The 72089-nt window shown below is 35.5% G+C and overlaps 1 long non-coding RNA gene across 1 annotated transcript; it reads left to right on the top strand.

Annotated features, from left to right (window-relative positions):
- The first annotated feature begins 35757 nt into the window (after positions 1-35757).
- On the top strand, positions 35758-44206 carry LOC134757398 (uncharacterized). Its single transcript, XR_010131284.1, has 3 exons — positions 35758-36006; positions 38738-39003; positions 44161-44206. It is a non-coding gene; the product is annotated as an uncharacterized lncRNA (long non-coding RNA).
- The last annotated feature ends 27883 nt before the right edge of the window (positions 44207-72089 follow it).

Raw genomic sequence — 72089 nt, 5'->3', positions numbered from 1 at the left:
CTTGTTAAAATAAAGGCAAAAATATGTCCCATGAGAAGCAATAATGAATCTTTCTGGAACTCATCTATTAATGGAATTCAAAACATTCCTGGAGACCAGATCCCAAGGTGGCAAAATAAATCATATCACTTAGATACGTAAGGGCCTTTAGAAATGCTCTACTTGCATATATGCTGTTTGGAAAGTCTACTGTGGAGTGGTCTAGAGGATTAGAATTCCTGAATAGAGCTTTATTTAGGCATGATGATTCAAAGTGCAGATGGGCAGTGACGATCAAAGATCTGGAGGGAGGGCTCTGGTGATAGACCAAGCCTGGAATAAAGACAGTTCAGGAGGGCAGGCAGGTTCCAGCTGAACCCTTTAACAGCAGCAGAATTGATAGTCCCCTGCTGTCTCATTGCTGTGGTGAAGATATGGACCTATGCTCATGTCCTCACAAAAAAGGTTGTCCTTTTTTTAAAAAGCTGATTCAAAAAAAAAAACCCTACTTTTTTTTTCCACACCCAGCATCATTCAGGGTCTGTGTCCAACAAGAAGAGCATCTGCTCCATGCAGCTGAGAGGGCACATGGGGTGTTTCTATCTTGGCATAATTTGCCAGATCTGAGTTCCTAATGTCTTCATGGGACCTGATTTTTTTTTTTTTTATAAATAAGCTGCTTCAAAAACAAAAATAGAACGCACAAAACAGAAGATAAATTTATAAAATCAATCCAGGTCAGTAGCTCCAATACTAAATCTAGACATTAGATTGCCTGACTGCCAGTGAACTGTTTTTCCCACTGCACATTTTAATTTTTGTTTGGTATGTGCCCATGTGCACATGTGTGGGTAGGTGTGTTACTGTGCATATGTGTGTTACTGTGCATACGTATGTCTGGGCCATTATGATGTTTTTCTTTCACTTATACATTTACTTTTTATTTTTATTCATATGTTCAACAAAAGTTTGTAGAGTACTATGTTCCATGCACTATTTTACACTCTGGGATATCAAATTGAATGACACAAATCTCATCTGTCCTTACAACCTGATCAGAGAGACAAATGAATACAAACAATGGAGGGTAAGGGCTGTAAGAGAAGCATGGGTCATGTGCTACTGGAGCACTTGGTTAGGGGGGTGCCTTATCTTTCTGGAAAACTCAGGAAGTCTTCTCAGAGGAGTTGCTATTGAAAAAACAATTGCAGGCTCCATGCAAGCTAGAACTCTGGTTCTGTCACTTGCTTGCTATGAGAACTTGAAGAAGCCTCTGAACTCTCGATGCTTCACTTTCCTCATCTGGCAATACTGTCTGGTAATAATAATGGTATCTTCCTCAAAAGATTGTACAACAGATTAATGAAGACTGCTCAGGTCAAGTGTTTAGAAAAGTACATGACTCCATACATGCTAGTTATTTTTATGGCTAATGTTAAGGGTTTGATTGGAAAAGAGACAGGGAATGAAAATATAAGTTAGGCAGAAAAAGAGCATAAACTTTGTAGACCATAATATGAAGTTTCAATGTTATTTTTATCCAAAAGTATGCCATGAAGAAGATCTTAAGCAGGATACTGGCCTGATTAAACATCCATCTATAATAAGATTCCTTGGCCGGGCGCGGTGGCTCACGCCTGTAATCCCAGCACTTTGGGAGGCCGAGGCGGGCGGATCACGAGGTCAGGAGATCGAGACCATCCTGGCTAACATGGTGAAACCCCGTCTCTACTAAAAATACAAAAAATTAGCCGGGCATAGTGGCGGGTGCCTGTAGTCCCACCTACTCGGGAGGCTGAGGCAGGAGAATGGCGTGAACCCGGGAGGCGGAGCTTGCAGTGAGCTGAGATTGCGCCACTGCACTCCAGCCTGGGCGACAGAGCCAGACTCCGTCTCAAAAAAAAAAAAAAAAATAAAATAAAAAAAAATAAGATTCCTTGATGGTTATATGTACATAGGAAGAACAATTATGAGAGTCCTGCAGTAATGCAAATGAGATGAGTACTTGAACTAGAGACAGGGGAAGTAAAGGAGGAGTGTGAATAGAGAATATTATAAAGACATAACTTAGAGTATTTGGAGATAATAGATTGCATAACAAATAGCATAAGACAATGGTATATTTTGCTTGCATAACTAGGTAGACAGCGAGGATATTCACTGACATAAGAAATTCAGGAAAACAGCAAGTTGAAAACAATATAGTAAGTTGGTTTTTAGACATGATGACATTGAGGCACTTATGGGCTCTCATAGCAGGTAGCTCTAAACAGATCTCAAGAGTTGAATTCTTATTCAACATGCATTTGGAAATAATAGAAATGGCAATCCTGAATTTAAGTATACTTAAGCCATAAAATGTTTGAAATAATAAAATCAAAATTTACTGGTGATTACTATAGGCCAGGACATTTACTAATATATTTGTATGAATAATCCCACAAGTTACACAAAACAACCCCTGAGACAGATACTATATGGTTCCCATTCCACATATTAGGGAAATGTTTTTAAAAGCTTAAGTAATTGCCCAAAGTCACTGTCTTAGTCCATTTTCTGTTGCTTATAACCAAATACCTGAAACTGGGTAAATCGTAAAGATAATAATTTTATTTCTTACAACTATGAAGGCTAAGAAGCCCAAGGTTGAGGAGTTGCATCTGGTGAGAGCCTTCTTGCTGGTGGGGACTCTGAAGAGTCCTGAGGTGGTGCAGGGCATCACATGGCAAGAGAGCTGAGTGTGCTAACATGCTGTCCTCAGGTCATTTTTTCTCTTCTTATAAAGCTACCAATTCCCGTCCTGTGATAACTCACTAATCCATTTATCCATTAGTCATTAGAAAAAGCCCTCATGACTCAATCACCTCTTAAAGGCCCCACCTTTTAATACTGCCACATAGGATTAAGCTTCAACATGAATTTTGGTGGGGACATTCAAACTATAGAAGTCACATAGATAATGAGTAGAAAATGGAAATGCATCAATTACTATTAGGTTCCTGTGAGGGACAGATCATTCAACATACTAGTAAATTAACTAAAGGTAATTTATTTCCTTTTTGTTTCAAATAAGTCTAGAGGGACCCAAGTTCACTCTAATTTCTTTTTCTGAAATATTTAGCATGTGGTTTTCTTCTCAGAATCCATAATGTCTGTATTTCAACTATCAGAAAAGATGAAAAAAGGAACTACAGTATGCCTAGTATTAAAGTATACTTAAAATATACTTTATTTTAAGTATATTTCCTAGCATTTGAACACCATGATTCTGTTGACATCCCATTGTCAATACTTAGTTATAGGACAGGCCTAGCTGCAAGATAGGCTGGAAAATGCAGTACTTTTCCCTTGGGAAGCTAGTATCCAGTTAAAAACTGGGGGTTCTATTACTAAGTAGGTAGTGGAAAATACATCCTGGGGACTGACAGTCTCTAATAGAGGGATTCACTAGAAAAGAAAAAAAAGTAAAGTTTAAAAAATCTTTAAAGACATCAGTTAAATTCCTGGAGTACCACAGCCTTGAATGAAGCACCTGGAGAAAATGAGTCCAAGGAGCACAATAGTTAGAATAGGTCAGAGACATTCATCATTACCATCATAAGAATGCTTCAATTGGGTAGATATCTAGGCCAAAAAGTAGACAAAGTACTTCAAAAAATAATACTCCTGGTAGAAACTGGTGCACATAATACAGACAACTCTGTTGGAAAGAAGCATAAAAAAATCGGGAGAGAAGTTTTAACCAGGTAAACATAAAGAATCAATTCAGTGATACTCACACTTTAAGGATAGAGTAATAACAAGCCAAGGTAATGAAAGATGATTATTTCCTTACCAAATGTTTGTTCAAATTACAAAGGGTTCACCTCATGTTTTCTGTAAATAGTGAACTTCCCTGATTCACCTAAACTAGAATTCAGTTTAAAGACATTAAATTTACAGGCAATTATGAGGAAAGTTAGATGTACTTGAGGTTCCTAAACCTTAGGCATAGAAAGGAATGGAATTACTGCACAGAAAATCATTGCACATAAATATTTAGATTTGAGAAGGTGGAATGAGTGTTTACTTTCGAAGGGAGTTCTTTTGGGGAGACAGGTTTTTTGTTGTTGTTGTTTGTCTGTTTGAGACAGAGTCTGACTGTTGCCCAGGCTGGAGTACAGTGGTGGGATCTTGGCTCACTGCAACCTCTGCCTCTTGGGTTCAAGCAATTCTCATGCCTCAGCCTTCCAAGTAGCTGGGACTACAGGTGCGCACCACCATGCCTGGCTAATTTTTTGTATTTTTAGTAGAGACAGGGATTCACTATTTTGGCTAGGATAGTCTTGAACTCCTAACCTCAGGTGATCTGCCCACCTCGGCCTCCCAAAGTGCTGGGATTACAGGCGTGAGCCACCACTCCCAGCCTGGGGAGACAGGATTTTGTTGTTGTTGTTGTTGATTTGTTTTGTTTTGTTTTGTTTTTTTGTGAGATGGAGTCTCGCTCTGTCGTCCAGGCTGGAGTGCAGTGGTCTGATCTCGGCTCACCGCAAACTCTGTCTCCCAGGTTCACGCCATTCTCCTGCTTCAGCCTCCCGAGTAGCTGGGACTACAGGTGCCCGCCACCATGCCCGGCTAATTTTTGGTATTTTTAGTAGAGACGGAGTTTCACCGTGTTAGCCAAGATGGTCTTGATCTCCTGATCTCATGATCTGCCTGCCTTGCCTCCCAAAGTGTGGGGATTACAGGTGTGAGCCACCACGCCGGGCCAAGACAGGTTTTTATATAAGACATTAAATAGCATATGTCAAGGGCTCCTAAACATAATCTCCAAATAAAAATCTCCTGAATGTTTTTATTAGTCAGGGTTCTGCAGAGAAACAGAACCAACAGGGTATATAAATTTATAGTTTATATAGGCATCTATATATAAATATATAGGTATAGGCATGGAGATATAAATATGTAGATATAGATGTAGATATATAGATACATGTAGTAAAATATTTTTATAAGGTATTGCCACATGTGATAATGGAGGCTGAAAAATCCCAAGATCTTTCATCTACAAACTGGATACCCAGGAAAGTCAATGGTGTAATTCAAAGGCCTGAGAACTGGAGGACCAATGGTGTAGGTTTCATTCTGTGTTCAGAGGCCTGAGAACCAGGAGCACTGAGGGCAAAAATTTGACATCCCATTTGGCATAGTGAGTCAGAATTAATAAACTCTCCTCTTTATTTTTGCTTTATTTAGGCCCTCAATAGATTGTATAATGCCCACTCACATTGGGAAGGTTTATCTACTTTACTCATCCCACCAATTCCATTGCTAATCTCTTCCAGAAACATCTACATGAATATACCTAAAAGCGATGTTTAATCAGCTCTCTGGGCATCATGACCAGTCAAGTTCACACACAGAATTAACCATTATAATGCTCTTGTTCTATGCTGAGGCTATTTCTCATGAGTCTTTACATAATATTGAAAAATAGTTTGGGAATTATGTCAATGACTTATAAATAATTTCATAGACCTGAGATATATTAGAAAAAAAATAGAAAACCATACCATCCATATGCATATTTACAAACTATTCACCCAGAAATGTTTAAAGGTACAATCTGAAGGCCAACCACAGGCTTTGAGTCCTTGGGATGCATACCCCTGCCCTTGCCTTTATAAGTCAAACATGGTGCAGCATCTCCCCATTGCATTCTGCCCCAAAGGTGAGTTAGTCTCTTTCTAGATCTGGTTCTGTGATTAAAATGTTTGCTGATTCTAGGCACATTCTAGGCAAAGAAGGTTCTTTTACCACCTTCTCTCCCAAACCCCATCCTTCATGTCTGCCTTTTTTAGCTTAGTGAAGCCTGAAATTTCACCCTTAGAAAATTATTGCTTTAGCTTAAATTCAGTAATACATTTTCACCTCTGTTATATAAATGTTTCTAGTAGGAGGAAACAGAAATGTTGCCCCTTATTTATATTTCAAGCCCCAAAGAAAGAACTCACACAACTGAGGTTTGTGAATAAAGCATATAAAAATGCAAATTTTTGGTATATTTCTACTTCCCTGTTTCCATACTGTACTTGATATTTAGAAAATAAACCCCAACTTGTTTAAGAACCTCCTCAAAAGAGCTTCCTCTGGGAAATTTTTAGCAGGGAAATGAAATATTTTTTCTAAATAGCCTTTTCCATTTTTTCATCTGAGGTAATAATGGAAGTTAAATCTTTGGCTTCAAACTATCCTCACTATTTCTGGATAGGGCTGGTGCTTTTCTGCCCTCTTATCTTTACTAATGCTATTTTCTACATGAATAGCCCTCAATGCTTTTTTTTCTGTCTTTCATGATTCAAATATACTTTTAGTGAAGTAAACCATACAAAATGTCATATGTATACAGCTCCAAACATTTTTACTAAATAAGCACACCTTTGCAACCACCTTCTGGATCAATAAACAGATCATTAAATTACCCTAGAAACCTCTCTGGTGCCCTTGTAGAACACTTCTCTTCTGTGTCTGGGTAATGCAAATTAAACTGACAAAAGACATTAACAGAATTTCTTTTCAAGTTTATTTACATGTGTAATTTGCATACACATGAGGAAACTGAGTGATGAGTGCTGTGGTCTGAATGTTGGTGTTCCCCCAAAATTTATGTGTTGGATCTTAATACCCAAAATGATAGCATTAATAGTTGGGGCTTTTTGAGAATTGATTAAGTCATTAGAACTCCACCCTCATGAGTAGGATTAGTGCCCTTAAAAAAGAGGTTGAAGAGAGCTTCCTTGCCTCTTCTGTAATGAGAGGACACACAAATGGTGCCATCTGTGAGAAATAGACCCTCACCAGACACCGAATCTGCTGGCTCCTCGATCTTAAATTTCACAGCCTCCAGAACTGTAAGCAATAAATGCATTTTTATTGTTTATAAATCTAGGGTATTTTGTTATTGCAGCTTGAATATATTAACACAAGGAGTAACTCATAAGATAATTAGACTTTGGAGCTTAAATATCTTAACATAGGGTAATAAATTATTAAAAAGTGGCTAAACAAAGAAAAAGTGGTTTGGCTTCTAGGGATGATAAATTGTAGGAAAGTGACTTGGGAATGCATGGAAAATACGGTTTATTTAGTGCAATTTTTATGCCAATTAGTTGTTCTCTTTTTTATATAGGAGAAGGAAACACCTTTATGAATGTAAAAAGGGAAATTTATGCCCTGATTTTAGGCAGAAAAGAAGAGGTCAGAGTGTTCTTCCTGTGTTTGCTGTTTTTCAATTACCTTAAGCTGAAAATAAGTCTTCTGCTAACTTGGCATATTCTGATCCCATTTCCCACTTTCCACTTACTAGAACCACCATAGCTGCCTCCCACTAATGGGCAATCATTAGCTTGACATCTATCACCATTGTTTTTTTTAAACTCCCTTTGAAATATATATTAAATGAAAAAATAAAATATATATGCTTTTGTGCTTGCAATATTCTCTGAATGTTGCATTATATTGTCTGTGATGTTCATCCAGGTTAATAGTTGTAGATTATATATTTTCATGACTTTATAGTGGTTTATTTTATAAAAATGCCACAACCTGTTTATCAAATCTACACTTAATAAATATTAGATGGTTTCCAGTTTGGGAATAACAGAAATGGTGCTACTGTAATCAAAACAGGTCCATTGCCCAGTGTACATGGTGAGTTAATACACCGAGACACTGGGTTGCAACAGAGAAAGAGGTTTACCTTTAGGACTGCTGAACAAGGAAACAGAAGGACACCTCAAATCCATCTCTCTGAGGAGTTTGGGGCTAAAGTTTTTAAGGATATTGGAGTGGACTGAAGTGTGGAGATCCTTGATTAATCAAAGAATGCAGGGCGAAGTCATGGGAGAGGGAAATTTTCTCATGTTGATTCAATTCCTTGGTGGGGATCTTTAAACTAGTTGGCATTAGCGTTTCCACTGAAATGCAGAATCTGCTTAAGCAATTCTTAAATGAAAATCTTATAATCCTAATTTCATTGTCTAAAAGGACAATGGGGATGCAAATGGTCAGTATCTAGTGTTGTATGGTTTTCAGTTACAAGGAAATGGGTCAAAGTGCAACCTTGATTAATGCTTAATTAAAACTATTTATGTCCAGAACTCTTGCAAACCCAGTGAGGATAGCCTCACTGCTATGAATATTATTAAATGCTATTTGGTAAATATGCATGTATTTTTGTTGGATATATAACCAGGAGAGAACTTGTTGAGTAATATGTATGTGTATAAACAATTCTAGTAGATATGACCACACAGGTACAATAAATAAGAGTTCTGAATGTTCCATTCACCCATAAACATTTGATTTTTTTAATTTTATCCATTCTAGTAAGTGTGTAGTGTTACTGCAATATATTATTAATTTGCCTTTTTTAATGACCAAAGATGATAAATGTTTTTTCATTGTTTTGTTGACTATTTGGAAAACCATTTTTTGTAAAGTTTTACTCTTTGCTCTTTTTACTGTTCACCTGTTGGCATTTTGGTTACAATTTGGAGAGTTCTTTTTATATTATGATTCTTTTATGGGTATGTGTATTACAAATATCTTTTCTCACTTTGTGGTTTGAATTTCTAAATCTTAACAACATATATTGATTTAATGAAGGGTTTAAAGTAGTCCAACTTATCATCTTTCTTATGATTAGTGTGTTTTCTGTCCAGTTTATAAAATACTTGCATATAGCCTGAAGGCCATATTTTTTCTCTTTGTTTATTGCTCTTTAGAAGTTTACACTTTTTTAAAAAAATGGCGGCTTTACTGAGATATAATTCACATACCATAAAATCTACCCATTTAATAGTCTGAGGTACAATTAATTTTCTTTTTTTTACTTACAGTTAAAGGTACAACTTGCTAGTTTTTCGTGTATTTACAGATAGAAAAAATCATTATCACAGTCAATTTTAGAACATTTTCATCATCTCCAAAAGAAACCCCATAGCCTTTAGCTATCATTCTCCTAACTCTCTGCACCTCCAAGCCCTAAGTAACCACTAAGTTACTGTCTGCTTCTATAGGTTTGCATATTCGAGACATTTATTACAAATGGGCTTATATAACATGTAATTCCTTGTTTCTCTCACTCAACATAATATTGTCAAAATTCGTCTATGTTTTATAGCATGTAACAAGATTTCATTTCTTTATATGGATGAATAATATTCAATATTATAAATACACTTGGCCATTTAAAAAAGATAGATTTGAACTGCACAGGTCTATTTATGCATGAATTTTCTTCTGCCTCTGCCACTCTTGATATAACAAAACCAACCCCTCCTCCTCCTTCTTGTCTTTAGCTTACTCAATGTGAAGATGACAACAAGGGTGAAGACTTTAATGATGATCCACTTCCACTTAAAAAATAATAAATATATTTTCTCCTCCTTAAGATTTTTTAACATTTTATTTTCTCTAATTTGCTGTAAGAATATAGTGTATAATACATATAACATGAAAAAATATGTTAATCAACTGTTTATGTTATCAGTAAGGTTGGCAGTACACTACTAGAAGTTAGGATTTTGGGGAGTCAAAATTTACATGTGAATTTTTGACTGCCTGGGGGGTCAGACCCTATAATCCCCAAGTTCAAGAATCAACTGTGTACCTCCTTTTCTCCATCCATTCATCATTGGATGGACATGTAGAAGTTTTGCTTTTTTATCTTACCTTTTATTATATATTTATATTTACCATCTATCTCAAATTGACTTATGTGTGCTTATGAATTTAAGATTCATTTTCCCTTATGAATATTAAATTGACACAGACTTATTTAAAAAGCCATCTTTTTCCCACTGTATTAGAGTGTTTATAAATTATGCATCAGGTCTCATATATACGTGAGTTTCTGACCTTTCTATTTTGTTTTAGTTGCATATCTGATTATCCTTGTAACAAGTCCAGAAAATTTTAATTAGAATAGGGTGATAATTATAATCTAAGTTATCCAAATATTTTAGCTTTTGTTTCTTCTTAAGAATGCCTAGATTGTACTTGGCCCTTGCATTTCCATAAACTTATTTTTATTGAGCTTGTCAATTTCTTTTGAAAAATGACTGAGATTTTTATTGGACTTACAATGGATATATAGGTCACTTCATGGAGAAATATCTTTACATTGAATCTTCTATTCCATGATGTTTACAATGTACATTCCACTCCATTTATTTAGACCATCTTAATATTTTCAATAATTTGTAGTTTTCTTTGAAGAAATATTGTACATTTTTGAGAGATATTCAATATTTCAGTTTTCTTGAAGATAGTGTAAATGGCTTGTTTTTACTGTTTCTATATCTTTTTACTTGGGGCACATCTGAATTTGCCAGGAATTGTGACTACTCATTTTTAGATTTTCACTCCTAGTGTAAGTGAATGTCTAATCTCCATTGTATTAGTCCATTTTCATACTGTTATAAAGAAATACTTGAGACTGGGTAATTTATAAAGAAAAAGAGGTTTGGCTGGGTGCAGTGGCTCATGCCTGTAATCCCAGCACTTTGGGAGGCCGAGGTGGGTGGATCACCTGAGGTTAGGTGTTCAAGACCAGCCTGGCCAATATGGCAAAACCCTGTCTCCACTAAAAATACAAAAACTAGCTGGGTGTGGTTGTGCATCCCTGTAGTCTCAGCTACTTGGGAGGCTGAGGCAGGAGAAATGCTTGAACCTGGGAGGTGGAGGTGGCAGTGAGCCAAGATCATACCACTGCACTCCAGCCTGGTGACAGAGCGATACCCTGTCCACCAAAAAAGTAAAAAAAAAAAAAAAAAGGGCCAGGCACGGGTGGCTCACACCTGTAATCCCAACATTTTGGATAGCCAAGGTGGGCAGATCACCTGAGGTCAGGAATTCGAGACCAGCCTGACCAACGTGGAGAAACCCCGTCTCCACTAAAAATACAAAATTAGCCGGGTGTGGTAGTGCATGCCTGTAATCCCAGCTCCTCAGGAGGCTGAAGCAGGAGACTTGCTTGAACCCGGGAGGCAGAGGCTGCGGTGAGCCAACATCACGCCATTGCACTCCAGCCTGGGCAACAAGAGCGAACCTCTGTCTCAAAAACAAAAAAAAAAAAAAAGGAAAGAAAGAAAGAAAAGAAAAAGGAAAGGAAGGTTTAATGGCCTCACAGTTCTACATGGCTGGGGAAGCCTCACAATCATGGCAGAGGTGAAGGATGAGCAAAGGCATGTCTTACATGGTGGCAGGTGAGAGAGCGTGTGCAAGGGAATGGCCCTTTATAAAAACATAAGATCTTATGAGCTTTATTCAGTATCATGAGAACAGCACAAGAAAAACCCACCCTCATGATTCAATTACCTTCCACCAAATCCCTCCCAGGACATGTGAGGGTTATGGGAGCTACAATTCAAGATGCAATTTGGGCGGGGACACAGCCATACCATATCATCCATGAAACCTTATATTCTTCTGTAAGCCAATATCTTCCATCTCTCTATAAATTCCCCCCCAATTAATTTGTCACTATCAAATTTTTTACTACCTTTGGCATATCCTTCATTTCCAAGTATTATTTAGTAGTGTATCTAATAAAGTACAGTTTTCTTTAGTATAAGTCTTATTCATCATATAGCCCATGTAGCACAATTTCCTACCTAGAAAGCTTCAATAGAGCTTTGTTAATTGTCTAGAGAAGATAAATGAGAAGCTGAAAATAAAGAGATAGACTTGGCAATCGATGAAACTGGTACAATAATTTGTGTGGGTGTACTTCCTTCTCCTCTCTCCATTTTTCACTCTCTCACCCTGCCTGCCAGATAAACAATACTCATGAAAAGTCACTCTTCTCACCTGAACCCTTTAGCAAGGCCCCTTGTTCCATTTAGGGGCTGATGTCTTGTAACAAACATCACTGTCTGCTGAGGGGAAGGATTTCTCCAAACTCTGATGGAGAACTGGTTGGGCAGACCACATTCACTTTGTGAGAAAGTTATGTATGATGTGGAGGCTCAGTTTCTTCATCTGGAAAATGTAAAGCAGTTATAAAATGTACTGAATTGACTTAAGTTCCTTCATGTTACTCATAAAAATGCATGGCAAATATTTTTAACCTAAGGTACTAAATGCTTATATTATCATTACTAAATTAGTATTAGATGCTTGCTTGCACCAGAATAGTACACCACAGAGATATTAAGCATAAAATAACATTTCATAGGCAACTTCTTATTCTGCCTTTGCATATCACCTTTCTTACACATGAGTGGGTTCAAACTCTAACATTTTTCCACTTTCGCAAAAAGATTGTATGCATCATAATAATAATTGAGGATATTCTAAAAAGCACATACTTCTGCTTACGAGGGTTTGCTTATATGCTTTCTACTTAAACTGTGGAGACATTACCAGGTTAAGAAAATAAAAATACAAGATGCCCAGTCAAATTTGAATTTTATATTGCATCATATCAAATTTACGTATATCAAACAATTTTGTTCATGCAATATTTGGGACATTGCTAAAAATGTATTGTTTATGTCATATTCAAATATAACTGCACATTCTGCATTTTATTGTCAATCTTAACTGATCTTTTGAAAAATCTATTTGGAGAATTCCCTGGCTTTCTTCAAGATCATCTCTAGGGAGGGATTTCAGGTGAGTTAACAGAAATCTTAGAAGCAATTACCGGAGGTATATATAATTTTCCCCTTTCCTTATCCCACAAGTGGGCAACCAACCTGCATCTGAACTCAGGTATTTCACCTGTCCTCTGGTTACTGTGACGTCTTCCTTCCTAAGCTCAGCCTGTCATTCAACTAGGGCACTTGCTCCTAAGCCTTCTCTTACTTAATGACTTGCTTTCACATTTATTCTTTCTTCTACACTGCTAATTTGTCCTTCTCTACTGGATTACTTTCATTATTTAAAAAATCCTCTTGATCTTATATCTTCCTTAATCTATACCTCAGTTATAAAATATCTATCAAAGTACTGGGTACAATAGCAGGCTCCCCTCATTCACTTTCCATTCTCTCCTCTGATGACTCCAGATAGTATTATATTTTCCATTACAGTTGATCTCCTTTGCCAGATGGTAAAAAGGCGAGCTTTGTCAGTGGAAGGTGCTGAGGGACAGTACAGAACGTAAAGGGCTCTTCCTTGATTCCCTGTGTTTTGTTCCTATAGACCCTACTAAATAAAGACAGCTACAGGCAACCTTTATGTTAATTTTCTAAAAAAGTGTACTTTCTGAAGTGATGTAATTTACAAAACTCAGAGAAGAAAACAGAATAAGAAAGAAAAACAAACTACCACAACACCATAATTCAGAGATAATTTTTATTGACATTTGGGTAAATAAATACCCTTACAAAAATTTCAGGCATTAATAATATATGGTATTAAAGATATAAATTTTAATGCTAAGCAACTTTTTTTAAGTTACTGTCTCATAAAATAATGTCATTAATAAATACGACTTATAATATCATCTTCCTGTCTGCTTAATCTCTCAATATTTGAATTGCATAAATTATTTAAATAATTATTTTAAATGTATTTCTTAAATAACTAAACTCCTTATCTAGATTTTGATTTTAAGAAAATATAAAGAACAATTTTAAAAATATACACACATATATAGGTAGAAATCCCTTGTTGTCCATGGGGAAATGATTTCAAGGCCCATGCAGATACCAAAATCCATGGATGCTCAAATATCTCACATAAAGTGGCATCGGGAGAAGAGGTGGAGTGAGATGGCCAAATAAAAGGCTGCAGTAATTGTCCCCCCAACAGGAACACCAAATTTAACAACTATCTACACAAAAAAGCATCATCATAAGAACTAAAAATCGGGTGAGCACTCATAGTACCTGGTTTTAACTTTATATCACTGAATAAGGCACTGAAGACAGTCAAAAAGACAGTCTTGAATTACCAATGCCACTTCTCCTCCATTGCCCAGTAGTAGGGTATATGGTGTAGAGAGAGAATCTGGGCACTTGGGAGAGGGAGAGCACAGTGATTGAAAGACATTGCATTGAACTCAGTGCTGCCCTGGCACAGCAGAAAGCAAAACCTGGTTGAACTCAGCTGATGCCCGCCCACAGAGGGAGCATTTAGACCAGCCCTAGCCAGAGAGGAATCACCCATCACAGTAGTCAGAGCTTGAGTTCCAGCAAGCCTCGCCACTGCAGGCCAAAGGGCTCTGGGGTCATAAATAAACTTAAAAGGCTGTCTAGGCCACAAGAACTGCAACTATTAGCAAGTACTAGTGCTGAGCTGGGCTCAGAGCCAGTGAATTTGACACCAGCTAGGGTTGCTAAAGGAGCACTTATGCCACCCCTCCCCCAACCCTAGTTTGCACAGTTCGAGGCTCAAAAAGAGATCCCTTCCATCCACTTGAGGAGAGGAGAGGAAAGAGTAAGGAGAACTTTGTCTTGCAGTTTGGATACCAGTTCAAAAAGAGTAGGATAGGGCACTGTTAGAGTTGTGAGTCCCACGTTCTAGATCCTAGCTCTCAGAAAACACTTCTAGACACACGTTGCTTCAGAAGGGAACCCACTACCTTGAAGGGAAGGACACAGTCCTGGAAGGATCCACTACCTGCTGACTAAAGAGCCCTTGTTCCCTGAATAATCACTAGTGATACTCAGGTACTCCATAAGCCTTGGGTGAGACTCTGAAATGTGCTGGTTTCAGGTGAGTCCCAGAACATCACAAGTGTGGTGGCTACAGTGAGAGACTCCATCTGCTTGAGAAAAGCAGAGGGAAAAAAGGGGGACTTTGTCTTGTACCTTAAGTACCAGTTCATCTACAATGGGGTACAGCACCAAATGGGTTCATGTGGTACACAATTTTAGGCTTTGAATCTTGGACAGTATTTCCGTTTTTGCCCTGGGTCAGAAAAGATCCAACTGCCATGAATGATGAGTCTCAGGCTTGGCAGCATTCACCACAGGCTGACCGAAGAACATTTGGGCTTTAAATAAAAATCAATGGTAGCCCAGCAGTGCTCCCCATGTGTCTGCTGTGGTGGTGGCCATGGGGTGAGGCTCCTCTGCCTGTGGAAAAGGAAGGAAAGAGTAAAAAGTACTGTGTCTCATGGTGTGAGTGCAATTCAGCCACAGTAGAATCGAAAATCAAGTAGATTTCTAAAGTTTTTGACTCCCAGAATGTGAAGACCAAATAAATACTTAACTCTCTGATGCCCAGATGCCAACAAACACTCATGAGTATCAGTACCATCTAGGAAAATATGATCTCATCAAACAAACTAAATAAAGCTTCAAGGACCAATCCTGGAGAAACAGAGATATGTGACCTTTCAGACAGAGAATTTAAAATAGCTGTTATGAGGAAACTCAAAGAAATTCAAGATAACAGAGAGAAGGAATTCAAAATAATATCAGATAAATTTAACAAAGACATGGAAATAATTTTAAAAAATCAAGCAGAAATTCTGGAGTTGAAAAATGCAATTGACATACTGAATAATGCACCAAAGACTCTTAATTGCAGAATTAATTAAGCAGAAGAAGGAATGAATGAGCTTGAAGGCAGCCTATTTGAAAATACAGAGTCAGAAGAGACTAAAGTAAAAAGAATAAAACACAGTGAGACATGTGTTTACGTTATAGAAAATAGCCTTAAAAGGGCAAATCTAAGAGTTACTGGCCTTAAAGGGAAGATGGAGAAAGTGATAGAAGTAGTAAACTAATTCGAAGATGTGATAACCAAGAACTCTCCAAATCTAGAGAAAGATATCAATACCCATATAGAAGAAAGTTATAGAACACCAAGCAAATTTAACCCAAGGAAAACTACCTCAAGGCATATAATAATCAAACTTTCAAAGGTCAAGGATAAAGACAGGATTCTGAAAACACAAGGGAAAAGAAAAGAAAGTAAAGAATGATATACAATGGAGCTCCAATATGTCTGATAGAAGACTTTTCAATAGAAACTTTACAGGACAGGAGAGAGTGGCATGTCATGTTTAAAGTACAGAAGGAAAAACAAACAAACACAAACAAAAAACCATTTTACCCTAGAATATCGTATCCGGTGGAAATGTCTTTCAAACATGAAGGAGAAATAAAGACCTTACCAAACAAACAAAAGCAGAGGGATTTTATCAACATCAGACCTGTCCTAAAAAAATAATGCTAAACAGAGACTACATAATCAGAAAAAAAGGATGTTAAAGAGTGATAAGAAATCATCTGAAGGTACAAAACTCACTGGCAATAGTAAGTACCCAGAAAAGCACAGAATATTATAATGCTATAATGGTTGTGTACTCAAGTACAAAAACTAAAAGATGAACCAATCAAAAAGAATAACTACAACAGCTTTTCAAGACATAAACAGTAAAATAAGATATAAATGGAAGCAACACAAAGTCAAAAAGCAGGGTGACAAAATTAAAGTGTAGAGTTTTTACTAATTTTCTTTTTGCTTGTTAGTTTATTTATGCAAGCAGTGCTAAGTTGTTACAGCTTAAAATAGTGGGTTATAAGATAGTATTTGCAGCTTCATAGTAACCTCAAATCAAAAAACACACAACAGATACACCAAAAAAATAAAAAGCAAGAAATCAAATCACACCATCAGAAAATCCTCTTCACTAAAAGGAAGACAGGAAGAAAAGAAAGAAGAAAGAGAAGACTACAAAACAACCAGAAAACAAACAACAATGGCAAGAGTAAGTCCTTAAGTATGAATAATAATATTGAATGCAAATAAACTGAATTCTTCCAGAAAATTACAGAATGGCTGAAAAAATTTAAAAAAAAAGACACAATGATCTGTTGCCTACAATAAATACACTTCACTTACAAAGATACATATAGACTAAAAATAAGAGGATAAAAATAGATCTTTCATGCCAATGGAAACCAAAAAAAAAAAAAACAAAAAAAAGCAAGAGTGGCTATCAGATAAAACTATAAAGAAGAAACAAAGAAGGTCATTATACAATGGTAAAGGAGTCAATTCTGCAAGAGTATATAGAAATTGTAAACATATTTGCTCCCAACACTGGAGTACCCAGATATATAAAACAATATTATCAGAGAGAGAGAGAGATACCTCAATAGAATAATAGCTGCAGACTTCAACACCCCACTTTCAGCATTAGACAGATCTTTCTGACAGGAAATCAACAAAGAAACATTGAACTTAATCTGCACTATAGAGCAAATGAACCTAAGAGATATTTACAGAACATTTCACCCAACAGCTGCAGAATATACATGCTTTTCCCCAGCACATAGATCATTCTCAAAGATAAGCTGTGTTAGGTCACAGAACAAGTCTCTTGTATGTTGTGTGTACAACATACAAAAAATTGAAATAATATCAAGCAACTTTTCTGACCACAGTGGAATAAAACTACAAATAAATAAGAGGAATTTTGCAAACTATACAAATCATGGAAATTAATTGCTTCTGAATGACTGGTTGGTCAATGAAGAAATTAAGAAGGAAATTTAAAATTTTCTTGAAACAAGTGATAATGGAAACCCAACATTCCAAAACCTAGGGGATACAGCAAAAGCAGTAATAAGAGGGAAGTTTATAGCTATAAATATCTACATCAGAAAAAGAAAGAAAAAACTTCAAATAAAAAACTTAATGATGCATCTTTAAATAACTAGAAAAGTAAGAGTAAACCAAGCCTAAAATTACTAAAAGAAAATAAGTAACAAACATCAAAACAGAATTACATGAAATTAAAAAGAATAAAATAATACAAAAAATTAACAAAACAAAAACTCGTTTTTTTTTTTTTGAAAAGCTAAACAACATTGACAAACCTTTAGCCAGACTAAGGAAAAAAAAGAGACCAAAATAAATAAAATTAGAGACGAAAAACGAGACATTACAACTGATACTGCATGAATTCAAAGGATCATTAGTGGCTGCTATGAGCAACCATATGCAAATAAATTGAAAAATCTAGAAGAAATATAAATTCCTAGACACACACAACCAACCAAGATTTACCTATGAAGAAATAAAAAATCTGAACAGACCAAAAATAAGTAATGAGATTAAAGCCATAATAAAACCTCTCCCAGCAAAGAAAAGCCTGGGAACCTATGGCTTCTCTGCTGAATTTTCCCAAACATTTAAAGAACTAATACCAATTCTACTAAAATTTTTCCAAAAATAAAGGAGGAGGGAATACTTCCTTATAGCTACAGAGCTGTAGTAACCAAAATGGCATGGTACTGGCATAAAAACAGACGCATAGGTCAGTGGAACAGAATAAGGAACCCAGAAATAAATCCATACATCTACAGTGAACCTATTTTTGACAAAGTTGCCAAGAATATACGCTGGGGGAAGGACAGCCTCTTCAATAAATGATACTGGCAAAACGATATACATATGCAAAAGAATGAAACCAGATTCCTTTCTCTTGCCACATGCAAAAATCAAATCAAACGACTTAAGACTCAAATCCAAGACCTCACACTATGATATTACTAAAAGAAAACATTGGTAAAACTCTCCAGGTCACAGGAGTGAGCAAAAATTTCTTGAGTAATACCCCGCAAGCACAGGCAACCAAAGCCAAATGTATAAATGGGCTCACATCAAGTTACAAAGCTTCTGCACAGAGAAAAAAACAATTATCAAAGTGAAGATAAGACACAGAGAATGGAAGAAAATATGTACAAATTACCCATCTGTCAAGGGATTAATAACTTGAACATATAAGGAGCTCAAACAACTCTACTGGGAACAAATCGAATAACCCCGTAAAAGAATGGTCAAAAGATTTGAATAGACATTTCTTAAAAGAAGTTAATATTGTAGTTTACTTACTGTCTACTACTGCTTTTAAAGCATGATGGCAGAGTTGATTAGTAGCCACAGAGACTTTTGCCCAAAAAGCTTAATATGTTTACTATCTGGTCTGCACAGAAAAAATTACCCCTTGTCTAGGTTGATAACTTGATCATTCCTACAAAAACTGTTGAAAAATAAAACTCAGTCAGGTAATTTGTGATCTTCATCAGTTTCTAAACATGCACTTATTAAGCCCCTATTCTGATTTCAGAATTCTTGGGGATAAAATCAATATATAGTGGACATAAAGATGGAGAAGACAGACTCTGGCACTCCAGAAGTGGGAAGGAGAAAAGTGAGGGATGAAAAATTATCTAATGGGTACAGTGTCCAATATTTGAGTGATGGGTATAGTAGAAGCCAACTCTCCACCATTATACAAATAATTCCCATGTAATTAGCACATGTACTCCCTACTCTGTTTTTTAATTGAGATATATTATACATGATTATTCATAAGACAGGTATATTAAAGTCAGGAAAACAAAATACCAGCACAGACAAAATAATATGGGAATATAAAATTGAACACTTAGTGTATGTGAGGCATTTTTTGAAACTCTTATAATATATATGATGCTGTACCCTTCCCACAATTCCTAGAAAATATCTCATTGAAGTATGTTGTCTGATTGAGGCCATCTAAAAAGATTTTTAGGTGACTTCATCAGTTCTACATTCTCTAAGCTAACATGTCTTCTGATTTCTGATTTTGGAAGAAGTTCCTAAACTAGTTCATTTAAACTAGTAAGTTCTTGATAAATGACATACACACTAATTGTGTCAATAACCAGGATGTTCCTACAGTACAATGAATTTTGCTAACTCTGAACAATGGATAAATGACTCATCTAGTCTGTTTAAATGACCTGTTTGCTGTTATCTGCACACAGTAATTTACTGGAGGAAATTGGATTTTGCTGGTCTGTACTTCCTGCTTTGTTCACTTTGTGCTTCTTCTCTCTTCTATTCTTACTAGTAAATGAGTCAATCTTACTTCAACGTAATGCTTTTAAAGTCCAATACTTTGTGAGAAAGTTTTTTTGATACTCATGAAATTAAAATGAATACCTTGCTGTTGAGAATATTCTCATAAGACTATAAAATGAAGATAGATAAAATATTTTAAAAATGTTTCTATGAATATTCTATAACTCAGAAAAGTTGCTGCATATAATAGCACTTCTAATTGATATAATTTCATCTTAGAACACTCAATAAAGTGAAACGCATGAGTGTGAACACTGACAGTATTTATGTTTCAGGTGAACAAAACCTCTGTAGCCACAAAAACCTGGTGCAGATATTTAGGTTAACTTGCTTCTTGTTGTCACTAAAAATGTGAACAAAAGTGGCTCTTGTAATCAAACTCTGACACTGAACTTAATGAAGCAATCAGTCAGCCAACCAAGAAGCATCTGCAGAGCATTTACTTAATGTACGACATTGTTCTGGGGTTCTCTAAATTTTGGGGCACCATAATAATTCTAATTTTTAAGGAAATAAAATTTTGAAAAAGGTCAATATAGATAGAAAATAGTGAAACATTAAGAACATAAAATGAGGAAGACAATATATTTTTGATCTCCCAAGAGATTAGTCCACCACTTAATACATGTAAAATGCTAAATAAATGATTTGTAAATCAAGCATTTGATAAGTACAAATTTGTGATGTGTAATCTCCAAATGTAGCTCACTTCAGAGAATTTGTAGATTGATTTTTGAGACAATTTAAACAATTGTCGATGAGGTTATGGATTTTCACCTTACATTTTCAGGTTGGGAAGATTTAGATGAACATAGTGTTTAGAGAGTGGGACAAACATAACCAAAGATATATTATAGATATATAAATGAGTATAGCATATGAGAGAAAGATTATCTTATTTGTATATTAATCAATAGGAAAATTGAAGCCAGGTTTTCATCAACTCAAAAACTAGTAAAAAATTTGGATTGACGTAATGAATAACAATTAGCTTTTGCAAATTCTTAAACAGTATGATTAGATGTGAAATGAGTATTTTGTATACAGTGAGAATTATTCTAACCAAGCAGGGTTCATAATAGGTGTTTAAATCTGGGCCAGGATTTATTTAGTTTGATGATTGGCTCACAAGAGCATGGGTTTCTCTTTATGAATTATAATACAGTGGCAACTTGTTAACTTTCTTAGTAAAGTTAACCTACTTTAAAATTAAACCCGTGCAAATTTCATTTATTAAAGTTGACTGGAATTACTTTTTGTGACCCCCTCCACCTTTCATTTTTTAGTGTAAAGCCCAAAGCACTTTTTCTGATTGTACTAAAGTTCAGTTTAATTTTAAACTCTTGCAAATCTAGCAAACTCTTGCTAATTTCTTGCAATTTTAACCTTCTTTATGTGTATTAGAAGCCCGAAGGAGTGTTCATAGGGATGATTACCTTGTTCATTTACAGTGAGGTATGAATGAACCTGATTGTCATTCTTTGAATTAAACAAAATGCTTTGCATTATTTTTATTTAATTAAAGAACTTAATTATTCTCATAACTTTTTTTATTTGAAGTTGTTACATGAGACCACCTCACCTACATACAGCTTCTACTTCTAGCAAAAAAAAACTAAATTAATTATCTAGTCTACAGATATAGGATATAATAATGCTAAAAGTAATGTAAAATCCATATGGACATGATTTGCCTAAAAGGTAAAGAATAGACAATTAATCAAAAGCAAGCTAGTAAAGTTTGTAGGAGGGAGAATCTTATGAGCAAATTAATGTTGTAGGGGACACAGGTTAGCAAAAGTACCTTGTGGAGATACTATTCAGAAGGTAATGTTATATTAACAGGAAGACCCATTTGGAATTAAGGGCAGATGCAGTCCAGATAAGAATTAGACTCCTGGGGGCAGCAGATTAGAAGCAGAGACAGTAAATTCCATTTCATTTAATCAAGAGAACTTCAGCAGAAGTGTAGTATAGCATCTTTGATAACTCAATAAGCCCCAAATCAATTTTCTTCTTTTCTGTGTAATCAGAAAAGTTTTATTTATTCCAGAAAATTGACATTGTTAGGTGTGATCTGCCTCAACTTTTCAGTAACTACCAGTAATAAATCTGCAAACAACTCTCTCCCTTTCTCTCTACACACACACACACACACACACACACACACACACACAGATCATTTCCTCCAGTATCAGAAATTTAGGTGCAGCTTCTCTTATTCATGGCCAACACTTCACCTTTGCTCTTAAATCAGACTCTTACATATTTTCTGATATTTTACTCCATCAGTAATTCCCACTCCCATTTAGTTGGTGCTTTTACAGTTTAGACTGCTCCACTCCTGAAAATTAATTTCCAGTTCTAGAGTCCTGCTAGTCACCTTCCCATCTCTTCTTTCTTCTTTTCTTTGCAGCTGTACTTCCTGAAAGATTAACTAACCTTTCCTATTTCTTTCTTTCTTTCTTTCTTTCTTTTTTTTTTTTTTTTTTTTGAGATGGAGCCTTGGTCTGTCACCAGGCTGGAGTGCAGTGGCGCGATCTCGGCTCACTGCAACCTCCAACTGCCTGGTTCAAGTGATTCTCCTGCCTCAGCCTCCCAAGTAGCTGGGATTGCAGGTACGTACCACCACGCCCAGCTAATTTTTGTATTTTTTCAGTAGCGGCGCAGTTTCACCATGTAGGCCAGGATGGTTTCGATCTCCTGACCTTGTGATCTCCTGCCTCGGCCTCCCAAAATGCTGAGATTACAGGCGAGAGTCACCGTGCCCAGCCAACATTTCCTATTTGTAATTCCTCAACTACTATTCTCTTCTTACCTCCTTAGCTTTAGAATCTGATTTCATTCTCTACTGCTCTAGAGAAACTATTTTCACTAAAGTTGCCAATATCTTCCTAAATGCCCAAGTAGGCAATTTCTTATTTACTCAGAACTGTGGTGCATGTGACATTATTGGCTATTTATTCCTCAAGTTTCTCTCTTCTCTTAAATTGTAAAACTCCTCCTTTTCCTCACATGTCTTATTTTAACTCAGAGTTTGATATTGTATCCTCTAGGAAATCTTCTTCCATTAAGCCATGTCTTCTACCCTGTGCTTTTCTCAATAAGCTCTCTTTAGAAAAATATTACTACTTTTGTATTTTTTAGTGAATATATTACTGATAGATAGCAAACATCCACAAACATAACAGTACATAACTGTACGACTTGATGGACTTTCACAGAGTGAGCACATTCATTTAATCACCACTCAGGCGATGGACTGTAACATGACCACAAACCGGATGTCTTTATCATGCACCTGTTCAGGCAATACCCAGTCCTAACTCGAAAAACCACTACTATGCAAATAGAAATATACTATCCCGTAACAGTACAGAGTAGTTTTGCCTTTATATAGACTGGCTCATTCAGTAGGTAGTCTTTTGTGTCAGGCTCTTTTGCAGTGTTAGATTTTTGAGACTCTTCTATGCTTATGTGTGTAATAGTTTTTGCTCATTCTAACACAAATGATTCTTAAATTCTACTGCTGATAAATATTGATGATTTAGTTTTGGGCTACCATGAATTATGTTGCTTTGACCATTCTTATGCATATATTTCATTACCCATAGGTACACCTATCTGCTAGATATATCTCTATCAGTAAAATTTCTGGATGATAGGAAATGCAGATGTTTAGCTTAAGTAGACATGGCAAAGAATACTTCAAGCTGGTTAAATGAATTTACACTCCCAACAGCAGTGAGAATTCCAGTTGATCCACATCCTTGGAGCGTTTGATATGATCTCCATTTTTTATTTTAGTCATTTTGGTAGATATGAATTGCTATGTCATTGAGGTTTTAAGTTGCATTACTCATGATATCGAACATTTTGCATATGTTTATTAGTCTTTGGATAATGAAGCGTAAGTTAAACTCTTTTGTTTACTTTTCAATTGAATTGTCTGTTTTTTAACAATTTTTAAGTCATTTTTATGTTCTGGATGTCAATTATGCGTGTGTGTATACATTGTGTATATATAGTTATATATACAATTTTTATAAATATAAAAATACATATTTATATTTTCTATTATATTTACTTATATATAATTTATTTATATGTAATAGCAAATATAAATATGTATTTTTATATTTGAAAATATTTATATAAATATATCGACATAATTATAATATATAATATATAGCAAATACAAAAATACAGCAAATGTTTTATCCCATTATGTGGCATACACTTTCATTTTCATTCCTTTAGTGATGTATTTTGATAAATAAAAGCTTTAAATGAGAATGTTGCTCAATTTATCAGTGTTTTCTTTAAGGTACATATATATTGTGTACTGTTTTGTCAGTGTTAATCAGTGTTGTCTTCTTTGCCTCATTCTGATTCTCAAGTTAAACGTTTCCAAAAAATTTACCACTACGTATTATTTGCATAGGTTTTTATAAATACTATTTATTGCATTAAGAGTCCCCTGTATTCCTACTTTGCTAAGAGTGTTTGATTATAAATGGGTGCTGAATATTTTTCTAATGCTTTCTATGCATCTATTAATATGATTGTATTTTTTCTCTTAATTTTTCTGATAATATATGAACTGTATTGATTTTACAATGTAAACTAAACCTTTTAATAAACTTGAGTGCCAATACTTTGCGCTTTTCATGTATTTCTGTGTGTTATTTGAGGTACATACTTAGATACTTGATTTTGAAGTTTTCTTCTTTTCAAATATATGCATTGCAGGCTTTACATTTCCCTTCATGCAGTTTTATTTGTATATCATCAGGATTTCATCAAGAGACAAAACCCCCATTGCAATTTGCACATAATTTTACTAAAGAACTATTACTTATAGCAAAGAATTACCTACCAAGATATAAAGAGAGCTCTAAAGAATAAATAGCAGATAAAGGGAGCAACTACTATGTCTGGGGCTAAGGTAGGGCTCTCAAGAAAGAAGAAAATCTGGAAGAGCAGTCTCCCTCCTCTACAGCTGTGATCCAGACTTCATCAGAGAGGGCGTAGCCATGACCCATTGAATAGGAAGTGTTAGATTTGTGGAACTGACTGGGGAGCTGCCTTCTGAGATGCTGGGGAAGCTGCTCATACAAGGTATAGGCTAACACACCCTGCACAGGGATGTGTCTGGAAATAACTTGCTAGGAAGCCTGAGGAAGCTGTTGACAAAGAGGTACCAATCACACTGTGACACTCACTGGAAATGAGCACCACTGGTATCCTGTGCAGAGGTAACTTCCACCTATCTCAGGAACAGAAACAGTCTAGAACCAGAAACAGGTCTCGATTTCTGCAGTGTATCTCCAGATCCTCGTACTAAATAAGCTTGATCCAGTGCCAGTTGACAAAAGAGAAATGCTATGAGGTCCAGAAAACCAAGGATGGTAGATCTGGAGCTGAAAGGCAATAAGTTATTTACTATCATAAGCGGCATCCTATAAATATTTATATGCCAGGTTTTATTAAAAGAATTTGCTTTCCAATTCGCATTATGACTTTGTCTTTGACTAATGAATTTTTAGAAATATAATGATTAATTTACAAACACTGGAGGAACTAGTAGTTATTTACATTTTCCTTATTGGCTTAATTTCGTTGCTGTGAAGGAATATGTTTCGAATGATTTCAATTTTTTTAATGTGGAGACTTGTTTTTTAGCCATACATATTATCAAATTGACAGCTGTTCCATGTAGATTTAAAAATAAGGTCTAGCCTGTTATTGTTTATTACAATCTTATTTATTAATAAGTTTCCAAATATATCAAAAATATCAACATATTTTTGAATTGGTCTATTTCTCATTTATTATTTTGCCAATACATCTAAAAAATTTTTGTACTTTCTATGGAAACAATCACATTCTCTGCAAAGAATAGTAGTTGCATTTCTTTCTTTCCCATGCTCCTGCCTCTGTATTTTTTTTCTTGTTTTAATTCACAGGATAGTACCTTTAATATAATATGAAGGTAACCTTTCTAGAGTTTCATTATTTACAGTAATCTTTACTCTAAAATTACATGAATACTCTTCACCATATTATGGAAGACACCTTCTCCTACTAACTTACTAGGAGCTTTTCCTATAAGTGAGTATTGAAGTTGTTCAAGACCATATCAATTGAGATAATCATATAATTTTTCTCTGTTTTTCTGTTAATATGATTAATTTTACATATAAATATCTAATATTAAGCAATCTTCACATCTTGGTTACATCTGACTTTGTCATGTATTACCTTTTTATACAATCTAGATTTAGTTTGTGAGAGCTACGTTTAGGATGATTTTGTCTTCATCATGAATGAAATTAATTTTTTATTTAAGTTCTTATAATGTATTTTTCTGGTTTGATATCAGGGTTTTGATGACTTCTAGAAGGTGTTGGGAAGTATTTATTCTTTTTTGCTTACTGTAAGAGTTTGTATAAAATTGGAATGATAGATCGCTTAAAAGTTCAATGACACTTTCCGGTAACCAATGCTTCAATCTCTTTAATAGCTACAAGTTTACACAAGTCTTTTTATTTCTTCTTGACTCATTCTAGGTAAACAGGTTTATGACAGAAATTTATTTGACTTAAGTTTTCAAAGTTGTTAGCATAGAGTTGTTAATTTTATTGTTATTACTTTTTAAATATCTCCTTGATCTGCAGCATGTTCCTCCTTTCAGTTATGCTATGATTTAGCTATGAATTTCTTCTTTCCTTAATCACCCTATGAAATTAATTTTATCAAAGAAGCATATTTTGGCATTCTAGATCTTCTCCATTATATCTTTCTTTTGTTTTTTAAATGTCATTAATTTTTGCTTTTTTTTTTTTGAGACGGGGTCTTGCTCTGTTGCCTAGGCTGGAGCACAGTGGCGCAATCTTGGCTCACTGCAGCCTCCTTCTTGTGGGTTCAAGCAGTTCTCCTGCCTCAGCCTCCTGAGTAGCTGGGATTACAGGTGCTCGCCACCACTCCCAGCTAATTTTTGTACTTTTAGTAGAGATGGGGTTTCACTACGTTGACCAGGCTGGTCTCAAACTCCTGACATCAGGTGATCCATCTGCCTTGGCCTCCCAAAGTGCTGGGATTACAGGCATGAGGCACAACACCCGGCCCTTTGCTCTTATTTTCTCATTATTTTTCTTCTACTTGTTTTTAAATATTTTTCCCTTTTTTAACCTCTGTTTTGATATAGAGCATTTACATTATCTTTTATTTCTAGGAATAATTTAAATTTTATTACAGTTTTTCTTTAACCCATAAGCTATTTAGCAGTATAAGCTGAAAATATTTTACCCAAAAATGCTTGGAACAAGAAGTGTTTCAGATTTAAGACTTTTTTGGAATGGAGGATATGTGTGTGTGTGTGTGTGTGTGTGTGTGCGTGCGCGTGTGTGTCTATATATATATTTAGAGAGAGAGACAGAGAGAGAAATTGTGGGGATGAGACCCAAATCTATATATCAAATTCATTTATGTTTCATATATACCTTATACACATAGCCTGAAGGTAATTTTATGTAATATTTAAATAATTTTCTGCATGAAACAAAGTTTGAGTACACCGAACCATCAGAAAGCAAAGGTGTCACTATCTCGGCTACCCATGTGGACAATCTGTGGTTGTTTTTGTCACCACCATTTCTGACTCTGCATTTATATGCTACTGGTAAGCAATTATATTCTTACACTTATTCACATATAAGTAATTAACAGTACAAAATATGGCATATCATTAATACGGCGAAAAAACAAAGTCTTCAGGGTAACTAAACAACACAGTAACATCACAAGAGTACCTGTACAGGTTGAGCAAGCCTTATCCAAAACTCTGAAATTCAAATTGTCAACTGTGGAGTTTTCTACTAGTGATCATGTTGGTGCCCAAAAAGTCTCAGATTTTGGAGCGTTTTGAATTTCATATTTCCTGATTAGAGATGCTTAATCTGTATATATTTTAATTTAGAAACATGGTAATTTTGAACTTATCTTTTAATTATTAACTTCTAACTTAGTTGCACTGTGATTGATACATCACTGTCTATAAGATCTTGTTTTTAGAAATATATTGAGCATTTATTTAATATAATTTTTGTAAAAATTTAATGTGTGTTAGAAATATGTATCCTCTAATGTCAGAAGAAAATTTGTATACATGTTTTTAGGAAAGGTCTGTTCATTTTGTTTTTTCATTCTTCTATATTTTCAGGCGTTCTCTCTTCTTTACTCTCCAATTCACCTGAAACCTCCCACTAATATTGGATGTTCTTTCTTTAGTGATAACATTTTTGCTTCATATATTATAAGACTATTTTGTTAGGAGTACATGTATTTAAATGTTTATATCTTGTATGTTCTCACTTATAAGTGGGAGCTAAGCTACGAGAATGCAAAGCATAAGAATGATAATAGATTTTGGGAACTTAGAGGGTAAGGGTTCAACAGGGATGAGAGATAAAAGACTACATATTGGGAATAGTGTATGCTGCTCGGGTGATGGACACACAAAATCTCAGAAATCACCACTGAAGAACTTATCCATGTAACCTAAAAACCACTGGACCCCCAAAATTATTGAAATAAAAATAAATGTTTATATATTTTAGTTGAAAATATTATTAGGTAATTATCCTCATTGTCCAATATTAACATAATATTTTGTGTACTGACATATGTATACCAATTTTATTTTGGATAATATTTGCTTGATGTTGCTTTTAAAACAAATCCTTTTACCTTTAGTCTTTCAGTATTTTAAACAGAAAGTACCTAGAGTTTTTGTAATCTAATCAACCATTTTTTTGTCTTTTAATGGGTAATGTTAGTCCATTTATACTTATTGTGATTTTTAATTTATGGGACCATTTTCTACCATTGCTATTTATTTCGGTTAGTTGAATTTGTTTTATGTTCCCCTACAGTCTGTCCTTATAATTTAAAGTTTAACACTTGTATCTTAGACTAACAGAAACTTTGGGATACTCAAATCCCTTGATGTTCCCCAAATTCCACTCCCTGTTCTTATCTAGACTTTGATAATTCAGGTCAATGTGAGCATAGTTTTCTACTTCTTCTTTTGCCTTGGCTGTGTTTCAACAACCCCAAAGTTTAGAAAGTATTTGACTGCCTTCACTTTGTATATATATATATAATATATAATATATACATACACACACATGTATATACTTACACACACATAAAGTGTTTAAATAAGGGAAGACTTAACCAGAAAAGTTGCAGATAATGCTATAATATAGATTTTTAAGAATCATCTAGAACATATGAGCATAAAAAGTGTCCAGTGAGCAAAATATAAGAAGAGCTGAGGTAGATACAGTAAAGTTATGTTCAATTAACACCCACTCATACAACTTTAAAGATTAATTAACACCAATCTGGTTAAAAAGAAACATAACTATCAGCTGCCAAAGCTCAGAGGCTGATGCCTGAGAGAGTGGAAAATTGTGAGTTAAGAGAGGCAGTGAAGATGGCGAGTAAAAATAACTAGACGAACTAAGAGCCACTTGAGGGTTTTTATTGTTCAAACTGATAAGTTAAAAATAGGGTAGTGAGAATTTTGTCCTTTGTACTCTTATCAGCATCTAAGTAGAAACCAAAAAGTGTTAAAAATTATAAATATTATCTGGACTGGACTTTTATGGAAGAAAGGAAACCCAAAAAAGTTTAAGGACGGTGCTTGTGTGTCCTACCTGGTATATTTTGCTAGTAAAATAACTGCCACTGTTAGAAAAATACACAAATGTTTACACCAAGTAGCACTTGTGGAAACTAGTTTTGTTAATTTTTCTTCCTCAAATTAGTTTGACTGTTATAACTCTACAAGTCTACTTATTATTATATAAATAAGCTCCACTTACTATTTATAAATAGGTTCCATTTACTATTTAGTACTCAGTCACTGGCAGAAATATAAATAGCTCTGAAGACCTTCTGGCATAAGAAATATGACAATGAAGAGTGATAACAACGTGGGGGCCATTGTAGTAGCAGTATTGTAACTGGCTGCAGAGCCAAACTAGAAAATGGCCAACATGGTGTGATTCACCAAAGTCTTCTGAAATAATATATCCATTCATTCACTAAGTATTTTTTAAATATATATTATGTGCAAGGCAAGGTGAGGCATGAATGCCACAGTAGCTGAGACTGACCTCATTCTTAAACTATAAAATACTATCTGGCATTTATCTCAAAAAAAAAGTCATACTAAGTTATTATAAGTATTTTACTTACTATCAGTATGCCAAACAGAAAGTATCTGGAATTTTGTAATCTAAGCCAATATTTTTTTCTTTTAATGGGTAAGTTTAGTCCATTTATACTTATTAGAATTTTTAATTTATCTGATCCTTTTCTACCATTGTTTTTATCTGTTAGTTGTACTTTTTTATGTTCCTTTATAATATATTCTTACTTTTTAAAGTTTGATACTTATATCTTGCACTAATCTCAAGGAAACTATAAGTCATTTATATCTTTTTATAAAATAAGCCTATTACATCAGTGCCTCTCAAACATTAATGTGTATACAAATTATCTGGGAATCTTTCTAAAACCCATACTTCGATTCAGTAAGTCTGGGGATGGGAGCTAAGATTCTGCATTTCTTAAGTAGTTTGTTTTCTATATGTTTCAACATATCTATATGTACCCTGATGAAACCCAAGAAATGTGGAAAAGTAAGCACCATATATAAGGAAATTCCTCAGGGGAGCACTCCTGGATGGGGGCTGTCAGGGGTCAGTCTGCGGGATCCTAAAATCCTGAAGAACAGTTTTTTGTCTCTTTTTAAAGACAGCTAAAAACAAACAGGGCTGAAAAATCTGGGTATACGTTTTGTCTAATTTTAATTTTTTTCTGGAACGAGCCTGAATGGTAACATATTTAGATCTGGGGAAATGGGACTCCTGTCCTGGGAGCTATAGTTTAAAAGACTCAGATCTGGCCCTTCTGTGGCTGTGACTCTTCCCATGATGTAAGATAACTTTAGGGCAAAGAAGATGTGCTTTCTGAAGCCCAAAACTCTCTCTTCTGTATCACATGCACTCTTCTCTTTCCAAATGTCCTGCACCCACCTCTAGGAACTACATGGGCTTCACTCTCAGAATGTTCTTCCCAGAAAAAACCATGCCACCCATGTGAAACAGCCAGGAGTAGATTGTCTAGAAACTGGAGGGATTAACAGTGGGGGGAAGGTGCTTGGTATATCCACATAGCTGAAACACCTTGCACTGTAGGACAAAATGGGAATTAGTGGGAAAGGAAAACGTTGTGAGTGGGCTACGGTCTTCCACTTGCACTTTTGCCCCGGGCCTTGCAAATGTTAGAGCCAGGCCTGGATCTGTGTGGAAATTTTCAATGTTTTTGATTGCTTTGATTTTGTTTGGTGTATGTGGGACTGCTGTTGAAACAGATAAAACCTTGAATTGCTTCCATGTTTAGTTTCTGGAAGCAGTCTTTGTCCCAAAAGATCTCCATATTTATGTCTGAAACAACTTATTATAAATTAATTTCTGTATGTTTATGTATGATTTTGAGAAAAACTTATGGTAGAAAAAGAATCAGAGGGCTCTGAACGTGAAGGCAGAAACCATGAAGACTTTTGGAACATATGGAGAATAAAAGCAAATGACTTGTCTTATTTTCTTTGAATTGTATAAGACAAGCACAGAGTGGCACACAGTTTACGGCCAATAAACATTGCTCATCTTTTGATAATGAATGGATGAGAAAGAAACTCCTAAAACAAAATTTCTTGGTTTTCCTCACCATTCTATCTTCCACACCCTCCATCAGAATAAAAGCTTAGCTTTCACAGCACCAGCTGATGGTGAGGTCCCTGTGTTAGTATTCGGTCAGACTATTCTGACTGGAAAAGTAACAGTAAGATCCCTTAGTTTGGTAAGTATAGTGACAGAACCTCTCGAGGACTTTGGAGTTAGGCTGGGACTTAGAATGAGATTAGGGATTCTAGCCCTGGCTCTGCCACAAATTAGGTCTAAGAAATTGGTAAGTCATTAGATTTCACATTCCTTAGTTACAAAATCAGAACTATAATAATTCATCAGTGTACTTAGATAAAATAAATAGAAAACAATGTCTTGAAACAATTCAGTGCTATAAACTGCTAGATAGTAATTTAGTTATATTTAGTGCACAAGTAAAGTCTTCTGATTCTCCGTGTCTACAGTTGAATAGGATATTTCAGATAAAAGTATATCCTGGAATGATATTGTCATGTGGAACATCACAGATATAAATAAGAACTATAAATTTTCTTTAATTTTGTCTGATTTGACGTATTTAAAATAGGACCATACAAACTTTGCAGGCAGTTTTGTGACTTGTGGATCAATTTTTTTAATAGAAACTAGGCTCTGAAATCAAGCTAGATGTAAGTGAAGTTAAGTCAAACCAGCCCTAGGGATACTGCTGAAGAATTCCAGAGAATTTTATCCCAAAATATGGCACCCTGGTATGCTAATTATTTTAAATTAAAGGCTCTTGAAAGTCAGCAGATTTTGGAAAAGGCTCTTCTCTGCTATTCCCTTATCTACCTTAAGACTGGACCCACCAAAGAGAACACAATTACCTTCCATCTCCTTCCTGATATTTCATTATCTATCATGGAAAAGAAGACTAAAGAATGAAACCACATCTGGATGAAATTTTTCACAAGATAATGTCTGCCTCTTGGGATCATTTAAATTCCATAACCATATAATTTTGATCTCCAAGTTCATTCATTCTCCCTCATAATCATCTACCACCCCCTCAAAAGGATTGTCTAAATTTTCCATCTCCTCCACCATGAATAAGGGTATATATGCATCTGTAGTCCATTGAGTTAATAGGTAATCTTGTGATTCCCCCATGCTGTGCAGATTAAATAAATCTGTATGCCTCTTCTCTAATTAATTTGTCTATTGTCAGTTCATTTTCAGGGACTCTTCAGAGGGCAGAGGGAATCTTTCCCTTGGCCCATACACTGCCGTTATAAGGGGACACTTTTTGTAGATATAGATTCATACATTTTATGATGTGTTTCTGCGTTTGGTGGATATGTTGAATTTCTACGCATTCGGCCAGATCATGACTGTGATGTTTAAAGAATACTGCTCAAAATATCAGGACACTGACATTAAAATTCTGACCTTCGCTTTTACTAGTTTCTCAATCTTTGTTTAAGCAAATTAATTATTTTTTTATATTTTCATTTCCCATCAACAAGGCAAAGTAATTAGTTCCTTATATTTTCATTTACCCATCAACAATTATAATAAAGACAGCTATTTTTTTCTACAAAGCTATTGCAAGAAAAAGAGAGAGAGAGATAGAGACTAGTAAATATGCTTTGGAACATACAAGTTCTTACCCAGATGTTAGCCATCAGTGTTACTATTTTTTAAATTCTAGGCTCAGGAGTGGTTATCCTTTTGCTCCATATGCTTTCATCTGGTTTCTTGTGAGACCAGTGGACTACAAGAACCAGATGATTAGCTGACGACTGAGAGTATCTCCAGAAGAAATCAAAGATGGCTGGTGTAAAGGGGCCAATCCCATTATTGCTACATGACTATAGTTCCTAAAAAGACTGAGAGTTATATGTATCAAGTTAATTTGATACATACAACTTCTTTGGGAAGTCAGCATGTTACTTTGTCTTGCATGGACTTCTTTGCAGTCTTTTTTGTACCTCAGAAACAGTGCCTAGCTGAGACTATGGTCTGTCTAATAATAGCAGCCAAATTTAAAGACTTTATACATCCGAGTAAAACACTGAATCAATTTGATAAGCCACAATTTCTTCTGAAACTAACAAATGCCAAAACTATGAATAGGTACAAGTTTTTAACTAGAAAGTGTGCTATTGATTCTGCTTCTCTGATGCAGAATATACTACATATATTTAATTATCTAAATTCTTGAACAGCATTTGGGATAGAAATTTAGAAGCTTGTGTGATATAGTTCCAGCAATTATATCCAGAAATAAATATCCGGGTGAGTTAAATTAATGTCTTTGTGCGTGTACACATGCATACACAGACACAGACACACAGATTTACACATGGCTATGTCTATAGACAGCAAGCTCACATTTATTTATACTTAAATATTTGAATATACCTTATACAATTTTATCTTTCTATCATCAAATTATATTTTTCTCCTTGCAAACCCTGGTCTCCTAAAAGATTTGTATTTCTACAATGACATATTTACAAAGACGGAAAGATAATCCAAAGTAATCTATAATCTCTCATTCCTTGCCCTCCTTCTGCCAGTTTAGCTAAGGAACATAAACAAGAACAGTGACCCAAGAGCCAAAGGGAGATTCTGCCATCACCATCATTTCTTTATATCCTGCATGCTAACTGTGTTCTTTCTGTGGTTTGATAATTTGGGATCTCAGATTTAGAGATGAAAATTATTACAACTGCATTAAGGCTTGGCTCCCACATTTCACTGTCTTTTTACTTTCATGGTCATTTAAAAGACATGCCTAGAGTTTGATAAAGCATTGATGACTCTCAATAAGAATAATGTGCACAAATGGATCCAGGCTTCCCAATAAATCTGAATCCAGGCTGAGCGGTTGTCTGAGCATTTCCCCCAGATTTGCTGCTGAATACTGCCATCAAGTGTGGAGTTACAATGGCAGTTTCTGGAGGTAGTTTCAGTGTAGATGTGGTAGTGCATGGGTTTTCCAGAGCTCTCATACTTAGATATGATTTCTTTTTCAATTTTTTGACAAGTTCTCAGTAGACACCAAATGCCTTTTAAAATGTTTCAGAGAATCTTGCCTTGATACAGCCCTTTTAACCTTTATAGCAAAGGAGAAATATGTCACATGAAGAACAGGAAAGACCTGTAGACTATGACTCTGCTGTTTATTCAGGCTTTGAAGCAGGGAATGAACAGACATGAATGGCCACCTACTGCCTTTTATGAGTGCCCCAAATTATTCTGCGCAATTTTGTATTATGAGGAAACCTCTGCTTAGCTTCTCAACTAAACATGGATTAATTAAAAAATAAATGCACAATCAAACAAAACCTTTCTTTGTTGTTTTTAAGCAAGTAATTTGTGTATACAAATGAACCCAAATTATCTTCCAAAATGTCCTGAGTAGATTGCCTGGCACAGAGTAAACACTTAAAAACTGTATATTGAATGAATGTAAAATTAGGTAATAAAACTCAGTGTGTCATTCAAAATGCATCAAAGTATTCCTCCAGCACAGCACCTTTCCAACCATACATTTTGTACTCCCCTGACCAAATAAAGTTTCTACTCCAACTAATATTGAAAAATCAACAAAAAATTATGTTTTCTTATATCACTGACTTTTTAAAATGTCATTTCTTTTATATACTATATTCTACAGCCCTAACTTTACCAGTAAATATCCTTGGAAATATGCCTCAGAATTCTAATCACTTTTTTATGTCTAATTCAATTGTGTTGGTACTGAGTCTGAATTAATCCTTCTCATCTCTGATCACCTTTAGCACTGAGTCTCACATCTGAAATAATTTCTCATCTTTATAAATATCAATGAATATACTTTTAAAGTTAATAAGCTATTTGAGACAGGGTTTGTATTTCATATTTGAATTGGTCAAGTCCAATTGGCTATCCTGGAGAAGTGATGGCGGTCTGTAATCCTAGTGTGATGGCTAATATTGAGTGTCAACTTGATTGGATTGAAGAATGCAAAGTATTGTTCCTGGGTGTGTCTGTGAGGGTGCTGCCAAAGGAGATTTCCATCTGAGTCAGTGGACTGGGAGGGGCAGGTTCACCCTCAATCTGTGTGGGCACTGTCTAATCAGCTGCCAGGGCAGCTAGAATAAAGCAGGCAGAAGAAGTTGGAAAGAGCAGACTTGCTGAGTCTTCTGGCCTTCATCTTTCTCCTGTGCTGGATGCTTCCTGCCCTCAAACTTCAGACTCCAAGTTCTCCAGCTTTTGGTTTCTTGGACTTACACCAGTGATTTGCCAGGGACTCTCGGGCCTACTACGACAGACTGAAGGTTGCACTGTTGGCTTCCCTACTTTTGAAGTTTGGGGGCTGGCTTCCTAGTTCCTCAGCTTGTGGATGACCTACTGTGGGACTTCACCTAGTGATCAGGTGAGTCAATTCTCCTAATAAACTTAAGTCAACTCTCCCTGTCATTTATACTGATATCCTATTAGTTCTATCCCTTTTGAGAACCCTAATACACCTAGACATGTACAGCCCCATCCAATTCACCCAGTGTACTCCACCTCTCTTTCAATGGCACAAAACTTTCAAATTCCACCAATTTTTAGCAAGATATCTTAGACTCCTAGAAGCCTGTGGTGATATGACAAAAGGGAGGTGACTGAAATCTGCACAAGATCTTCTTTTGAACCAAGACCAAGCACCCTCACTTTTATGTTATAGTCATTAATTCATTCAATCTTATAGAAATGTCACTTTTATAAAGTCTTCTATATGTCTGTAAGCAGGGCATACATAAACAAGTTGTTTGCCCTACAAAGCGCTTAGTTAAATGACATAGACATTTTAATTTTGTTAAGAAGAAAACTCATGGGAAATAAGTCAGTGGAAAATGAGAGGAACTAGGGTATATGTCACGTAATATAAAATATTTTAAAATAAAAATATAGACTTTGAGCTCAGAGAAGGCACTTGCCATGAGGCAAATTAGAACATTAGTTAATATACCATGTGTCTAGTATTATCTAATGATTGCACATGTTCAAAAAGTTGGAAGGTTGCAAAATTCAATTAAATTTCAGTCTGGCATTGTAAGCACTTTATATAAAAGGAACAAAAAGTTTTACCCCTATATCCAACAGACAATAGTATTACATATATTCAGATGATAGCATAGAGCCATAATGATAGGCCCTATGCTAAGTATTTCACATACACTACAGTCCAGTAATAAATATTTATGTGATTTCATGTCTTTGTGTGCACACACATGCATATAAAGATACAGGTACACAGATTTACACATGGTTGTGTCTATAGACAGCAAGCTCACTTTTTTTATACTTAAATATTTACTTATACCTTAGACAATTTTATCTTTCTATCACCAAATTATTTTGATAGGTAGGTAAAATTATTCACATACTATAAAGGAGGTCAAATAGTTTTAGATACTTAACACATTAAATGTTAGAATAGCCATGATTCGAACTTAGGCCTATGTGATTCTACTCCATAAACTTTAAAGATTTGATATAATAATATAAAGAATCACTAAAGTCATTCAGTATAAGTTGAGTTGTTTGGTTTGCTGTTAGGGTGATAATTATTAAATATTTTCTATTGATTTGGGCACAGAATTTGCTAATCATGGTTTCTTCTCCTTTTCTTCCATTGGTGTGAAATGCATATACATGTAATACTCTAAATCCAAATCTTGAACGCCCTTTGAAATACAGCTCAAATATTTGTTTTTAGAAATTACCTGTACTAATCCATCTCATACCATTTTGACTATTCTGATACTTCATATTTTATCAGTGCTTAGATTATCTATTTATATTTACATTTTTACATTTATTGTAAAATGTTTCATAGTTGGTTCATGAATATCAGTCTAACTTGGTTGCAAGGCCCTCGAGTAAAGGAATCAAGTCTCATTGAAATTTCCATCCACTATTCATTCCTACCTAGAACCCAATATACTAGCTCATAGCATTGCTGTTGGAGAGTTTCCTGTGTTGATTAATATTTAAGTCCAAAAGACTGAGAATGTTTTATGAGTGAAAGAACAGATCACAAAGCTATGAATTCTAAGCCATATTCAGCCTGATGAACCACATTTAGGTAAATAGTTGAATGTTTTGGGTTATAAAAAGGGGTTTGTCATGTAAGGATTATAATATTTAAAAATGTATTCCTATGTGCTATTGATTTGGTAGATAAGAAAAGGTCAAAAACTGACATAGTAACTAAGGAATGAATTTAGATCCCAATATCATTGAGACAACGTGGTAAGCAGTGTCTTTCAATAGGAAGACAGTAGATCTAGGAGGTAAGTGATGTGGGTTGTATTTTCTATTCTTAGATTTACAAAGTGAAATGTAAAGCATACCTCTTAATCTCCTGACCATAGTTTTCTCACCTGTAAAATAAAGATATAATGTTATATATGTCCATAAAATCTCATGGGTGGTGAAGAATAAATGGGATATAAGATGAATGGTATTGTAAGTTTTATACTAACAAAAAGGATTAATCACTGTAAAAGCACACTTTGTTGGATAGCAAGAATAACTGGCTTTTGTTCTCTTTCTGGAGTATGCATGCTACCTTGTCACTCAGCAGTTGGTCTAGGTTGTGGCACAGCTATTTTCAAGGAATCTCAGTCTGTAGCACTGCCAGTGTACTATCCACTGATTAAGAGGCTCTTGAGCTCTGTGGGCTAAGAATTGCTCTTCTGTTGTATCCTATCAGTTGTCTAGCATGCATCTAGTAAAAAATGTTTGCAGCAAAGATCTTCATAGATAGGCTGAGTGGAAAAGGCTTGGAAAATAACAAAGTTAATTACTTTGAGGATGGCTTAGAAATGTCATTTTGCCCATTTGCCCAATATAAGAGATGCTATGACCCATTTTTTATGTATATGTATATACATATATATGTGTGTGTATGTGTGTGTATATATATATGGTGTGTGTGTTTAATTCAGACAATCTTCTATAAGGTGCTAATAGTATTGAGTCTACAGTGGGATTAATCTCTAGAATTAACATCTGCATCTATTCTGCAGAATCAATATGATTTTGAGGATCAAATTTAGAGGTTTATACTAACTGCTGCTTTGAACTAACCTTAGGTCTATTTTGTCTTCCAGCAATGAAGGAGAAAACTTTCAAATAGCCCCTCTGCATCTCCTACCTGATGGTTAATGCTGGCTGAGGATTTCAGTGACAATTCAGAATTCAGCTATAACTGCAAGTGGACAACACTTGTAAATTCAGCTCTTCTTTTCCTCAAGCCTTACTTTCCTGGATGCACAAAAGACCAACAAAACACTGGGATCAAGGAAAGACGCAGCTTTTGTATAAATGAAAACCAAATATAGCAGTATATCAGAGGTCACAATCGTGACTGACACAGGTTAGTGAACTACCAATATCCAGTGAGACTGGAATGCTCTCCAGTGGCATCCATGAGACCCTAGTCTGTATGGGTAGAGGCTGCTCACTTCCCCTTCTGCAGTCTCATGGATTGGAATCCTTCCCCACCCTGTGGCCCCACCACCCTCTGCCTCTGTGCCTAATCTTGATTTTCACTTCTTCAAACTGCTGGCCAGAATTCTTTTTCAACCTGGATAGATCACCCTATAACCACAACTCTGTGGTTCAACATGGATAATACCTGCTGCTAAGTCTTGCATTTAAGGTTAGTTAATTTGGGTACTGACGCCAACATTGCAAGTAAGTGTAGCTATTCCTCATTTTCGTGATCTCAGCCCAACTGCATAAGTTACTCACATTGTTTATATATTTTTTTATTTTTTTCCGAGACAAGGTCTTGCTCTGTTGCCCAGGATGGAGTGCAATGACACGCTCGCAACTCACTGCAACTTCCACCTGCTAGGCTGAAGCAATCCTCCCATCTCAGCCTCCCAAGTAGCTGGGAATACAAGGGCAAGCAGCTAATTTTTTTGTGTTTTTTGTTAAGGTGGGGTTTCGCCATGTTTTCCAGGCTGGTCTCAAACTCCTGAGCTCAAGCAATTCACCAGCGTCAGCCTCCCAAAGTGTTAGGACTACAGGTGTGAGCCACTGCACCCGGAGAGTAACTCTAACCTTAAATCATTTTTTCAACTTACTCCCACTTCCCAGACAACTCCCTTTTTTGGTGCCAGTATCATTCGGTATGAAGTATACATAGGAAATAATGTAAACTTCATTATCTTTGCTGGGTGATTTTATACTTGTTTGCTCACAGCCAGGCTCTGCTCTGAGACCTTCTCTGACTTCCCGGCTCTTAATGATTATTTCCCTTCTCTGAACTCCTTTACCATCCATCTATACCATTCACTTGAGACATAACAAATATTCCATTTGTGATTATTAAGTGCTTGCAGAAGTCCATGACCTCGGTGTTATAGGCTTCTAAAGTGCAAGTACTATACTTCATAATTCTTTCTGTACCACATTATGCTCTGCAATACCTTGCTCAATTTATGTGTAGCAAATACGTTGATGTTGAACATTGTATTTTTCTTTTAAGAACTTAATTCTGCCTCTCCTTTTAAATGTTTTATCGTAGTTGTTATATTTCTTGTCTGTTGCTTCATTTCTTTTCCATTCTTCCCTTCAAACCAACGTGGTTTGGATTGAATAATCTTTTTTTTTCTTTCTTTCTTTTTTTTTTTGAGACAGATTCTTGCTCTGTCACCCAGGCTGGAGTGCAGTGGTGCAATCTCAGCTCACTGCAACCTCCGACTCCTGGGTTCAAGCAATTCTCCTGCCTCAGCCTCCCGAGTAGCTGGGACTACAGGCACACGCCACCACGCCCAGCTAATTTTTGTATTTTTAGTAGAGACGGGGTTTCACCATATTGGCCAGGATGGTCTCAATCTCTTGACCTCGTGATCTGCCAGCCTCGGCCTCCCAAAGTGCTGAGATTACAGGCATGAGCCTCCACACCCAGCCCGGACTGAATAATTTTAATGAAAACCCAAATTACTAACAAAGTTGAGAATGGAAATGATTAGAATCTAGTTTGGGTCAGATATTTTGGTCATTTGATTACCCAAATCAGATTCACTACATGGCTAATTTCACCATCTTGATAACATCAGTCTTCGAACTGCAGTGCTAACTTTCACAGCACTAAATAAACATAATCACAACTGCTGGATTTGGGAACTGACGTGAGCTCAGCCTCTTTTCTCACTTAAGACAAGTCTCTACAAACAAAACCAAGTAAGCAATTTGAAACAATCCTATAATTATGTATGGTAGCCTGGGGGTGATGGGGGATACGCAAAATAATTTTAACTTCCTTTCTCTTTTGCAAGGATCGTCAAAAATGTTTCAGGTAAAACCCAATTTTTATTGCTGTGATCTATATCAGACACATGGAGAAACTGAAGCCCAAAGAAGATAAGGGAGTTTACTAAAGGTATACAAATAATGATTCAAATAGTTAAGACTAGAATTCTTGCCAACATGATTCCAATTGCATCAGGTCACCTCTTACACCTTAATTATCAAGCCACAGAAATGAAGATCTTTCTATGTTATTATGGTAGGATTCCTCTCTTTCAAACTCCATTGATGATTTAGTCCTTGCTTCAATCTGTCTGTGGAAGGGGGGACAAAAAAAAGTTTGGGCTAGTTTCCTCTCTTCCAAAATGATTTCCTAAAATTTTGACATCTGCCAAAAGTTTGGACTCAGAAGAGACCTTTGAAATCTCTAAACCTTAATTTCAAATATTTTTTGGAGACATAACTGTAACATGATTCCTCAGGAGTCCTAGCCACCTGCCAAGTTCGAAGTGTTTTTGTTCAGCTGTTTTTAACTTACTGCCCAAAGAGTTCTTAATTTTAATAAGATGGAGAATTGTTTTTTTTTCCATTGGCCTATAACTCCAAAACAATTAAATGGGTGGACTACATGAAAAAAAAGAAAAAAAAGGCAAAAGCAAAATACAGCATGATTATTGTTTGAGTAATTTGATAAATAAATTATGTATTTGGAAAAGTGACATAAATGTTGGACAAAACACAGAGACCACTGTCTCTCAATCAACCCTAAATGATTTACTGAGTGTCAACAAAATATCTGGTCAGTATTTGGTGCTATTTAGGAAACAATGTGGGAAAATATTGCCCATGCCTTAAGAGGACACTCAACTCAGCCTGCTAATTAGTATAATTATATATTTGAGTAAGATATTTTAAATCAAAAAAGTAAAACAACCAACAGCTGTAACGTTTTTAAAAACATTGTCTCATATATAGCCATTGCCTATGTATGCTAGAAAGTAGGAGCCAATAAAATATTCACTAATGCAATTTCTTGTTGTTTATTAAGTGGCCTTAAAAACTAGAACCAGTAGTTGTGAACTTGCATAACCCTTATGGCTGTTGAGAAAGACACAAGTTAATAAATCATTTTCCTCTTTTCTGTAAGTTTATTTTTCAATTTTCTAACAGAATAGCCGATTTCAGTCTTGCCAATTAGAAAGACATAATTGTAAAGACAGCAAAATTGTATTATATCAGCCCGTAGCTATGATCTCAGTTGAAAGCATAAGGCTGTATAGGTACCAAAGTTTGTTAAAACACCCAGAGAGAAGACGATGCTTGAGTAAATGTCTTGCTTTCTTGAACCCTCAATCAACACATTTAAGCCATTTGGTATATGGAGAACTGCCATAGTGCTAGACAATTGAATAATTCTGCTGGATTCTGTTGGAACACTGTCTTGTCTTCAAGAGAAGACTGAAGATTTCTGAAGTCATGAATCACCTTTATTGCTTGTCCTCTTGAAAATTATACATTCTTCCCCTCTGACTTAACCAAATAGAATGTTGTCACGTGACTTTTTCCTACATTTCACAAATAAATGTTGCAAATCACAGACAGTTCTCTAGAAAGTGAAAGACATGTATTTTGCAATAATACAGTGATTTTTGTCTCTATTATTCAGGATGATTGATGTAAATGTAATCAGTCTGTCTCTTAGATATTGGTAAAATAAAGTGATGGTTGTTGGCTCTGCAATGAGAGACCATCTGTACTGGGATGCCTTGAGGAATTGAAAGGTTGGCATTTTCACAGCATGAGATAAAAGATCATAATTATTCAGTTAGTTTATAAAGGATATGACTAAACCAGAAAACTCAGGTCTAATATTTTCTTCAAATAATGAATTATATAAATTGGTTTCTAGAATTAGAAAAGATCAACTTTAAAAATATTGAAGTGCTGTATCCATGAGGTTTCAGTGTTTTCATCTCTTTGTATATTTACATTGCCTAGATTCACTTCTCACTTCATGGTCTCCCACCTAATTTCTACACTATGCTTTTAGATCTGGGTTAAAACCTACTTCCTCCAGTGCAACCTGAGCTAGGACCAAGACAGCCTATAATCCTATTACCTTCTCATCCCCTTACTCATCAAAGAAACATGTGATAGACATATATTTTTTGCCAAGGAATATGCTAGATAATGAGAACCCAAACTTAAAGTAAAACATGCCCATGTTTTCCAGAAAGGCACAAAAATAATATCCAATAAATGAATAAATAATAAACCCATGTTAAAATGGTTGTAAAATAAACATTTTGTTAATCCCTGAATTCCTCCATGAGTTCACACACTGAAGACTTTTACCATTACCCCTTTCCTCTTACAGCCATACCAGAAGAGGAAGTGTTTTCCTCCTGTTTATTCTTTACTTCCTGAATGTCACAGGAAGTCATTAATAATATAGGAGCCTGCCATGCTGTATAATTCTTGATCAGAGTCAATCAAGGTGTCATTTAACACAGCCTGTGCTTGACTTCTGCATATGTGTACTCTTTCAATTTCTCTCTTTCTCTCTCCTTCCTTTTCTTTTCCTTCCTGTTATTGGAAGCATGTTTCCATCCCTGTCTGTTTTAGAATTGAGTTTTAAATGAACATTCTTCCAGTAGAAGGTTAAAATGTATAGAACATTTTTACTACATTCATTTTTCTACAGAGAAGAAATATTATCCAGTAACAACATTTTACTTCCAAAGAAGCTGTAGCAGTTTAGTGCATAGTTTAGTAGCAAGTAGTTTAGAAAGCTATCTTTTTCAGATATAAAATTAATCCCATGTCTCTCAGTAGTTTTCAGTGAATTTGAGAAGACAGATGAAGCAAGCATCACTTAGCAGATATGAAAGAGAAAAGGGGAATTAAAAATCAAAAGTTAGATTTTGAATAGGTAGAAAGAAAATAAATTCTGGACAAGAATAATAAAAGTTATAAATTCAGGAGATAGTAAATTGTATTCTTTTTTTTTTTTTTTTAATCAATGTTGACCAGGTTGGCCTCGAACGTGTAGCCTTGCCTCCCCGAGTGCCAGGGCAACTGGCCTGAGCCACGGCAGCTCCCAGTAAATTGTATTCTTTATTAAATAGCTACACTGCTTTGGGGTAATGGTTTTTGTCATTATTATTTCATAATCATCATTAATACACATCTACATTAATGTAAATTGAAGAGTAGGCAAATTATCTTTATTAGGTTACTTTTTGGTCTCTCTTACTAAATTTATTTTTAACAGGGTTGTATACCTGCCATTTCTCTGTCTTCCTGTGACCCTTCTTCATCTGGAATAGAGAAAATCAGGTAATTGAAATACCAAACTTTCAGCTTACTGTCTTCTCCTTACTCTGAAGTCTGAAAAGCCACCCTAAAATAATGTTGTATTTGTTTGCTCACCTGAACAAACGATTCTCTTCCTTTTCCACTCACTCAAATTTTAGTCTTAGTCTTCCATTTTCTGTGGACCCTTTTAAATGTAGTTTGAAACATATCTCTTTTAAAATTATGGAATTCAGTTTTATGAGAAACTTTTTTCAATAGCTCCTTTTTCTCTTTTCTTGATTCCGTGAACATTCTTAATATGCTCAAAGCCAGAATCTGAGGGGCACCAGTTACTATCCTAACATTTAGAAATATCAGGGTGAGGTTTCCCTGGAAACCACATGCACATAAAAACCATGCGGAGAAGACTTAGTTTCATCTCTGGTTACATTTTCTATTGAAGAGAGAAATCACCCTGGCCTGTGTGCTTTTTTTTGGAGGTGAGATTCAGGGCAAAAAGCTATGGTGGTGATTTTATCATGTTTTGACATCTATCAGACCAATAAAGTAGTTATAGTTATTGGAAAAAAAATAAAACTAAGCCATATATAAGCCTGTAAATGAATTTAAAGCCTAGTCTTGGCTTTTCTCTTTCCTTATGTGGTGGAAATGACAATTGACAGCATGGCAAGGTGTCCTGGGTATCCTACCTATCTCTGGTGAAGGAGGAGAAAATGGTGATTCCTACAGGGGTGAAGAAAAGATCAATTATCTGCAGCACACACCAGGGTGGTCAGATTGGAAGAAGGTGCCTACCAAGTGTCTTTTACTGCTGAGAGAATGAACAAAAGCACACTTTATATTATATTGATTTTCCATGAAGGTACTATAATAATCAGAAGATAATAATGTCTTTTTTATTAACTCATATATATCATAAATATAAGCGTTTTGCCCTATAACTTCTTAGAATTGCTATGCAGTGATGATAAGTCTTTAGACAGGTTCATATTGTCCTGTCATCTGAATTTCTCATCACAGAGTCTATGATTCTATATAATACATTATGCAGATGTTTCATACACTATATTAGTTAGCATGTGCTTTCATTTAAAAGTGGGGCCAATGTTTCCCTTTCCTGCATAAAAAATCTGGGCCTAACTCAAATGGATATTTTCTAAGCCAACCTGGTGACATGGTAATGCATGAAATTGTGAAGAGTAAAGTACATAGTGATTTATGAAAAGCTTAGAATTTATATTCCCTTTCCTGGAGTACAACAATAACCCTAAAAAGAAACAAGAAAACTCATCTTTTCCTCTAGCAAATTGCAACTTCTTGGCAAGAGGAATATGCACATTAAAGAAACACGGGGATAAAGGTCATCTCCAGTCTGAAATTACTTAATAGTCCTGTTTTCCCAAAACGAACAAGAACTCACCCTGCAGAAGAGCTATGGGAAAGAAGAAAAAACAATTATCCCCATCTTCTATAGACTTATCTACAGAGCAGATGCCAGGTTCCGTCTCAAGCTCTGTCTTCTGCTGGTCCAAAACCTAGCCATTTGTTAGCAATCTGAAAAGAAGATTGTAAAGCCAAATGACAGACAGACACTGTTCGTACTCTGTATTTAGAATGGCCCATTGTTAGTACTATCCCATTATAAGAAATAAGTTGTCTTTGTGTCCACTTGAATTAACTAGTTTAACCTCATTACCTACTTACTTGTTTTTAGACCTTTTGTTCAATCACTTCCTAAGCCCTTTACTTGTAACATTGAATAAAAATAAGACTACACCAATCGTGCATGCAAACTTTTTAAAATATATGAGGTTAAACATTGGAAGCTAGGAAAACCCTTTTCTATGATTTTAAAAATGGAAAGTGTGGGTACTAGGATGTTAAATAATTTGTCCTGGAGGCCCATAATCACCAAGTGATCTGAGTCAAAATAGGTGTCCTAATCTGTTATCTGGTTATCTTGAAAACAATTTGTAAATAATGAGTACATTTAAACTCGAGATCTTAAATGCCTTTATGTAACGTTAAGTTATAATTTGTTAGGCAATACACCTACCTATTAGTCTTTATTGAAAGAGTGGATGTTTAATTCCCATTAATTCATACTTCTATAACAAGTCAGCCAATGTTTAGAGGAATTTCAGTGGAGAAGAAATAGCTTTATGAGGTGGTGGCTGAGAAAGTCAACGTTGACTTTCACTTGTTTCCTTCCTAAGTGACATTTTGGCAGGAGTAATGAATGAGAAAATTCCCTGTTACATTTAAAAGTTGACATTTTCAGGGCAATTTGATTTTTCTATATATTATGCATGTTTATTTCTTATAATGTCTTACAATTTTAATAGAAGAAGTTAAAAAGTATGATAGGCTACAAGTATATTACTGAATTACCACCACCTGTAGAAGAGACTATATAGACCACTTCAAGATCCTGGTCTACCTCCTATAAACCATTGGGCTTAGCCTTTTTTCTCTGTCCTTGCTTCTCTCTTCCCTTCTAGAAGAGTTTCCACTACGATTTGAATATATGGCATATGTTTAGCAATCTTTCTGTCTGTATTGGTCTGGTTTAATCCCTAGATGCTTCCTTTGGAAGCATAGCTACATGCAGCCCACAGGCCAACACCACATCACCCTTGAACTCACCCCAAAACTCATCCAGAATCTCAGCTTATGTATAGCACCTCAAGCCTATGATGTTACAAAAGGGTCTTTCTGAGATAGATTAGGAAAAGGAATGAAGTGAGACTGGCATGAAAAAATACCTGAAACATGGCATTCATATTTAAAAAAATGACTAACCAAATTGACTTAAAAACTCAGTTTGAGGCCATTGGAAAGACATCAGAAATACCAAGAGGAAAGAATTATTTAATTTTTTAGTTTTAGTACAGTTTTATTATATGTCTACCTATGTGGGAGATAAATATGTATAAAATATGGATATCTAGAAGCTATTGAGTGAAAAATAAATTTCTGAAAGAATTGATTCAATTATGTACTTTATTTGAATACTATTATGTAAGAGGTCATAGATTCCTAAGAAGGGACTAAAAAGCTAAAGTTATAATTGGAAACCAAAGGAATTTGTAGATATTTTCTGTAAAATTCCACTTATAACTAAATTCTTTCCAGTTCTCACTATATTGGGAGGTGGAATAATCACTGAAACCTGAGAGCTTAATTCTAGGCTCTGTTCAATTTTAACTTGTGCGGAAAACTTGGAAAAGTTAATTTGCCCTCTGGGCCTCATATTGTCATCATTTGGGTGAGAATATTGGACTAAATGGTGTGAAAGTTTCCTTTTAGATCTAAGTTAGAGAAGTCTTTTCTTCTCAGCGTCAAATCTACTTAAATGCGTCAAGGGAGTCAGATCAAAATAGAATCCTCCTTTAGCTATTTTACTGACATTTTGGGTGTGGCTCCCTGCTTCTCTTGGGTAACAGGTAGCCCCATTCAGAAATGCTACATGTTTGTAAAAGACCGTGCATTTTTATTATTATTATAGTTTACAAGAGTGTGGACTATTCTTATTTTGTAAGAATTCCAAGGCCAGCTGCATCCTATTTGGGTCACTACACTGGACTCCACACATAGACATAGATAGCCTTAAAAATGAGTTTTGTAAAAATACTTACTGGTTCATGCCAGAGAAAGAGGCTGATTCGCAAGATATCTCTTAGTCAGGAGTTACCCCGATTCTAAGAGCAGAACAATCTGATGAGCGTGATCAAGGCATGAGTCTTGTAGCTCTTTACTCCAAGCTCAGGTGGATAAGACATCTTTTGAAAAACCACCTAGGCCAGGTCAGAAGAAGATTTCACAGGCCACACAGGGCCATTAATTTGCTGAGTGAGATGTGTCTCTAACCTTGCCCTCCTAATGTAGCAAATGAAGAGGTTTTATTAGAGCAATGGTTACTGAGGCCCATTGTCTAAGTTAGATTAACCTAGGCTCTCTATAGTCCTGTAAGTTTTCAGGCTTCAGAAAAATGTTTCCTCTGACTGCTTTAATTAAGAATAGACAGAAAAGACAAGAATCTAAGCGGAAAAACAGTTTTGAGGCTCATGTAGGAGACAGGAAAGGACAGTAGTAGTGGAGATATTAAAGTGAGATCAGATCCCGGCAATATTTTAAATGCAGTGACAATGATATTCTTTCATGGTTTGAATGAAGAGAATAAAAGATAGGGCAAAGGAAAGGTGACTTCAAGTGTTTTGGGCCTAAAAACCTGAAGGACAGAGCTGTCATTAACCTAGGGAGAAGACTGTGGGAAAATAGATTACATTTTTAGATAATTCATATAACATATTATACCATATAAGATGGTATTATTTAATAATGATATCATTTATATAATTTGTTGATTTAACAATGCTTATATTTGTGTGTATATATATATATATGAGAAAGGTTTTTGAAAACTCAAATTTGAACACTTCAAGTTTCAGATAACTGGCATGTTCATGAATCCCCTAGTGTGTTTTTCTCCGCGTATATAATATTATGTATACATCTGTAATCATACTCTACATGTCATTGAAAGGAGGTAGCCAGCTTGCTTTAGGCAGACAGTAAGGGAAGGGTCCCTGTAGAACCTCCGATAAGGGAACCTGCATAGGTGGCTTGCCTAAACACGCCCACAGGGGACAAAGGGCCCTCAAGAGCACTGGGGGGGAATGGGGTGGAGCCACCAGGAATTTGCGCTCTATACAAACAGGGAACCCAGCCTTAACAGCTTTTATGTAAAAGCCCTTGTATTCAACTGCGAAGGGGGCGACTGACAACCTGCTTTCAAGAAACTTTTTTCTGCTGAGAGCTTTTCCTTTTCACATAATGAGTTCTACTCCACTGACTCTTCAATGTCTGCATGTCTATTTCTTTGGTGGTGAGACAAGAACCTGAACCTAGCTGAGCTAGGGAACAAAAAATCCTGCATCATTGTTTTATAACATTCTTCTTTCTTTGGACCCAGGTGAGTAAGGAAGATCTTTGAGAAACTCTACATGCTGCTGCTTCTTATAATATGCTTCTTCTCCAGCAGGTCTCAAAGCGATAGGACACTTGGCCTCTGATAAATAATGTGAATTTATTTCTTAATGTAATTCACCTGAAGGATGGGTACTTTTTATTTTCTGAAGTTGGCAAGAAAATGTGGTATATTGTGATAAATTAAGCCCCTCAGGCCAAGATGATGTATGGTAAGCTTTGTTGGAAGGATAGGCAAGTCTCTGAGGGTGTTACAGTGACAGTGTATGGAAAGCACATGGATAGATTTTTGCCCAATGTTGAGATTCTCCAGTACTTCACTAAGCCCAGAATCACAAAAACGATTTGGTCCCATGGCACCTTTCCATTTAAACACAAAATGTGCCTTATATTAACCCTTGAGCAATTGACCACAGGATTCTGAGGGAGATTGCTCTACACCCATGAATAAATTTGGATATGAATGTTTTCATTCCAGCTCAGATAACTCATTATTGAATTCCTTAGAGAGAACTTTGCTCCCTACATAAAAAACAAACAAACAAAACCCAAAACAAACATGAATTTCCTTTGGAGGCAATGTAGGACAATTCTCTATGGAAGAACTAATATCAGTATGGCTTACAAGGTTACTTACTTGTCCTTTAGGAAAAATAGGCCTCTTATTCCTGTACCTCCCTCTACTCTTTTCCACATTACGGTGCTTAAATGCTCTTGGCTTTCTCCTGCCCACATAAGGCCTGCCTGCAATTACAAGAGAAACCATTCGTACTGGAAATGGTTGCTCTTTGCTGCTCAGAATTAATACTGCCAGGTCTCTTTTCTTTTTATTCTCCCTCTGAACAAAGATGACGAACAGAGGGGTTACTGATTTGTCCCATTCATGCAACATATGGTTTAACAATCATTTATGGGTTATACTTCTACCTTCAGATCCCAAGCACAGTGCTTCTGTTTTAACAGGTGCAAATAATTTTAATAAGTTATATGGCCTATGGGAAAAAGGAAGAAAATGAAAGGATACTAGGGAAAAAAAGTAGTTGCAAAATGGGGCAAATTAGCAAAAACAAAAAATGAAAAGTAATCAAGGAAAAAAATGCTAATTGTCCAAGTTTGCTGCTGGCTGACTGAATGCAGTATATTCAGGGAGTACACTTCAGACCCAGAAAAGTCCCTGTGACGACAGGAGGAGTGAAGGGTGTTCTCAACATCAGCCTGACACAAACCAGCTTCTTCTTTCTGTTCCAAGTTTCCAGCTCTTGGCCCACAAGCAAAGTGACATTTGGCCCAGAATCCCCACAGCTGTCAGTTCTAACAGGGGCCAGAGTAATTTTGTCCACTGGCGTGGAATGTTCCGTGAAGTGACCAACAGTACACATTCCAGGCTCTAGGTGACAACAAGCCTTACACTAGGTATTCTGGAAAACAGAAAATTTACCTGCAAATTGGAAGCAGCTTTTAGACAATAGTCATTGTTTGGAAGAATTTATATAAGCAGCAGCTATACATGAACACAGAGACTGGAAGCTTGTCCAGAACAAGCAACTGAATTGTATCAGATTGTCCTGGAGAAAATTACCCACCTTTGCTGATAAACCCATATCAGTGATTTCAACAGTATTCTTTATACACACAGCATGTTCTAATAAATATTTAATGCATCTATCAATGAAGGGTCCTTAGTTGATTTTATTAAGTCATGCTCCTTGGTGCCTGCAAGTAGGATGGTAAGATTGGTCTTCTGTGTTCCTGAAATAAAGTGATTGTTCTTGGTAAATGATTAGTGTGATATGAGCTACTCTTTTATAATCAAATCATCTCATTATATTTTCCTTTTGAAACTTGAGTTCTTATTGAAGTATAATTCACTGACATATGTCAGATTACCTAGAAAATTTAAGACTAAGATTTGTGTGTATTTGACTGTCTTCATTTGTTTCTGCTTCCATAATGAAATACCTGAGACTGGGTAATTTACAAAGAACAGAAATTTGTTTCTCACAGTTCTGGAGAATGAGCAGTTTAATATCATGGCATTGGTAAGGTCACTCTCTGGTGAGGGCTTGGTCTCTGCTTCCAAGATGGCATCGTGTTGCTGCATCCATCCTCCAGAAAAAAAGAATGCTGTGCCGTCACATGGGACCTAGCTAGTTCCCTCCAGCCCTTCTATAAGGTTGTTAAAGCCATTCATGAAGGTGGAAACCTCTCTTAATCACCACCCAAAGGCTTCATCTCTTAATACTATCACATTTGGGATTATGTGTCAAAATCTGAATTTGGGAGGAACACATACAATCAAACAATAGCAGTGACTTTTGGGATTGTGTTAGAGAAAAAGGGCTGCTCATCAGAAGAAGGTGAATTGTGATGAAGTCACATTAGCAGCATTAGTCAATCCCATAAGAATAGCACTGCAGAGATAGCCTGAACTGAGATGAGAGTCTAGGCCTACGTACCAAGTATTAACCAATGATAGAGTAAAGGCTGTCTTAAAGGAGAATGTGCAACCTTAGGAGAAGCAATTCCATTTGGATGAGGGCAATTTCCAGAAAGGGATGCTCCGTGTGCCTTTAGAAGCCACCTCTCTCAGTAGCTAAGAAATGAGCATGTCAGTCCTGAGAGCATTATCTGGTCAGCCCAGGGAGGCTTACCACAGTCATTGACTACAGTCTACTCCTTACACTCTAATTCCTTACTTGATCACTTAAATTTATTTCTTTTGGAAACAGCTGCTCTGGGATTCCTGTTGATTTTGTTTCCGGAAGGGCTAGTAGGGAACCATATAGTCCCTGGCACTACAAATGGTCATGAGCTTCTAATAAATACTCATGATCTCCCACCCTACTACCCATTCTAGATTCCCCTAATCTTGTCTAACATCTCTTCTAGTCTAGATAGCTTAGCTTGGTAGGGTGCTCCAAACCCTCATTACAGGCAAACCTCAGAGATATTATGTGTTTGATTCTAGACTAATGCAATAAAGTAAACATCACAATGAAGTGAGTCTCACAAAGTTTTTGATTTCCAGGTGCATATAAAAGTTGTTTACATTATACTATAGTCCATTAAGTGTGCAATAGAATTATGTCTTTAAAAAACCTACCTACTTTAATGAAAAAATACTTTATTGCTAAAAAATGCTACGGAACATCTGGTGGCAGAGAGTTTTGCCTCCATTTTGAGGGATGCTGATTGATTAGGGTGGTGTTTGCTGGAGGTGACTGGCAATTTCTTAACATAAGACAATGAAGTTTGTCACATTTGTTAACTCTTCCTTTCCCATTAAATTTCTCTGTAGCATGCAATGCTCTTTGATAGCATTTGACCCACAAAAAAACTTATTTCAAAATTGGAGTCAATTTTCTCAAGCTCTGCTACTGCTTTATTGACTAAGTTTATGTAATATTCTAAACCCTTTGTTTGTCATTTCAACAATGTCCATAGCATCTTCACCAGGTAGATTTCATTTCAAGAAACCACTTTCTTTTCTCATTCTTAAGAAGCAACTCTTCATCTATTCAAGTTAAATCATGAGATTGCAGCAATTTAATAACATCTTCAGGCTTCCCTCCTAATTCTCTTCCTATTTTTCCACATCTGCAGCTACTTCTTCCACTAACATGTTTCTTGTTTTTTCTAACATTGGAAGTTTTGAGTTTTGACTAAGTTTCTTGTAGCACGCCTCTATATTAAAAATTTTCTAATGCTTTTTATCATTATTAAACTGGGGTTATAGTTGGGAAACGAAGATCACAGAGTAAAGTGCCATTTTTATCACATATCAAGGGTACAAACAATATCACTTATGACTATTGATATTGACCATGGTCCTGACTGATGTAATTTTTGTCAGATGTCTCCACTGTAAAGTTATGCTGCCCCCCACACACTTTTCATACTGCAGTCATTGGCAGGAAGTCACTATGTTAGCTCACACTTAAGGAGTGGGATGTTATGCTCCCCCTTCCTTAGGGTGAAACATCTACATAATTTATTTGGAATTCAACATGAGAGATTTGTCTCTTCTCCCCCATTTATTAATTTGTTAATTCATTTGTTAATATGAAATCATAAAGATTTATTTTATACTTCAGGTTAAAATCCAACACTACTTTATTTTGATACTCAAACTGTTCCATCTTTGGACATCAAGAGCTTTTAGCTGACTCCTGTGTCACTTTGATGTACCCTTATTATTGTGGATTATTGTTACTATTGTATTGCTTCCTTATTTTATGGTACTACAAGATTCCCTAGGTTCATCTTGAGTATTTCCTCTTCCAGTCCCCAAATCAGATGTTTCTTTAGGAAACTCTATTTTCTTTCACTGGAGATGAGATAGAAACCAAGATCTAGGTATTAGGTGTGCTCATTGCTATTGGGGTGACATTTTTTAGTTGCTGCCAGCTAATAGTAAAAAGCAATACTAACCCACATATGTATTAGGGACACATATTAAGTTAAACATGGTTTCTTACTGATGTCTCCCGTTCTAATCTGATACCACATAGATCATGTTAGTCATTTTCTTTGTTGTTTATTCACAAATTTCTACTCAAACATTAAGAATATAGTTCCCATCATATGCCATCCATTTACTTAATTGTTCAGTTACAGTATACATGTATCGTAGCACATTTTTTGACCTTCATCTTCATGAGAAACAATTTTGCCAACTATTGCTTATTGTGGCATTCATTTTGCCTTTAATGTTGCAGATTCCATTTATCTCCAAAATCACTTAGACTGGTACCTCTTCTCATAACCCTTTCAGTGAGATTGTTTTATACGTTGGTGTACATTGGTCAGCTTATCTTGTCACAAACGGCATTCTTTCCCGGGGTCCTTGACCTTCTAAGTTTTTTCTTTTTAATTTGCAAATTTTAAGATTAACTATTTTCCTAAGGATGAAGCCAACTTGATCATAGTGGATAAGCTTTTTCATGTGCTTCTGGATCCAGTTTGCCAGTATTTTATTGAGGATTTTTACATCAATATTCATCAAGGATGTTGGCCTGAAGTTTTCTTTCTTTGTAATATCTCTACCAGGTTTTGCTATCAGGATGATGCTGGCTTAATAGAATGAGTTAGAGAGGAGTCCTTCTTTTTCAATTTTTTGGAATAGTTTCAGTAGAAATGGTACCAGCTCTTCTTTCTACCTCTGGTAGAATTCAGCTGTGAATTGTCTGATCCTGGGCTTTTTTTGGTTGTTAGGCTATTTATTACTACCTTAATATCAGAACTCATTATTGGTCTATGCAAGAATTCAATTTCTCACTGGTTCAGTCTTGGGAGGGTGTATATGTTCAGGAATTTATCAATTTTTTCTACATTTTCTAGTTTATGTGCATAGAGGTGTTTATACTATTCTCTCATGGTTGTTTGTATTTCTGTGGGATCAGTGGTGATATCCCCCTTATCATTTCTGATTGTGTTTATTTGATTCTCTCTTGTCTTTGTTAGTCTAACTAGCATTCTATCTATTTTACTAATTTTTTCAAAAAAAAAATTCCAGCTCCTGGATTTGTTGATATTTTGAAGGGTTTTGTGTGTCTCTATCTCTGTCAGTTCATCTCTGATTTTGGTTATTTCTTCTCTTCTGGTAGGTTTGGGCTTTGTTTTCTCTTGTTTCTCTAGTTCTTTTAGGTCATGTTAGATTGTTAGGTTGTTAACTTGAGATATTTCTAGTTTTTTGATGTAAACATTTAGTGCAATAAATTTCCCTCTTACACAGCTTTAGTTGCATCTCAGAGATTCTGGTACATTATCTCCTTGTTCTCATTAGTTTCAAATATTTATTGATTTCTGCCTTAATTTCATTATTTACCCAAGAGTCATTCAGGAGGAGGTTGTTTAATTTCCACATAGTCATGTGGTTTTGAGTGAATTTCTTAATCTTTAGTTCTAATTTGATTATGCTGTGGTCTGAGATACTGTTTGTCATGATTTCACTTCTTTTGAATTCACTGAGGGGTATTTTATTTCCAATTATCTGATCGATTTTAGAGTAAGTGCCAGGATGCAAAGGTGGTTCAACATATAAATGTGATTCATCACATAAACATAACTAAAGACAAAAAAACACATGATTATATCAATAGATGCAGAAAAGGCCTTCAATATAATTCAACATTTCTTCATGTTAAAAACTCTCAATAAACTAGGTATTGAAGGAACTTACCTCAAAATAATATGAGCCATCTATGACAAACCCACAGCCAATACCATACTAAATAGGCAAAAGTTTGGAAACATTCTCCGTGAAAACCAGCACAAGGAAAGGATGCCCTTTCTCATTACTCCTATTTAACAGAGTATTGGAAGTTCTTGCCAGGGCAATTAGGAAAGAGAAAGAAATAAGGGGTATTCAAATGGGCAGAGAGGAAGTCAAATTATTTTTGTTTGCAGGTGACATGGTCCTATATCAAGAAAATCCCATTGTCTCAGCTTCAGTTTCTTAATCTGATAAGCAACTGCAGCAAAGTCTCAGGATACAAAATGAATGTGCAAAAATTGCTAGCATTCCTATATACAAACAACAGGCAAGCTGAGAGCCAAACCATGAATATTCACAATTGCTGCAAGGAGAACAAAATACCTAGGAATACAGGTAACAAGGGATATGAAGGAAATCTTAAAGGAGAACTACCAACCACTGCTCAAGGAAATCAGAGAGGACACAAACAAATGGAAAACATTCTACGCTCATAGACAGAAAAAATTAATATCGTGAAAATGGCCATACTACCCGAAGTAATTTATATGTTCAATGCTATTACCATTAAACTAACATTGACATCCTTCACAGAATCAGAAAAAAAAAACTATTTTAAAATTTATATGAAACCAAAAGAATGCTCATATAGCCAAGACAATACTAAGCAAAATGAACAAGCCAGAGACATCACGCAACCCAACTTCAAACTATACTGCAAGCCTACAGTAACAAAAACAGCATGGTACCATTACAAGAACAGACATATAGACTAATGGAACACAATCAAGAACTCAGAAATAAGACTGCACATCTACAACCATCACATCTTTAACAAACCCGACAAAAACAAGCAATGGAAAAAGGATTCCCTATTTAACAAATGATTCTAGAACTGGCTATCCATATGCAGAAAATTAAAACTGGACCCCTTCCTTCTGCCATATACAAAAAATAGCTCAATATGGATTAAACACTTCAATGTGAAACCCAAAACTATAAAAACCCTAGAAGAAAATCTACACAGTACCATTTAGGACATAGGCACAAGGGAAAATTTCAAAATGAAAATGCCAAAAGCAATTGCAACAAAAGCAAAAAATGACCAATGAGATCTAACTAAAATAAAGAGCTTCTACACAGCCAAAGAAACTATCATCAGAGTCAACAGACAACCTATAGAATGGGAGAAAATTTTTGAAATCTACCCATCTGATAAAGGAACTTAAACAAAATCTACAAGGAATTTAAACAAAAATAAGAAAGAAACAAATGATCCCATTAAAAAGCGGGCAAAGAACATGAACAGTCACTTCTCAAAAGAAAAGATATATGTGGCCAACAGACATAGGAAGAAAAGCTCAACATCACTGATTATTAGAAAAATGCAAATTAAAACCACAGTGAGATACCATCTCAGTCCAATTATAGTGGCTATTATTAAAAAGTCAGCCAGGTGTGGTGGCTAATGCTGTAATCCCAGCACTATGGGAGGTTGAGGCAAGTGGATCATGAGGTCAGGAGCTCAAGACCATCCTGGCTAATATGGTGAAACCCCGTCTCTACTAAAAACAAAAAAATTAGCTGGGCATGGTGGTGCGTGCCTGAAGTCCCACCTACTCAGGAGGCTGAGGCAGGAGAATCGCTTGAACCCAGGAGGTGGAGGTTGCAGTGAGCCGGGATAGTGCCACTGCACTCCAGTCTGGGGAGAGAGCAAGACTTCATCTCAAAAAAAAAAAAAAAAAAAGTCAAAAAAACACAGATGCTGGTGAGGTTGCAGTGAAAAACGAAGGCTTTTACATTGTTGGTGGGAGTGTAAATTAGTTCAACTATTGTGGAAGACAGTGTGACAATTCATCAAAGACCTAGAGGCAGAAATACCATTTGTCACAGAAATCCCATTCCTGGGTGTATACCCAGAAGAATATAAATCATTGTATTATAAAGACACATGCATATGTATGTTCATTGCAGCACTATTCATAATAGCAAAGACATGGAATCAATCTAAATGTCCATCAGCAATAAAGTGCATAAAGAAAATGCGGTATATATCTACCATGAAATACTATGCAGCCACAAAAAGGAATAAGATCATGTCCTTTGCAGAGACATGGATGGAGTCCATGTGGAAGTCATTACTCTCAGCAAACAAATGCAGGAACAGACAACCAAACACCACATATTCTCACTTGTAAGTGGGAGATGAATGATGAGAACACATGGACATAAGCAGGGAATAACACACACTGGGGCCTGTCAGAGGGGTGGGGGTGGGTGAGGGAGAACATCAAGAATAATAGCTAACGGATGCTGGGCTTATTACATAGATTATGCGATGATCTGTGCAGAAAACCACCGTGGAACATGTTTACATATGTAACAAACCTGCATATCCTACACATGTACCCCTGAGCTTAAGATAGAAGTTGAAGAAAAAAAAAAGATTAACTGTGTTGTGCAGTACTATTGGTTTTGACAAATACAAAATATTATGTATCCATGATTACAGTATCACACAGAATAGATTCACTGCTCTAAAATTTCCCTGTGATTCTATATCTGTAGCTTCTTCTCCTCCTGAACCCCCGACACATATAAATCTTTATAGTACAAATTTATCTTTATCTATTTTTTCTTTTTTTTTGCTAGATAACAGTTCATTGTATGAATGTAATGTAATTTGTTTACTAATCATCTATTAAGTGACATCTTGGTTGTTTTCAGTTTTATACAATTATGAATAAAGCTGCCATAACCATTCATGTATAAGTTTTTTTCGTGCACATACTTTTTAACTAAACTGAATAAATATCTAAGAGCACAACAACTGAATCACATGGTAAAATTATATTTAGATTTATAAGAAATTGCCAAACATTTTTCCAAAGTGGCTGCATCATTTTTCATTTTCACCAGCAGTGAAAAGAATGAGAATTGCTCTTGGTCAGCATCCTTGCCAGGATTTGGTATTGTTTTTTTGGAATTTTACCCATTCTGATAGTTGTGTAGTTGCATCTTGTTCTTCTATTATTTGAAATTCCTTAAGGACATATAATGGTGAATATTTTTATATGCTTATTTCCCATCAGTATATCTTCATTTTTTGTCACTAACTTTGGACAGAGAATGTCCACATATTTTATATGGTGAGGTATCTGTTCAAATCTTTTGCCCATTTAGAAAATTGCATTATTTTCTTAAGGCTGAGTTTTAGAATTTTTAAAATATTTTAGATACAAGCACTTCATCAGATATATGTTTTGCAAATATTTCCTCCCAAATGGTTCATTGCTGTTATATGGGAAAGCAATTCTCTTGTATATTAATCTAATCTTGTGAACTTTGTTAAAAATCACTTATTCGTTCTAGGAGATTTTTATTAATTCAATGAAATTTTACTGCATAGATAATCATGCCTCATGGAAACAAATATATTTATTCTTTTTAATGTATATACTTTTAATTAACTTTTCTTGTCTTATTGCACTAGCTAGGACTTCCAGTACAATGTTGAATAGAAGCAGTAAAAGTAAACATTCTTACCTAACTCATAAACTTAAGGTACATGTAGTTTTTGCCATCAAATATAATGCTAGCGGTAGATTTTTTGCAGATATTCTTTACCAAGTTGAGAAAGTTTCTTCTAATCCTAGTTTGCCAAGAGTTTTTATTATGAATGATGCTGAATTTGGTCAAATTATTTTTCTGCATCAATTGAAATGTTCATATAATTTTTCTTTTATAGCATTCTGATTTATTAAATTAAGTACCTTTAAAATGTTGAACTAGTCTTGCTTGGAGCAAATTTTACTTGGTCATGGTGTATAATTCTTTTTGTACATTGTTGGTATAATTTGTTAATATTGTGTTGATAATTTATTCATCTCTGTTCAGGAGAAACATTGCCTTGTAGATTTTCTTTCTTGAAAGGTATTTATTGGGTTTTGATATCAAGTTTTCATAAGGGTGACCTCATGGAATGAGTTAAAACATGTTTTATCTGCTTTTATTCTCTGCAATAGAAGAGAATATAGATAATTGATATCACTTCCCTAAAATATTTGTTAGATTTCACCAGTGAAACAATATGAGCTTGATGTCTCGTTTGGAAGGCTATTAATTATAATTTTTTAAATTTATGTATACTTACTCAATTAAATTAATACATACATACATACATACTTTCCTAGGGCAGAAACGGATTATTGATTTTACAGCTTTCTTCTATTCTAATTCTATGCCATAAATTTCTCTCTAAGCACTGCTTTTACACCATTCCACAAATTGATAAGCTGTACTTTCATTTTTGTTTACTTCAAAATACATTTAAATTAATTTCGAGCCATTTTATTTTTGTGTTATTTGGAAATATGTTGTTTAATCCCTAAATATTTTGAACTTTCCACCTTTCTTTATGTTATTGATTTCTAGTTCAATTCCACTGCAGTCTGAGAACACAGCTTGTGTAACTTATATTCCTTTAAATGTGTTTAGGTGTAAGGATTTCCTCACCCAGAATATAGTCTATATTGATGAATCTGACATGTGAGCTTCAGAAAAATGTGTATTTTGCTGTTGTTGGATAAAGTAGTCTGCAAATTTCAGTTAGATCCAATTAATTAATGGTGGTATATCATTACTGATTATTTGCCTGCTATGTCTATCAGTAACTTAAAAAAGAGGTGCAGGAAGTTTTGTGGTTTTTGTCTTATTCGTTTGTTTGTTTGTTTTTTGGACACAGGTCTGTAGGCAGTAATTCAAGCTTACTAGGTAGAATTTCTGGAATTGTAATGCCAGGATTGTGTATTTTTCCTTCTTTTTTTTTTGGAAACGGAGTCTTGCTTTGTAGCCCAGGCTGGAGTGCAGTGATGTGATCGCGGCTCACAACAGCCTCCACCTCTGAGGTCCTGGTTCAAGCAATTCTCCTCCCTCAGCCTCCCGAGTAGCTGGGATTACAAGCCTGTGCCACCATGCCCAGCTAATTTTTGTATTTTTAGTAGAGATGGGGTTTCACCATATTGGCCAGGCTGGTCTCAAACTCCTGATCTCGTGATCCACTCACCTTGGCCTCCCAAAATGCTGAGATTACAGGTGTGAGCCACCGCACCCTGCCAGGATATGTGTATTTTTAAAGCACCATGAGTGGTTTTCTTGTGGATAGTGCAGTTAGAGTAGTCAAGGACTACCTCCATGAGAATTAATTTGTTGATACATTTTCTCCCAAAAGTGAAAATGAATTTAGTTTTATAAGTGGTGAAATTTTGATATCAGACCTGTCAAACACCAAAATTTCAACAAATTTAGTTTAAGATTAATTGACTTTTATTAGTGATTCATGAACTGGGCAGCACCACATCTATGAAATAGAAAAGGTACTCTCATGAGCTGAGCAGAAGAGGTGAGTCCTATAGACAGAAAAGGCTGAGGAAAGCAGAAACAATGAACAAAAACCGAATGGTATTTCAAACTTTCTTTCCTTTTAAAGTTAAAACAGAGGGAACTTCCTTATCATGCCAGCTTGAGTACACTGGGCTTCTTTCTATCGGCTTCTGTAAATTTTCTGTTTCTTAGAAAATTAGTCCATCTTAAAGTTCAGTTTAATTACATGACACCTAGCACAAGTGACACCATTCTGACTTGGTCTGGTCTGTTGGGATTAAGTGCATAAAGTCAGTCCAAAACAAAGGCTTCCAGTAAGTTTTATTTAACAGAGCATAAGGCATTCTTTGGAAGGCTTCCTTTTAGAAAGTACAGTGCTTTGGGACCATGGGCTGCTGAAGAACACATTTAGATAGATATGTTTATTACAAGACCTAAACATTCCATGTGTTACCTTGATAGCTTTGGGTTTCACGGAGCTATAGACATCTAGTCATGAGTTTCCCTGCTCTTGCCAGATCATTCCCAAACATTGGGAAAAGTTATCCACTCAGCTATCAGGTGGACTAGCTGCCCCATTCCTCTGGTTACTACAAAGTCTGCCTACCATAGCCCCTGCTGGTTCACTGTATTTCTAAATAAATAACCCTGCCAATGTGACCCTGTATGGAGTGTAGTGTTCCCCTCCCGAAGTCTGTGAGGATCTGTGACTAATAAATGGCTGCAAATCTTATCTGTCCAGTTTTGGATGTCACATATTTGGCCATCTCACACTATTTAGGGTGAGATATCCCTCTTTTCCCAGTGGGTAAGTAGGAGGTAATCAGAATAATATGGAGTATCTAAAAGGAAGGGGAATGAAGCAGGAACAAGATAGGAGAATATTAAAAAAGAACTATAGAGAAACTGCATAAAAACAAAAAAGTATCTAGTCTTTTAGGCAATAATAGAATTAATTTGAAAACTAAATTAAAAACTGGCACAACTGAGGAAAAAATACTATTTTCTATAAATTGCATGCTTTTATTATAAAATTTGAACATAAATAACATTTTTATAACATTTTTAATAACATCAATAAGCATTTTCTTAAATGAAATATTTTAAGAAAGATAGAGATGTCAATTTTTATAGGAACATCATAGACTTTCTAAAGATGTTGTAACTTCAATATTCACCCTTATCTTTAGAAATATGGAATCAGAACTGTGAGCAGTTTTTCCTGCTGGTTCTGTTGAATTTCCCTTAAACCAACAATCACCAAAGGTATGCCAGTGTGAATAGAAGTACTTCTCTAAAATGAAACCAATAGGGGGCTTGTTCCAAGAAATGCTTTACTAGGTAGGCAGGCAAAATGTGCTGAGCAGCAGTTTGGAGGCACTCTGCTATGTTTCCTTTTTATTTATTTATTTTTATTTGTTTTTGTTTTCAGAAAACACAGCCTCTGAAGTCCAGGCTGGTGATAATTATTCAGATCCTCTCAAAAGCACAGTTGCTTTACCCAAAGGCACTGCCTTTGCAGAATTGAAGTCTTTGCATTGAAGTACTCTTGGTATAAATTCCTTCTTTAGATTAAAAAATAAAAAGGCAAATATTAAATTTATTATGACTTCTGTTTGATAAAAAATGAAGAACTTTATACCAGTTAAAAGATTCCATAGTCTATTATTTTTTATAATGCTCACCCTCATTTTAATGTAAGATGTCAGCTTATACCTTCTTTGAATAAGAGAAGGAAGAAAGTGAGAAACGTAAGCAATAATGAAACTCTTCTAAGGAAATGAGAGCATGATGAGGCTTATACTAGATGTCATAATTTTTTGATACCTTTCCTAAAACTCTCTTTTATTCATTCCCATTCCTCTGAAGCAACCTATTATTTTGTTCTCCTATAATGTTTTATTTAAAGCTCCTCTAAAAACATGTATTAGATTGAAACACAGTGAATTATCCATGTGGTGTTTTTTTCTGATTTTATACTTACCCATCTTTATATCTCTAGCATGGTGGCAGGTTTTAAGTAGATATTCAAAAATATTTATTGAATTTTATTGACTGTGCTGTTTGCATTGTTAATTACTGCGAGTGGTGTTCAGGGTCTTTTGTCTCTTTCTTGTTTTCCACTAAACACAAGTGGCAGTCATTAGCATCTTCAACTACAGCCCCACTCAAAGATCACAGGACCAACGAGAGCAACACTACAGGAAAAAAAAAAACAAAACTATTTGGCTCAAGAGGAAGTCATCTCTAATCTAAAAGGGAAAGAAGAAAGGACCCTTGTCATTTAAATGATCATGATGTTAACTGGTTCAGAGCCTCAGTTTCCTCTTGGGTTTAGAACATGTTCTCAACTTGGCCCTTGACTTTCATCTGACTTTTAGAATGCCTGAACACAAACTGACCTTATTACCCATCCTTTTTTTTTTTGTGCCACACTCACCCTGAAAGTCCAATTAGGTATGTTTCACTTTGCCAAGCCACTCTCTGGGCTAAGAATGAAGATTCCAAAACAATAAAATAAGAGATGTGTTGTTGGATTGAGCCTTCTTTGTCAAAACCAGCAGCCATATCACTTCCCAGCAGTCTTGCTTTTCAACTCTTTTCCTCCTGTTTCATTTAACTATGTCAATACACAGTAATGTCTTACTGAGTTCTATTACCACTTTGCTTAATTCCCCAATTTTCTCTTCCCTAATTGTGCCTAGACATGCTTTGCATTCAGTCACTCTTTAGTTCATGGGACCCTATTTTCAGCAAAGAAAAGTCTTTAAATCTGTGAAGAGGCCTTGAGGGGCTGTGGTCATTGAATTCACTTAGCCCAGTCAAATCTAAAATGAATCTCTTAGAAACAGAAATGGGAGCAGAGCAAGCATGACATGGAGGAAAAGAGGACATGGAGATGTTAGTGGAATTTCATATATAGGTGCCATAGACAAGTTCTACCTAATGGTTTCCATCTGAATCCCTCCATTAAAGTTTTACTCCTCAGCCTTACAAAGCTTTTCCACCTAGTAAAATACTGTTTACACAAATTTTGATCAGCTACATCTCAATGTGAATGTCTTTAGCACAGTATTTCCCCAAAGCACATTTTAATAGTGGAGAGGGACTATTTCTCACAGGCAGCTGCATACCTGAGGTATCTGGGGAGGATTCCCCAGAGATGAGATAAGTAGAGCAGAAAGGAATAGCAGGGAACTCTGGAAAATAAAACTTAAGGTTTTCAGGAAGAATTGCCTTGCATTTTCATGTTGCTTAATCTCCCTATCTTGGACCTGTATGGAAACAATAGCAATGTCTACGATCAAAAAGGTTAATTTACTCTAAGTAAATTATTTATAATAATGGAAAAGGTTTTTGGAAATTACCATGCAATTCTTAAGAATGCTGGAGTTTCCTACTGGTTATCCTACCTGAGGAAGCATACTCTAGGCAGTTGGTATTTTAAGCAGCCAGTGCTTTCCAAAAGACACAAAATGTCATTGTCTTAGTTCTGTGTTGCTCTCCACAAATAACTAACTTAGACCTGGTACTCTTATCCTCCACTTAATCATTCTTTGTAGATTGGCTGCCCTTCACTGAGGTCTTTCTTGTTCAATCTATCAAAGGTTTTTTAATATGTATATATATTTGTGTGTGTGTGTGTGTTTTACCTTAGAATTCAGCACTTATTTGATTTACTAAACCTTCACAGGAATTTTTAACTCAAATTTATTAACCCTAGAAGTAAGCATTTATTTTTTTTCTTCATCTAATAAAAAACTCCTCTAAATCAATATCTAAATGACTCATACATTCTTTTACCGTGATCGGTCACTAAGGTTTTTTGTGTTCCCCCTTATACGATTTAACTAATTCTTATTCTTTGACATTTTCGAAGCAAGAACAGCCTTTTTGAATTCATTAGCAGGGTCCTTAGCTGGATTCCTGCCCCCTGTGAATTCAGGCCCTTCACAGTTCAACTTTCTCCAGCACCTAATTGCAAGTTCTACATCGCTCCCCTCTGATTATTACTTTTAAAAATCGCCTCTGTTGATTACCTGCCTTCTTTCAGGGAGGCCCTGTGAGAGTCCTCTAATTTTTGAAGCTTTGCTGGATTCCAGTTCACCATCAAGATAGAAGAAAATGAGAACATTTTTGTCCCTTGCTATAAGGAAGTAGCTTAAAGCAATCTCTCTCCAAATGTCCTTCTGCCTCTCATTTCCCACCTGCACCCCAACACACAGGCACCAGGAAATCTCAGCAGGACAGCCAAGTGCTTCGTGCAGAAGCAATTAGACAAGGTTATAAGATTCTCTTCACCTTCTCCTCCATGTTCCCCGCAGCTTATGCAGCCTTCGGGGTAAGCAGGAAGCAGTAGAGAAGCCACCAAGCTCACAGAACCTCTCCCAGCAAGCAAATCATTTCAATGTATCACATTTAAAGTAATTCACCAGTTAGAATTCAGGCCTGCCAACATACCGAATCTTTCTCCCTATGTTGTTCAATACATAACACTTAATAGACACTTTACCTATAAACTCCTACTTTGGGAGGGGGTGTGTTTTAGGCTCCAAAATGACTGGGAGTGAATTCCTCATCGAAAAATTAATGGAATTGCAGTGAGACAACCTTATTTTTGCAAAAAAAAAAAAAAAAACCTTGTAATATTAATATTATATTGAGTCAGTCTTATTTACTTATAAACTATGTTTGAGCACCAGTTTGCAATTTGTCCAGCAGGATGGTCTATTTAGTACTGACAAATGGCTACAAAGAATAACTAAGAAATTTAGAATGTGATGCCATAATTTCTCCTGGGACATCCACATCAGCAGTCTTTAAACTGCAAGAAAGTTAAGAAAATTAAAAAAAAAGAGGAAGAAGAAGAGAAAGTCTGGCAGTTAGCAGCTAGAAGCTGAGAGCCAAAGAAGCCAGGCTGGGCTGTTACCAACTGAACATGAACCAAAAACACAAAACAAAACTTTCACAGACAAACCCACTGTGTGACCTTGGAGGAACATAACAGTGACCCAGAGACTCTATGATGAAACTAGCTGGAAAAGACACCATGGACCCACAAAAATATGTATCTCCTCTTCCAGCCAACATGATCACTATTTGTTCACCAGTAACAGCTCTAATTTCACATTAATCCTCTCACCTCTAGCTAAAAGTTACAAAGATACCCTATCACAACATTACCCCTGCTTCCTGACAGCCTGCAATTCCGAAATGGCCACTGCTTTCTGTACAACCTCCTTAGAATCATCTTGTACATATTCAAGTTCCATAATAACCTATTCATAACTCTCTTTTACCAAGATGCTGTTTGTTTGCTCTTATGTATATTCTTCTTTGCTGCTGGAAGCTAAATAAACCCAACTTTGTTTGAGTGCAGGCCTGCATCTAGAGGTCATTGGCCGATGTGTTTAAAAATGTTAACACTTGTTATAAACTGAATACTTTTGTACTTCCAATAATTCATATGCTGAAACTATACCCTCTACTGTAACAATGTTAGAAGGTGGGGTCTTTGGGAGGTAATAAGGATTAGATGAGGTCATGAGAATTGAGCCCTCGTGAATGGAATTTTTGTCCTTACAGTAATCCCAGGAGAGCTTGCTTTCTCTCTCTGCCATTTGAGGACACCAGTAGGAGACAAGCATCTAAGAACCAGGAGAGTATTAGGCCATTCTTGCATTGCTATAAAGAAATACCTGAGACTGTGTAATTTATTTTTTAAAAAAGAGGTTTAATTGGCTCATGTTTTTTCAGGCTATGCAGCAAGCATGGCACTGGCATCTGCCCGGCTCCTGAGGACCCTTAAGGAACTTTGACTCATGTCAGAAGGTGAAGTGGGAACAGGCACTTCACATGCCAAAAGCAGGAGCAAAGAGGGGCTGTGGAAGGTGCCATATACTTTTAAATTGACAGATCTCATGTGGACTCAGAGGGAGAGCTCACTTATAACCAAGGGTATGGCCCAAGCCATTCACGAGAAATCCACTCCCATGATCTCTACACCTCCCACCAGGCCACACTTCCGACATTGGGGATTACATTTCAACATGAGATTTGGGTGGGGACAAATATACAAACTATATCAATGCCAGACATTAAATCTATTTGCCCCCTGATCTTGGACTCCTCAGCCTCCAGAACTGACTGTGAGGAACATATTGGATTGTTCATAAGCCATCCAGTTTATGATATTTTGTTATAGCAGCCTAAGTGGAATAAGACAGCACTTTTTACAGATGATTAACTATAAGGACTTTATATATTCTAAAAATATTTTTAAATTGCATTCATTAATTTTTTCCAAATTAATACAGTTTGACCACTGTAGGAAATTTGGAAAACACATAATTACATTTTTAAAAAACATCTTTTTTAGCCATGCCATTATCCACACTGGTACTACTTTTACGGATATTAATGCTACCACCATCACTTATTGATACTTATAGAGTATCAGTGACATAAATAAACAAGTTATACGCAATAATGTAGTAAGATAGAGTTTTTAATCCTTATTTCACAGATTAGGAATCTGCAACTGAGACAGTTCACAAACCTAGTAAGTGGCAGAGCTAGTATTTAAGCCCCTCTGTATTTTAAGAACAATTTTTTACATGAGTTCACTTTGTCTTATCTACTTTCTTAAAGTTTCTAACTCCAAATACAGTCATATTTTAAAATACTAGGGGTTAGGAGTTTAACATGTGAATTTAGAGGGACACAATTCAGCTCATAATATTAATACATGGTCTCATTTTCTTCCTTTCTTTTAAAATATATGAAAACTTTGGATTATGTTGCATATATTGTAGAGTTCTTTTTATATACAATTTTCATGAGTATTTATAACTTTAAAATTTTATAAATATAATTTTTAATGCCATTAAATTATTTCTTAATGTAGACACCTATATATGTTATCTCATAGTCTCTTGGGATAATAAATTGCGAAAGTATTCTATCTATTTAGAGAATAGTCTTGCTTTTTATTTAAAATTTTATTAAAGAGTGAACCTCACAGGGGTGCTGGCTCCAAGGGACTCCTTTATAACGTCATAGAACTTACTAAAAAATATCTCACATATAGTTAACAATATTGGTCTTGATTCAAAATATATTTAAATTTACTCTATCAAAACCTTTCAATATTTGATAAACACACATAAGAGATTAAAAAGCTTGTTATATCTAAGTCAACCTAAGGAATTACTAGTTTACAAACCTCATGCTACAAAAAGAAAATTGAAACACTGTTAAGAGAAGTTACTTGCTAAGTTCTGTTGTAGGCAGACTCAACATTTAAACCAGGCTTCTGTACTTCACATAACCATTTCTCAGAGCTTTTGATTTTTAGTGGAAATACTGGAAAGGTTTTTTAAATTGAGTATCATTGAAATTCACTGACATACTCTTTTTTTTTTTTTTTGGAAATGTTGTAAGTAGGCTCATCATATAATGTAGAGTCTAAACCAGGACTCTCTCTCTCTCTTTTTTTTTTTTTAATGTGCTTTTTAACAGCCACAACCAGATATAGGTGTAAATCAGAACGGAATCAGGCAAATCAGGACTTATTTTCAACATACTCATAAGCAAAAATGTCAATAGTGCTCAAGGGACTATGAGGTCAAATCGTAACCATGGAGTCCAAATATGCGATTGCTAACCACCAATATTTTTATCTTATCTTTTCCAAAAGGTAGGCAAAAATGTTCAAATACTATACTAATGGGCCAAAGGGTACATGATCAAAATAGGTTTAAATAATGAGTGAAGCACAGTACAACTTATCATGAAATATAAAGCGCAGTTTTCAAAAAATCCACACACACATATGATTATGTATGTATACACACATAAAAGTACAATTTATTTATACAAATAAAATGTAGAAATAATCATTTACTTTTTTTGTAATTTAGCAAAAACAAAAAAAAAATGAAGCAATGTCAACCAAAAAAGTAAAGAACTTCAAATTCTTCCCTTCCATTAAAAAAAAATTAAAAAGTGGATAAAAACTGTTGGAATCAATTTTTTTTGTTGTTGTTGAAATTCTAGGTATTAACCAAAGGCTTGTGAAAGCTTTGTTGGGAACTCTTATTCAAGAAAAACTAGGGACCATTTATTGAAGGAAAAAAAATGGCTGATTCTTGGTAATAATAGCAAACTCTGTGGCATTTTAAATTGCCCCTAGCTGTTGTTTACTCCCAAGCTTGGTACCCATGAAAATAACAGGCTGAGGATGGGCATGGTAGCTTATGCCTGTACTTCCAGCACTTTGCAAGGCTGAGGTGGGAGGATTGCTTGAACCAAGGAGTTTGAGACCAGCCAAGGCAACAGAGAGAGACCTTGTCTCTTCCAAAAATCAGAAAATTTGCTGGGTGTGGTGACACACACTTGTAGCTTTGGCTATATGGGAGGCTAAAGTGGGAGGATTGCTTGAGCCTGGGAGATAGAGGCTACTGTGAGCCATGATCAAACCACCACACTCCCACCTGGGCAACAGAGTGAGAGCCTGGAGGAGGAGCAGGAGGAGGAGGAGGAGAAAACAGGCTATATTCCAGTACCAAAGTGTATAAAAGAGGAATTACTTGTAAAAAACTGTAATTAGTTATTTGATTTGACCTGTTCCCAGTTGCTTGCTGAAAGAACAGTTTAAAAGGCTTGTGCTTATTTGAACAAACTTTAAGCTAGTTTAGTACTAAAGCTGCTTCCCTGGTGGTATGGCGAAAACATTTATAAACTAATATCTTAGGTTGCCACTGCCTGAGGTACTAGATAGCAGTTGGAACAGATAATAAGCTAACCAAAAAGCTTGAGAAGAAAGGCTCAGGAATGAAATGTTATTAACGGTTTTGAAAAGCCCCAAGGTATTCCTGGAATCTAAAATCCCACCTACATGTTCAGGGCTGTATGTGTGTTCAGGGAATATATAAGAAGACTTTGCTAAGATCTCATCTCCTGCTGACCCTGAAGCTTAATGAAAGCAGGAAGTGAAGGCTTAAGGCAAAGTTGTTAACTGCCTTGATGAATGTGGAAAATGTGCCCCAAATAGACACAGAATCCCTCAGCAGAGACTAGGAGATTTTTTGGTTCTAGTCACTTAAAGAAAAAATGGCCATTAGCTGATCATGAAGAAAACACAACAGAAACTCCAGGAGACATTTATAAGGAATAATACAGACTTTATGGACTAAGTTCACGATAGTACCAAAGAAGCCAACAATAAGTATAATAGAATGAACAACAAATCTTGACAAATCCCTGGGAAGGAGATAGAATCAGATTTCTAAAGTTGGTGCATTGTAATAGTCAAGTGTCCAGTTTACAGAAACAAAAAGTATGGCAATAGGCAGAAAACAAAATACATGTTATGAACTATGCCTGAGAAAGCTCAGGTTTACTAAGAATTTCTAGGATTGCCATTCAAGATCTACAATTTTAATAACTTTCTTGCATGATTCTAGGTTTAGATCACATTTGTACCTAACTATATTAGCAGGTTTTTTTTTTTTCAAATTTAATTTTAGGTTTGAGGGTTCTTGTGCAGGTTTGTTATACAGGTAAATTCCGTGTCCTGGGGGGTTTGGTGCACAGATTATATCACCACTCAGGTAATAAGCATAGTACACATTTGCTGGTGTTCATTGACATAAAGTATTTCTAAATGATCAAATTATAGAATTCCATAATTTTAAATGGCCTCAGTGGCCATAAAGTTAAACTTATCTTGACTGAATGTTTATAGTAATAAGAAAAAGGGCTCATTACTCACACCAGTTACAATGGGAATCTCTTTAAGATTTTGTATTTCTAAAGATTGAAGAATTTCACATATATACTCATTTTTTGAGGAACGTAAAATTAATATAACTATGTTCATTCTCCAGTTACAGAAAGTTATTTTCATAAAGGTTAAACATAGAGTCACTTGTCTAGTTAGCGACATTACTAAGATTAAAAGAAAAATATACCATTTTGTTTCATTTATAAACATACAACACACATACACATGTACATTTAAACAAATCATGTGCATAGAAAAGATATTCACCAAGGTCATCTTGGTGAATAAAACATTATTTTGGAGCAGTTTATTTTTGTGTGATTTTAATTTATTTAAAACCACCAAGAAATTCCAATATGTCCTTTATCCATTTTCACTAATTGTATATATTTTGCTCCATTTGCCTTACTCTCTCTTTCTTCTTCATATATATTAAATATGTGCATATATGTGTATGTCTCTCTCAGCTTAAACAACTTCCTTTAGCATTTATTATAATGCAATTCTATGAGCAATTAATTACCTCAGTTTTTGTTTACTGAAAATATTTTTACTTGACACTCATTTTTGAAGGACATTTTTGCTGGTTATAGTATTCTGGGTTGACGGAATTTATGTCTCTTTCTTCATGTAATCTCATTTTTTCTTGATTTTCAGAGTTAGTTATAAATAGTAAGTTATACATATTGCTGTTTCAAAAAGGTTTTTTTTAATTCGGAATTTTTTTAAGACATCTTTAGCTTTTTTCAGTTTAATTATGTGCCTAAGCATGGTTCTTTTTTTGCATTTATCCTGCTTGAGGTTTACTGAGCCACTTGGAACTGTACATATTGTTTATTTGCAACATTTTGGAAAATTTGAACTCATATATTGCCAAATATGTTTTTCAGCTCTATTAAGTTTCTCCTCTCTCTGCAACTCCAATTACTATTGTCCTATGGTTTGCAAGTCTCTATATAATTTAAACAGTTTTCTCTATTTTTTCCTTCAGAATAGATAATTCCTATTGACTTGATTTTCTTGTGCAGTATCTAATAAAATGTTAAGTCAATTGAGTAAAGTTTTTATTTCAGATCTGGTCATTTTCAGCTCTACAATTTCATTTCAGTTCGTTTTATATAGTATGTCTTTATCTTCTACTATTTCCTGTCTGTGCAGTCATAATCCACACTTCAAATTCTTAAACATATTTACAATAACTACTTGTAAGTCCTTACTTAATACAAATATCTGGGTCATCTCACTTTTTTTCTTTGACTGATTTCTCCTGAGACTATGAGTCACATTTTCTGCTTCTTTGTGTATTTTAAAAATTTCTGATGGCATGTTTGACATTGATGATGATTCATGAGATTATGTCACCATTTTTTAAAAAATGGTTTTGAGTTTTGCTCAATTGTAAGCTAAATTACTGGAAAATTATCTTGTCCCTGTTAGGTACACTTTTATTCCTTATTAAAACAGGCCCATTTTAGTCTAGAACCTAGTCCTAAATCATGCCTTTGACTTTAAG

This window comes from Gorilla gorilla, chromosome 17, assembly GCF_029281585.2.
Source record: "Gorilla gorilla gorilla isolate KB3781 chromosome 17, NHGRI_mGorGor1-v2.1_pri, whole genome shotgun sequence".
Lineage (NCBI taxonomy): Eukaryota > Metazoa > Chordata > Mammalia > Primates > Hominidae > Gorilla > Gorilla gorilla.
Note: the sequence above shows the minus strand (reverse complement) of the source record. Positions and strands in the feature narration are given on the sequence as shown.